This window comes from Anoplopoma fimbria, chromosome 19 (genome assembly GCF_027596085.1).
Source record: "Anoplopoma fimbria isolate UVic2021 breed Golden Eagle Sablefish chromosome 19, Afim_UVic_2022, whole genome shotgun sequence".
In the NCBI taxonomy this organism is placed as follows: Eukaryota; Metazoa; Chordata; class Actinopteri; order Perciformes; family Anoplopomatidae; genus Anoplopoma; species Anoplopoma fimbria.
The window spans coordinates 3,824,868-3,896,956 of NC_072467.1; the positions used below are offsets into that span (position 1 = coordinate 3,824,868).

Here is a 72,089-nt window from a genome sequence, read left to right on the forward strand (position 1 = left end):
TTGCCTCCTTTCTCCTCCTGCGCCAATTACAGACCGAGTGGAATTTGTTCTGTCTCTGTGCATCTCTCTTGCTGTGACCCCTGGGCTCATTCTCATGCTAAAGTACTTTTCATTTGCTAACGACGTGGCACGGCTTCAGTCGGTCCGTCTGAATATGTATGGAGGCCGTGAGGAGAGAACAGGTTTTATGGAGATGCGGATCCGTCGCTGTCGCTTTCGCTCCCATAGTCGGCTCCATTACTGATGACCCCGCACTCCGCACACAGTAGGCGACTGAGTGTGTTGGAGTTTGTCGCTAGTTGTATGTGTGTGAGTGCCAGTGTCTGTCTGCATGGGTACCTGTGTCTGTATATATGTGTGCGTGCGGATGTGCGTGTATTGTAACCCCTCATTTAGTCGCCCCTCATTCGGTCATTACATCCACTAATGCAGAGTATGCATGGCTCTACTCATAATAGCACTTCTCTGATATGCAAAATGAGCTCTCCGCTGCACCTGGCATCCAGATGCACTGTTCTCATCAGCAACTGTCTCCTCACCCTAATTTGCTTCCTGTTCAAATGTAATAGGAAACCACTCATACAGGAAAATGGTTTGTTTTGTCTGCCTTGATAATAATGTGTTAAGGGCTGAATAGGTCTGTGTGTATTTGTGAGGAACACAGGTGCAGACAACGGGAAATTGGAAAATAGGAAGCGGGCTACGGTTCGGGATAATGGTGTTGCTACAGGTGTGTAAAATTTTGCACATACTAAAATTGGTATAATATGTTTTTTTTTGTCTACAGCAATAATGAACCAATCAGTGTTACAATCATGTAAGCCAGGTTATACAGGAGGATGTTGATGACAACCCGTTGCTTCAGTAAATTTATTAACTGCGCTAAATCATCCCCAATACATGTGATAATTAATCATCCAGCGACGTTTTTATCCGCCACCGTGCCATTAAGTGTATGTGTGCTCATGTACCTGTGTGCGCCTGTGTGTCTGTGTGCTCATGTGTTTGTGTGGGCAGAAGATAGAACAGAAGGTGTGAAAAGCGGATATGACCACAGGCGGCAGATAAGACAGTCAAGCTTTTCTATCCACACCTCTCTCTTCTCCCGTCTCCTCTCCTTGTCTAAATCTAAACAAGATCAGTTGGGTGTTTAAAGTTTTGGCAGCAGCCAAGTCCTTATTTCCCCTCCTAATCGATGACTTATTCCTGTCAATAAGAGTTCTGCGCTGTTAAGTTGCACCTCAGGGGGTGGAGCAAGGTGGATTTATAAATGAGGACGGATCAAATTAAAAGAAATAGGAGTTAGGAAAGCCTCTATAACTCAAAATAACTCCAAGGAAAAATTTAAATCCCTTCAAGGTTTGTCTAGGTTTAACATTAGGTCTGACATAAGCCTGTTTATTACTTTAGCTTGTCCCCATGAATCGAGGATAACTCAGTTTAGAATTTTAGTTCACAACATTGCAAGCCTACTTCTTCAATGAGTCTGTAATAAGGCGTCCGTCCATGGTAGCTCTGCTGTATGTGTGTCATATTGCAAAGGAAGAACAAACCCTGCATACCTATCTAAAAACAGGTTGGGAAGGGACACATCACCATGACAACGCAGGGAGGAGTAGGATGTACGCCATTAAAAAAATGGAAGCAATGTTGTGTATCCTGGTATCTCGTCTCCAATGCAGACACAAAAACATACATTTGTGTAATTGTTGTATGGATAAAATAAAGCGAGCACACAGAAATGCACGTACACAACTGCATGACACATGCACATACACCTATTCTTCTTCCAACACACACCCACCAAGCACACACATTTCTGCTAATCCATTTATTCAGTCCTTGCCTAATTTGCCACAGCGATGACGAACTGAAGTAATTTCCTCCACATCTTTTTATTCCAGTTCAATGAACTCTTAAACAATTCAGCTTGAACTTTGATTACTTGCTGCTCATTTGCATAATCTTAGTTCAAGCCATAATGTCCTTATGCCGGTAGAGTTAAGGCAACCTGGGAAGAAATATTAAAAACATAGGCAAAAGTCACACATTTATCCCTACAAGAAATTCCTCATGACTTAATGAGGGATGTTTGCATGCATGCAAAAATCATCAGCAGCTCTGTAGTCATTGATTCAACTATTTATCATTTTGACAATAGTTTACTTTAGGGGTGTGTGTTGAAAACAACAGTGTAATGCTGTGAAGCAAATTTGGCAACTGTTATCAGTGTCAGCAAGGGCAGCCAAAGTGAGATTTAACACACAGATCATACTGACATCTAGTGGTCACTCAGGAGAATGATGAGGCTTCTGCATTGAGTACCTGAATGGAAACCTGTGCTGGTGACAAACAAAAAGCACTGCTTATTTCTCAGGTTTTATCACTGCATGTACACACATACACACACATACATACACGCACGCACACACACACACACACACACACACACACACACACACACACACACACACACACACACACACACACACACACACACACACACACACAGTGTCTTTAGCTCTGGGAAGGCTGGTTTTCCTCTGTGACATCAAATTTATTTAATCAATCCAGCACAACCCCAGCTGTCCGACATGAAGTGTTTCCCAATTATCTTAATGTGATTTGCTCCTTGCTGTGGGCTGCTACACCACTGATTACGATGTAATAAGATACTGAGTGTACACACACACACACACACACACACACACACACACACATAGGCACATAAACATTTTTTTCTGTCTTCTGTGCTCTCCTGTCATCGGATAGCCAGTGTGAGTAATGACAGGACAAGCTGTGACAAAGGGGGTACGAGGAGACATAAACCCCAGGAGAGGAGGGATGGTGGGATGGAGGGACAGGATGGATGGAGGGATAAAAAGGCAGACAGATACAGAGCTTTTCGGGCCCCAGCGGAGCAAAGAGCAGTGGTTCCACTGTCATCAAAACCGCAGCGCGTCCTGCAGGACGGCAGGGCAGACATCATCCTAACATTGTGGTGACAGGGCAGACGAGATGTTAAATACACATTAGGAGGCAAGTCACAACCCCTACAGGGAACAGACATACAGATGGAATGGAAGAAGACAGAAAGAGACGACAGATCTGTATATCAATGCCTCAGCCTCAGAGGTCTTATGAATCCCAGCAGACAACCAGAGTCTCTCAGTCCCTCCCTTTGGTTTAATCCTTAAAAGTAGTCTATAGGAGAGCCCGCCTAAATAACTTTGTGATGACAGTGTGAACTCAGGTCAGATGAAAAAGACAGTATCTGGGAAACGGTGCATAGGAGGTGCAGAGATGTGAACATACAGCACAGTACCTTTTGTGTAGAAGATCACACAGCTGACAGTGTGAGCAGTGCAGTGGGTCTGCTGTCAGCAGAGTGGCTATGTGACAAACGAGGGGAAGGAGGGCTAAAAGAGGCAAAAAGTTGTGGTTCTCTGGTGAATTCTTTGAAGACCAGAGCCCAGGAGATGGTCTGACCCTTGGAGCTTCAACCACCACTCCGACCCCCCTTATAACCTGGGCACAGGAGAGAGGGGAGTGGGGAGAGAGAATTTGGTGGTGCTCTGTTTTTGGAGCCTGGAGGCTGCAGAGAGGAATAACATCTCCAAAGCCAATAGCCTTAGATTAACAACAGAACGGTAGGAAAAGGAAATATTAAAGATGAAAGACTTAATTCATTATGTATTATATACTGTAGATGGTTATTATGTGGATTTGGTACGGCATAATATTATTAATACAATACTATTATTTGATCACAGACAGTAAGCTTGTGTGTCTGGGCTTTATTTCTACATTAAATTAAAATATTATTAGACTTTTTCGTTTGTGTTTTTGTTGTCCACAGGGTGCTGAACTTTATGAGATATGACCCCTATTGAAATCCACCAGACACACTCCTTCCCTCTGTTTGTTACAGTTTCTCTCTGCCCTCAGTGCCTTGGCTGGTAACCCTTCACTGATTTTGTCAAAGAGCTCATTAGTAAAGCCTCTTCAGTCTTTTTCTTGACTTCAATTATTTGTCCAATTAATTTCATGCCCCCTTTTCAGTCGAAACTGTGATATTTATGTTTAATTATTGCAGTAACTCTGGCTCAGCGACAGCTTCTTATATATATATATATATATATATATATATATATCTTATATATATATATATATATAACCACTTGAACTGAAGTTGCACTGTTTGGAGTATTTAAGGGGTAATTGCCTCTTTGTTCAAGCCTCACATATTGTTTTGTTAAAAAAAGGGAGTTTCGCGCCTATATATCTCACACCAGATGATGATGATTTCTTTATGTTACCCTAAGGCCAAAAAAACACTGATTTATCTCCTCACAAGTGTCAGAGATCTTGATTTGTGCCAGGCAGCCTGCACGAGAACCATTTGATCTTATGCCAAACCGCCATTGTGAAGGTAGAGCACTGACATTATAATGGCGTCCCTGTCCCTGCTTTCAATTTCACACTCAATGACTTCCATGTGGAAGCTTAATTGGGGCATCATCGGGGGAGACTTTGAATCCGTATGTCTATGTGTGTGCATTTATAGGTCGGTGTGTGTGTGTGTGTCTGTGTGTGTGTGAGAGAGAGTGTGTAATATATACAGAGTTCCACTGTTTTACTGTCAGAGAATCTTCGCAAAGACACTTTTATAAGTTCTCCACCCTTACTGAGCACACTTTGCATGCTCTTAAAAAAGCATCTGTATCTGAGTTTCTGTATCAAAAACAGAAAACCTCTATAAAGAAGTAAACATCTGGAAGTAAAAACAACACAACAGCGTGGCGTTAAACTGTGGTTTCTGCACAGATTTTTAATAAATAACAAATAATATAAATATATTAACAAGAGAGCAGTGTTTACACTTTAGAATTGATGTGTATGCGCGACACACTGTTAATAATACTCTTCTGTAGATAATTCTGCAGCAAAAATACTGTACGAAGGAAGTGAACCCTTTTCTAGATTTCCAGAGGGAGAGAAAAAAAGGAAGATATAGTCGACTTTAGTGCTGCTGCTTCTGTTTTCTTTGACTTTTTTGTAAATGATTATAAAGAGTTATGTGTCTTCAGCTTGTCTTTCATCTCAAGATGAGAGAAGTTATTAAAATGCTTGAGTTTGGACAGCAAAACATGCATCATTCCTCCTACTCTATTTTTACATTGTTCCAGTTGCGTGCTCTGAGTTTGACTGTTTGACCTGACAGGTTAAACCCAGCTCACAGACATCAAACACATCAACCTGAAGCTCTATCACTAAACACACATCAAAAGTCTCAGTTCTTTTCGGCTCCATCTGTCCTTTCATTCCTTCCCGTCACTCCCCAGGCCCAGAGGGAGTGTCAGCTCTTTGGGATAGGCAGTCAACAGACCATTTCCTTTTAAAGGTAATAATAAAATGCACCACTCTAAAGACAAGTGACTCCATGAAAAACTTTTTACAACATTGACATTCATTGATAGGGTCGACCAAATGTTTGCAGCTAATGTCAGCATTGTTGCAGCTTAGGGGTTTTGATATCAGCCCAAGAACAGCTCTCAAACAATAGAGATCTATAGTGCTTGGCAAGTCTAGCTCGGGGCCCCCTGAATCGTTCAAGCGCTGGTTCTCATTGACACCCCTGAAAGCATCAAACATCATTTTCTTTATACTGTACATCCAGTGATGGCTCGTAAAAGAGTTTCGCATGGTGGCTATGGTCAGGTTTTAACAGGGACACATTGTTAGAAATCGCAATCTTGATAACTGTGTGCCCAATGTTTTACTTTTACGGCTCCATTTTAAGAAAGCAGAACAGAAGGTTCTGTGCAGACAAAGTCCATATGGATAGCCAGGTGTTTCAAGGTATATACTGTAGCCAAGGCAAAAACCAAACAGCTGTTTTTGATGTTGTTCAAGCTTTGATGAATAAACAGTGCAAAAGTGCAACGCACCACGCAAACTGTGCTGCAGATGCAAAGTTGGAAGGGAATAACTTGTTTTGCTCAATCTCAGTTTTACATTTTAATTGTATAAAAAGCCTAAATATTCCCCCTCACTGGTGAATCCATCATTCAAATGCATCTTGGAAGGCCACACCCATAGGAATTAAATATTGGAATTTTTGGAAAATACCTTTCTCTTTCTTGCCTTACTGTATTCAAAGGAAACAAAATTTGCTTACCAGCCCACTAGTTAACACATTATATCTAAATTGATTACTCCATACAAAAATGGAAGTGTGTCTTCAGGATGTCACTGAACCCGGTCAGGTACTGTTCCTGCAGATAAGAACCCCTCTAATACCGTTGCTTTTAAAATTAGTGAGCTTTAGAGGTACGGTTAGGAGGCTCTTGCTACCTTTGAACTATCTGTTTCATCCATTTTATTCTTGTTTTTTTAAGCTAAGCTTACCCTTTCCTGGCTGTAGCCTTAAAATTAACCAACTTGTAAATGAGTGGTATCGCCCTTCTTTTCTAACTCTTGCCAAGAAATCAAATGTGTTTTCCAAAATGTTGAACTACTCCTGTGAGTCTAAGATGGCAGCACAAATAATACATGTTCATGTGACATTGTTGATGTTTTACTGGCTTTGGCACCTCCTTGAAAAAATTCAAGGGATACTTTATGGCTAGATAAGTTTAGACAAGATGGCTTTTAGGGCATGGACCCCATTAGTGTATGAAAAGGGTAAGTGTTCAACACTGTATTTTGGATGGTTGAATTGGCAGCATGTTCCAAACTTCGTCAAACATGTACAAGAACTGACGGTAATGGAGATGCTATGAAAACAATCTGCTCCATGACTTGGATTCTATCACACTAAAACACATAATGTACACACATTTGCAGTATAGTAAAGAGGTATGATGAAAGGAGGATGTGTCACATATGATGATACGGTACATTAACCATAGCTACCAGCTATATCCATTAGAAGGGCCCGACAAAAACAGCTTAAAGAGAGGGACAGAAAGGCAGGCAGAGGATCGGAGTACTTGAGAGCGAAGTTGTAAGCAGAAAGAGAGTGTGCATTTACAGACCTGCCCTGTTCTTTCATTCAGCCAATGTGTCAGTGGAACAGGTGTGGTGTATCAAGCTGCATATGAGTCAACATGAATGCTATGATAATTTCCAGTGTTTTCCTAAAAAATACAGCCGTGTTTCCCTGCATGTTCATGAGAGCATGCATCTGTGTGTTGTGTGCGCATGAACATGAAGGCAGGAAGCTAATCAAATGAAATACATTCCATATTAATGTGATTTATTACTGCTGTGTAGCCAAAATCGGATCTTGCAGACCGTCAGCAGAGGAATGAATCTATTTCGATTCTAACTAACGATACATGCCAAGGGCCCCAGGATGTGTTGCTTTCCTCTTTGCTGACAGACTGTGTTCTTTGATTCTGCCCTAAGGGATTGTGGGATTGAAAAAGTGTGCTTCAGTTTAAGTGTGAATGATGAATGTGAACACAGAATCTTGTTAGTAAAAAAATGTGTAAGGGTAAGTAAGATATCAAGAAAGTAAGCATTAGATGACACAATCTTTGTGTCCTCATAAAAAATCATATGAGTTATAAAGTGGCCACGTCATATGGTTCATTTTGAATATAATTGAATGGTCATACTTGAAATTTGCATACAGCAACAAATTTGAAACTTAAGAGTAGTACAGAAAAAAACAACTGAGAAAGCAATGTGAAAGAGGCAACTCGAGAACACTTTTTTTTTTATCCATGTTTCTTCTATACCACAGTCAGAGTAATCTTACTCAGAGTATTGTCCTTAATTGGACTGAACCATGTTGTAACCAATGAAATAAGGGATCATACTAAATTCACAACCCATTTCAGTGAATCCAGCACTAAGCTGGCGGTTGCTGTGCCAACATAAATGTCTTATCCCATCGCCTTTACTATTTCACAAAGGTCATATCTCGTGTAGTGGCAATTCCCAAAGTCAGTGATTATTTGAGTCCTTGATATTACAATATGTTGGAAACAATGAATGCTTTGAACACACACTCACACATACACAAGCAGGTGACCTCACGCCAGTCTCTTCATGATTGATTACCAGCCTCAGGCTATCCCTACGTCTGAACTTCCTGGATTTTAAGTCTTGCTTCCTGCGAGGATCGCTGCTTTTTGTGATGTGATTAACTCACCAGAGTGAGGTCATGATTCATGCTGGGGTCTTCAGACAGGTAGAGGTTAGACCAGAGATTAGAGACAGTTTCCCAGGTGGTCTGGCTTAGAGGGTGAGGAGGCTAAAAGGTGGGGTTGAGGGGTCTGGAGGAAAGCCACTGGTTATTTGTTGGGGTTTAAGGTTAAGGTCTGGTTTGAAGCCAGATGAATGGTAGGTTGGGCTTGAGAGGGCTATCCGTTTCCTTTATGGCAAAAGGGTTAGTAAAAATGTAGAGCTTTTCAGTTTATTAGTGTCTTAAATAAGATGGGAGGGTGCAACGTTTTAAACCTCCAGAGATTGTAAAACAGTTGAGAATCTTGGAGAAATATGATGGAACCGTCTGACATGGATGGAAACATGCTTATTTTCTTTTTTACTGAGAGTAAGAAAAAAATGAATAACACTCACATATCGGTATGCCATATATATGAAGCTATGGCCAGGGGACAGCTAGCGTAACTTAGCATGAAGTCTGAATGCTCCTCTAAAGTTCTAGTTAACACAATATATCTTCTTTGTTTAATCCATTATAAAACTAAAGTATAATAACTTTTAATCAGGCTAGCTATTTTATATTAAGCTATATATATTTACCAAATAGACATCCTGGTGGTATTGATTCTCTCAACTAACTCCCCAAAATAAATAAATAAAGTATGTTTCTTAAAATGTCAAACTATTCATTTGAGCCAAATATGTTTACAGATATAAATATATTTAGGGTTGCCTCACTAATTAGCATTATGTGTCTTATTTCTGAATATCCTGAGAATCAATGAGAATAACAAAGCTTCCTTTTTTCAAATAAACACACATTGCGTATATGTATCCACCATATGTAGCTTCCTCTACTCTGTCTGTCCATCTCTCTCTTGAAACCCAATGCCCCTATATGACCCTGTTTGCTAGCTAATTGAGTTCCTTCCGTTTATAACCATATGGTATTGGTTTTAGTTGCACTGCTCCAATCTAATGAGCAATCCCATGCGGAAAAAGATAAAACCCTTTAGATTTATAACCGGCTCCTTCTAGTGATTGTAAGGAATGACCTCTGTGATTTAAAAAGGTTACATTTCAGTGCAAGCTAGCACAAACTGAGCTAATGGCCATTACCGCAAATGAATAGCAGATAAAAAAGGTTTCATTTTACAAATTTCATCACCCCTTTCTCTCCTCTCTCTTTATTGCCCATTTTTCTTGTTATAAGTGTCAAAGTCAGACAGCTTAGTTATTAATGCCCAGACTCCAAGTGCTACCGATACTCAACCAGACTTCAGTTACAGCAATTTATTCATGCATTAGGATTTTAATATGATTACCAAACAAGCAGCAAGCAACGTCCAAAGATTTGCCATGTTGCATTAATAAACAAAGGACTACAGTGGCTGTAATTCAGTTTGATTCCATATCTCGTGTTGCATGTTAGCATTGCTGAAGCTTGTTCAGGTTTATTCACACCATATCTTTTCTATGTGCTTCCACACAGTATTCCATATGTATTCACGCAGTCAGCCGTTAGAGATTATTGTTGCATGACACAATTAGGTATTACCGGCCTGTGACAGTGTTAAAGAGGGAGGTGCGCTAACTTGGAGCAATGGAGTACATGTTGCCGGAGAGTGAAATTCCTCATTTAAAACACTGAGCTGCTACTTTTATCGGCCCCATATGCAGCCACACACACAGAGACGCAAAGGCAACAAGTTGCTTCCTGTGTCAGCACCAACACCCTACAGGTTAATAAGCATCACAGTGGATGGAAAACCTGCCATGACTTCTAACATATATCCCTGGCTTGTCGGAGTGCCACTTTCACTTCACAGTGAGTCATTGTACCGATCACTCCTCATTTCCTCTGCAGTGAAGGCTTGGGCTGTGTGGTAGCAGCCAGAGTGCAGTATCCAGAAGCCTGACACAGCAATCATTATGGTCTAATGGAGGTGAAGGTGTTTTTATGGCCAAGTCTGGCCCATTCAGCCACTCAGGTGCCACACAAGTTTCTCTCTGGGGGCCTTATTACAAATGTCCTCAGACAAATACTTACTGATACACGCTAACACGTGCACACACACCTGGATTTACTCATGTCTCGCACCTCGCTGAGATCCTGGGGTTTTGCACCCTTCCACATGGAACTTTGTTATGTGTCTCCATCATGGGTCCCATCGAAACCACTGTAAGTGGCATTGCTTTTATTGAAACTCCTAACTGCTGCAAATTGTTTCCAATTAGTCTAAATTGGTCTATTAAATCTTAGGTTTATAGTGGAATTCAGTGACTTAGTGAGTCACCTCTGCATGTATTGTGACCATATTAGTATTGAACTTCTTGGTAACGATGCTGAGGTTCCACAATTATCAGATTGTTTTGGTAATTGGGTGCTTAACTGCTCTTAATTGTTCTCAATGGTTCGAAATACTGTTATAGAGTGAGTTGTGGCTTCCGACAGGCCAGCCAGCACCAGACAGCAACACTGAGCGTTCCCCAAAGTGAAGCAGAGATTAAATACACACCTGAGGTAAGACTTTTGGGATATGAAGGTCACGCTTCGCTGGCACGCACATTATCGTCAATACGTTCCTCTGAGACCTAATGAAAGTCATGTAAATGCATTCAATTGTTATAATGAATAGGTGCAGAAATACAAGGCCAATAATAACTGGCTGAATGGGGGAGTCAGTGGTGCGGTTAAGAAGATTAGAAATAACAGCAGAGTTGATGCTGCATCAGTAATTCTATCATATTGTCCGACATTGGGTATGCTGGTTTGTCTTTTCAAACTTCCAGTGAAGGGATGGGAGGGGGAACTTTGGTTCTTGATAATGTTTAATAGAATCACAGAGGTTCTGGTATTTGTTGACAGGGTAGAAAAGGTCATTGGCATGCTGATGGTTTTCAAACCTGACTGTTTACAGTACTTCAGTAAGGGCAGTGAGGTTATCGTAGAATCCACCACCCTTTCTATTTTGTACTTTTCCTCCTCCGTTTGCCCCTCTCTCTTGCTCTCCGAGCTCGTGCTCTTTATGCTTGAGTGACCACAATTACAAGCTGAAGCCAGCACAGGATGCGGCAGTGATTTAAAATGATTCATTTAGGGAATGCAGAGAGCTGACACACTGAAACACATACTCCCACTGCAGACCAGCATCCCACCCACATACACTAAAAAAGACAAAATGTAGAGCTGCACTAATACTGTAAATATCCCGAGCAGGTATGAATTGAGTACACTCACATATTTTCCAAAGAACCATGTTAAAAATTCTGTCCTTTTAGTTCCTAGTAGTGTGGTTTATATATATTTTTTCCAGGGCTATCACACATAAGCATACTGCATTTGCTCACAGACCTAAAAACACAGTTTAATCCAGCCTGTCAAATCTTAACTCCATCTTTGAAGGCGACCTGTCTCAATGTTTGTAAATGTGGGACCACCTCAGGGGACAAGCTCCCCCCCCCTCTGACTGAGTAAACTATGATGTTTGATAAGCTTTTGAGAATGCTGCAGTGAATTCAGCCAAGTTGGGCCACAGGCATTGCTGTGTCTCTATCTGCAGTCCTCTCTCTCCCCTTGAGCTTTCTCTATCTATCCTACCCATACTATGTGATGGCCTGAAGGCATGGATATGAATCACAAGTCAACAATGTAGCTGTAAAAAAAGGCGGAGATGGAGAGAGCTGCAACAGGAAGGTGAATAAGAGAGAGAGAGAATGAGCTAAGAAAATCCTGCACCGTCCCCACTGGCACACAACAATTATGCCTTCTGACAGGAAGTGGTGTACACATGCCTCCTGTCTCCATTTCCTTTCCCTGCTCCCAACATCTGACCCTCTCTGATGACAACACAAATTGAAACCCCTACATGGCCAGAGAGTAACATAATGGCGTCAAGCCTTTTCACTGACAGCTTTCTATTTTGCTTTTGTGTTGTTTCTTTATATTCTGATTTGTATGATTCATGCTGCGATACATCACAAAAAAACCACATACTTGATACTTGTTTGTTATTCTTTTCAGTGTTTACTTGACAGAACAGGTGAAATGAGTTGTGAGATGTAGATACAGTTTAAATTCATTGGCTCATCTTTGTTCAACACTTAGCAGGGAAGGATAATAAGGTCAGGAACTGAGAACCTCCCGTGTTTGAACCATTACCGTACATTTTGGATTTATTTTCAACAGTTGGAACAGCTGATCGAGGGAGGAGAGGTCTCCCTGATAAAAAGACACATAACACAGCTGTGCTGGATCACACAGACACACACACACAACAATGGCAAACTATAAGGGAGGATGTTGTTAAATGTGTTTTGTTCAAAGACTCAAAGACCATCTGAGGCTGTATGTCAGCCTCCTCCCCCGAAGGTCTAATTTACACTCTATCCTTCCATCAGTCTCTCTTTCTGTCTTCTTCTTCTCCTAAGAAGTGCTATTGACTTATCGGATGAGATCCACAGATGTTTATTTCACAAGAGAGGAATGTGGATGCCCATCAAGATCTCAGACAGACGTCAGCTAAATGATTTAGTCTGAATACTGCTGCCCCCCCCCCTAAAATGGACATAATTACAGATTTTACATGAAGGAAAGTAGTAGAGGCAGTGTTCGGGTTAAAAAGAAAAGATCCACTCTAGAACATGAATCTCAAGCTGACATTTCTGGTATGACCATTTCTGCTCATGATATTTCTTAGGTAAACATTGCAAGATAAGAGTCATCCATTTCCTCGGAAAGACACTCCCTCTTTCATAATCGGGATACTTTCCTCCGCTCTCAATCGCAGAAAAAATAAATGCTGAAGAGAAAGTGATTTGCAGCTCTTCATTTGGAAACATTTCAGACTACCTGAGTGAAACATTTGCGGTTTCCCTTTTGTAATTTCTTGCACAGAATAATTTCAGATACAGAAACAGCATGCTTTTTCAACAATTCACAGTGGAATGCCTAAGCTATGTTTACTCTTCCTGCATGGGGTATGGCATTTTTGTCCTTTAGTGTTTAGTTTCTTTTTTATCTCTTTTTCTTTTTCTCTTTCAAACAACATACTTCTTGGTGTCTCATACTTTCCCGATCCTTCTCTTCTCCCTGCTTCTGTACATCTCACCTGTTTCCACTTTCAGGTCTCTTCACCCCTACTGTAGAGCCTATTTCTCTCTTAGCCACAAAGCTGTGCGTTCCTGCTGAAAATAAATAAATAGCTCCACGCTCAGACACTTGACAATCACTTACAAACTCAAAATATAAATAAACAAAATGGAGAAAGAGGAAAACTAGGAATCTGTGCTCACTCTCTACCTCTCTGGTTGTATGTTTTTGCTACAGTTGCAGTCTAATGGGCCTACGTGTTTAGTGTTTACCTTTGGCTGTATGGCTTGGTGAATTTTCAAATGTGTGTGTGTTCAAGTGTGTGTGTGTTTGTGTGTGTGTGTGTGTGTGTGTGTGTGTGTGTGTGTGTGTGTGTGTGTGTGTGTGTGTGTGTGTGTGTGTGTGTGTGTGTGTGTGTGTGTGTGTGTGTGTGTTTATGAACTTGGAAAATACATTTAATTGGGCTGTGGGTTTATTGTTTAGACTGCTTAGCTGTGATGTTTGAAACTGATTGTTTGCCTCCCGTTTAGTCTGGGAAACGTATTCTGTTGGTGTTTTCTTTGGGTCACTGTGTGAGTATATAGTGGAGGAATAGAGAGCACTCAATGGAGTGACTACACAGAAAATTATTTTTCTACGCCTGAGATGAACCAGTGTTTCTTTAGAAGTTAAAAAAACTTTTTAGGTATAAGAAATGATGGCATGGGATGTTGCAGGAAAAAAGAAGCTAAGACTGGTACGGATGTGCATTGCAACATATTGCCTTCCTAGCAATGATTGAACATTAAGTCTGAGTAAATATGGCTATATATTATTTATATGACGTAGATTAATCCTCCATTTTATATTCATTTATGTATTAATATTTGTCATTGTGTAACATAGAGAATTCAGTGGTCTGCAGTTCTTGGCAGCCATGGAAGGCAGTCAAACACAGAGCATGGCTGTGTATTACCGGCTGATTGTTTAATGGTATGCTATAAAAGGCTAGCACATTTGAAATGTTGATCATATTAACAGGGCTACTCACCTGTGTCTTTTTTTCCTGAAGTAAAATACTTTGCTGTGGAATCCAAACCTTCCTTGAACTCCTTCATGGCTGCTGGAAGCAGATTGGACATGATTATATTAATGTGGCCAAATAAAATGTTTAGTGTTATGTTTGTAGGGACCTCCCTGGTGCATCAATAAATGCCCACTGATGACCAACAGATATTTGCCTGAGCCTCTTCACTTATCCACATTTAAACAATTTATTTAAATAGAAAATATATAGATCGTAAAATGAATGTTGTACATAGTTCAGGTAGCACAAAGTTTATATGCTGGCTCTTAGAACAATAAAACCAGTGGTTATGAAACATGTATATAATATGTAGATCAGAACCTGGCAAGTAAATACATCTGATACACGTTTTTAAGTTAAAACTACATAAGAGACTGTTTAATAACCAGTTTAAAGTTCCTCACAGTCATAAAATTAACTCCCACTGCTACAGTTTTATGTTACGGTGAGCGTTTCTTTACAGTGAATTTGGTAGATTTTCAAACAAGCAGAGAACATGAGTAGTGGAGTGCCTCTGTATGAGTGTTGTGCTCTCTACATCTTACCGGCTACACACTGCGGAAAGGCAGTTACAGTTGGATCTATAAGTTACAAAGTGAGTGGGTAAAACAGCCATAGCCTTCATGTCTGCTGACAACAGTTTGAATGTTGGACATTAAGTTTTATTGTGTTTGCTGTCATTCATCACTTTCACGCTACATTTAAGAGATATATGGTTACCTATCGGGGAATCACTGAAGGAGAAGCTTAGGTAGACTGTGTGTGAGTGTATATGCTGAAGGTGTCCTGCTTGTCTGAAGTAATGAGGCCCCACTTTATTTATTGCAAGTAGCCAGTAAAATACATATATTCATCTGTTTTTTATTGATCAGAATTGATGCTTTGTGTGTATTTGTAGTCTGCTGCATTTCTGTATATTAGAATTTTCTGGGGATACTCAAAGTCCTTCCATTCTTGTTGACATGTCTAGTTGAGATCTAATTAATGATCCTTATCCCTAATCGTTGATAAGTAAGAACCATTGATAATTAGCTCTGCTCCAGTTGTAGTTAGAGCACTAGGAGCCTGGTGGTAGCTCATGTAATCAAGATAAGTCAATCAGTTCAAGTCTATTGGCACTAAAGCTTGGAGGCTTGCATGCATGTGTGTGTCCCACATCGAGTGGAGGCTCCCTGGGTGACCAAGCCTGGCCGGCTGCCCTCTCGCTGGAGATCTCCACGATTACTGTTCAAAATTACTCACAGATTGCACTGCATTCAGTATCTTAACATCCACTATGTGTGTGAATGTGAACAAGGCCCTCTCCCACATGAATACCACAAGCATGTTAGAAAAACTGTTTCCTTCTCTAAACATTTCAGGACTGTGGATCTACTAATGGAACATTAATGTCCAAGTTTATAAGAATTTCTGCACTCTCACCTCATTTCATTTCAGAGCGTTTCACCCTACTGGAGACCATAACTTAACCTTTAATGTTTTACCAACTGCCAAGTGCTTTAACAAAACGTTAAGAGGATCAGACAGGGGATACGGACCAAACACTCCGATTTGATATATTGGCCACTTACATATCCAAAACACATAATGTACAAGTGAAAATGTTTCCAATTTGTTAAGAGTTAATCTCCCTTAGAATGAGAGAAGATTTTGCATCCTTGTAGAGACATTTCTGCTGCTGCATGACTTCAGATAACATATTCTTGCTTCTGAATTTCTCCTGTTTACATTTTAGCAATACCATTACAATGGTGCGGGAGAATAAATAATAACCTAACTGCTCATCGCATATTTCTGCAGCTTCCCACTTCATCCAGAGTGATAATGGAGGATCAACTGGATAACAACATTGTAGAAAGTGGCTGGGGATTATGGGGCTATTCTTTGGTTTGCTTTGTCATGTCTTGCATTGCCAAATCCCCTCAGTTCACTCACACTCCATATATCAAGGCACAGGGATAAAATAAACACAAAACCAGCTACCATTGTGTAAGTAGCAGGAAAAAACACAATTCATATGTGTGTAAGCTTGTCTTTGTGTGTGTTGTGCACACCAACACAACATTCACACTTTTATCTTATATGTGTTATATTTTAAACATAATGAGAATTAGTTCAACCACATTTTTCACTCTGATGTAGAACGTTTCCCCTTTGTATTGCAAGGCTCAACAGACATTTGCATTGGACAAATATGTCTTCAAGAAGGCCGAACAATAGAAAGATCAACAATTTTGTCTTTCCTTCAGACATTCTATTAGCTGCTCCTCACCCTTATTGGACGAATGGACCACTTGCTGTGCTGTCGTCGGTCTTTGCTCCTGATTTTTAAATAACTTGGCAGCTGTTCTGGGAACATTGCCAAAAGCCTATTAACCTACCCATTAAAAACTGTTTCTCAATTGATTTGCAACAATGAAGACATACACTCTCCCTTTTGAGACTAGGAACATTTAGAAAATGTTCAAAGGGGGTACAAAGAGTTGCTTAACAATATTTGGGCTGCCAGTGCCCTAGGGGGTTAAGATATTGACCATGAACTGCAACGCCGCCAGTTTGAATCCCACTGCGGAACTTTGTTACCCTTTGTTACCCATGCATAATATTGTGATCTAAGGGTTAAAAGGGGACTCTAAGGCATAACAACTATCCCCAAATGATATATATATATATATATATATATATATATATATATAAAAAAATATGGACATTTTGAGAAATAGCAACTACGCATACTGTACTTTGCTAATTGTTTAACATGCATCTGGAGCTTGTGAAATGTATTCCTGTTTATCAGGCTAAAACCTCCCTCCCCCCCTTTGGCCTATATCCCAGACTGAAACTGGTCACGTTTTTGCTTTTTTTGTGTGTGGAAAATTGGTCCTTGTGATGATAAATGGTACGGGGGTAAAGACACACACACACAAACAGACACACAGTACATAGCACAACTCTCAGGAGGGATGGGGCAGGGATGAGATGGACAGCATTTCGTGCTTTACACAATTTATGTCATCAATACTACTCATCACTAATGGTTTAACTTGTACATGTGTGTGTGTGTGTGTGGGATTGGGAGTTGTCCTGAGGAAGTGCACACCCTGACACTGAACCTCCCTACAGGCAGGGAGGATAACTGTTTTAACCTGTTAACCTTTAACCTAATCCTCTTAGGTGACTGGGACCCGGTCGCATCTGCAAAAGGTACACACCCAGAGCTGGAGCAACAGTGAGTTAATTACCACCAAAGTGCAACAACAAGCTTAGTCCATCTCACTTTATGAGTGACACTGAAACTCTTTATTTTCAATCCAACATTACAGCTCTCATCTGAAATGAATTTGACCTCTGTGTATACTTGGCTCTGACCCTTCTATGTCTGCTGAGGGAGAAAAAAAAAGTTGTGTGGATTTGGACTGACTCATGTCTGTGTGTACATCTATGAGAGTGCCAAAGAAATCAATGTTTACTTGAAAATCAACCAGGGGTTTGGGACTGCACGCTTTCGTCTATAAGACACGTGGCCAAGGCATCCCACCCAGCAGGATCTGCTGCCTAAGCCCAAATACAGCTGCTCTTTCCTCTCACCAGCCATGAGGGAAACCTTGAGGAGCCAAAGCCAGGTGCAGAAAGATGATGGATACGCATACGCCTTGACTGGACGTGAATGTTGACGTATTTAAACTTCACAATTATGAGATTATCTCAGTAGCATGACTCATGTTTTCATGAGTCACAACTACAAAATAAGTCATGCAAGGCCCTTTGTCTTTCCGCCCTACAACATTCTTATATGCGTATACTTATTAGACCGCCACTCAAATCAATTAGCTAATGTATCTTAAGATATCCATTATAAAGAGCTATAACCTGCAATTAATGGCTTTACAATGCTTCTTGGATCAGTTATATGGCATTAGTACAACTTTTGGGGTTGCCAGTTTGTGGAAATTCCTCCAGCATGACACTTTATTTGCCCTTTTTGATCAAAAGCACAGTCCTTCAGTAGACGGTATTGGGTTGCCAGTTTGTGGAAATTCCTCCAGCATGACACTTTATTTGCCCTTTTTGATCAAAAGCACAGTCCTTCAGTCGACGGTATTGGGCTGCAGAGCATCTGGACTCCACTGTACTGTAAAAGCTTACATGCATATCTTCATAAAATATCCATATAAAACTACTTTTGCTCTCATTTCTAAAATATGAGGATAGTCCTCCAGGCAGCGGTGCAGATGCTGAGGGCCCCTCCCCTTCTGCAGCAACAGCAGCAGCAGCAGCAGCGTAATTGGGAGTTTACAGTCTGTCTTTCCTGGGGCGAACTGCCACAGAGTAACCAGCCATCCAACACACACACACACACACACACACACACACAGAGAGAGAGAGAGAGTGCAACAAGAGTTCAAGAGTCTGCGTTTGACTACAATTAAGGGGAGTTGAAACATTTCGGGGGAGGTATCGGTTTATTCATCCACTTCTCTTTTGGTCGTGTATACTTTCTGTTACTTTTCACGGTGCTTCAGGCAATTAAGGAGAGTGACGCCGCCGTGCACAGCGTGGGCATGTGCTGCGTGTGAGACCCGGATTTGACCGCACAGGTAAGATGAGAGAGGTAGAACTCTTGAGATATTGTTTTTAAGTTTAGGATATTTACAGCAGCTTATTGTCTTTTTCCCCCATCTGTTGCATCGTAGTAATTCACTTGCAAGTGTAACGTCTGTTGTCCAGATGATATCACTGTTTTTGACACACTAGGCTCCAGTCATTGGATTTGTATGCTGTTGTAGACATGTTTCCACTACATTTACACATCTTGCTTCACCGTTGATATCCAATCTTTCATGTTTTGAAACTCGATATTTTCCACCTTTTCTCCAACTTTAAGTTTTTTTGCAGAACAGCTTACCAAAATGTCCTAAACTGAACCCTTCAAAACCCAGGGTTTTATGCATGTTAATATAGTTTTTTTTTTTCTGTCTGTAAATATTATATTTCAGTTATTGTGTTTTTCTACTGTTTTTATTGCTTATTTATAATACTTGTTTTTTTATTTTATTTTTATTTTTTTATTTTCATTTTTATTTTTATCTTGTCTTTCTTTACTATGTCTCTTGTGTGCACTTTAACTCTATGCTGCTGTAAGCCTGCAAATTTCCCCGCTGCGGGACTAATAAAGGATTATCTTATCTTATCTTATCTTATCTTATGTGTTTGTCAACTTTTAGGAATTCCAAACAGCTTTGTTTAAAGCATGGTGACAACGAACCTTTCGCATAATACAAGGGATTTTTAGATCATTTTATGCTCCTATGAATATTTCTTTGTCAAACTGTAAGAAAAAGGCACACTAGGCGCACTTAAACAGCCATTTATGTTTTCATTCATTCATTTTCCGTAACCTGCTCATAACCAGTTAAGGGTCGCAGGACATTTATGTTTTGACAATCCAAAATATTAACAGACAGTGTCTCTATCAGTGAACATACTTGCTTTACTTCTTCATGTGTGTGTTTTTGTAGGATTTCTTTGCAGCATTGGATGAAAAAGAGTCATGTGGCTTTAGTGGTACTTATTTGATCCTTCCCCTACCTGTATATCTAACTTCTCAAGGACCCACTCTGGAGTTACTGAGCTTCTAAAGGTTTATCTAACTCCCTACTAGGCGCTTTGGGTTAGGGGGGTGTTGTGAGTGAGGCAAATAAACTATTGAAAGGGAGGCAGAGATGGGAGTTGTGTGGATATTGATTTCTCTGGCAGAGCTTCGGGGCTTTCGATCAGCATGACCGAGGAAAACAAATGATTTCTGCTTCGGGGCCACAGAAAGAAAACTCTGATTTTTTGCTTTAAACATTGTCCAATCGTTACATCACTGAAGTGGTGTCTTTCAGGCATACTTAATGCAGATGTTGCCGGCTAAGAACTGCTGCTGAAATCACAACCTGGAAATGTACGCAAGTGACTTTTGAAAACTTTGAAGGCACTTTTGAAAAGTGACAGCATACTTTGAAACGGTAGTCTGTCTCATTTCTGTGAGAGCTCTGATATGGTTGGGATTGTATTTCATATAAAGTTATAATGTGAGTCTGGTTGAAGGGTTTCGGTGGTGTATGTGGGTTCCTTTGTTCATTGTATCAATCATTTCAAACCCACGCCGTGCTAACCCTGAGCCTCCCGTGTGCCTTAACTCACTCCTGTTCTGTATTGCTTGTATGGTCTGTTCCAACATTGCCCTTAAAATCACAGCAACAATATTCATCTGTGTTTTGAATGGCCTTCAGCACCATTCCTGCGCTCTGTGACAATGTCATGCCTCTCACACTGAGCCTTTTTCCTGGACAGTGATGAAAACTGAAAACAGAAAGAGTTCTTTCTCAAAGCTCAACAGGTTTTGGGTGGAAAGCTTTATTAAAACATTCTTGTAATGCTGCACACTAGCCTAGCCTTATATGGTCATGCACACAGACAAAGCAGCCAAGGCACCTTTACTGCAGCGGCGATGTTAGAGAGTCTACAACAGCTAGGTGCAAATGACTTGTAGACAGACAGCCTGACGGGGTTAGCCTGCCCTGCAGCTCTGTGGCCTCTGTGTTTCTTCTGTCTCTACTGAACTATACTGGAGCTGTTGCGGGGATAACAGCATAACAAAAGCCTTCCTAGGACTGAGAAAGAACAATTACTTACATAGTTACTTCCCCCCATTTGTAGAAGACAGTAATGCACTTGAGAGTTGTTGTTGCATAGCGTACATGGGTGAACCCTTGTATCCTCAGGCCATCGGAAGAGAAGTAAGAGCACTTACAACTGTCAATCACTGTTTTCATGCCCTGTTGCTCCCATCTGCCTACCTCAGAATGGTATTAGCTTACACGCACACATATGTTCATACATGCAGACACTCATCCACATTCAGAGTAGCAAGCCGGGGTCATGCCCTGTTCAGCATGTCTAGAGTTACTTGTTTTGTTGTCCCTTATCAACAAACCTATCCCTATGTTTATCAAAATGCTTTTGTCTCAGTTACATGGTTGCTTTTCTGTTTTATATAGCCTCTCAACTTTGTTTCCACTTTATGTTTTTCCATTTCCATCCCCTCTATTGAATGGAGTTAAACCACAGATCAAGTATCACATCCCGCCCCCGCTCTCCCAACTTTCCTTTCACCCTGGTGTGACAGCGGACCTGAGCTGGCACTGTCTCGGACCTTTGGGCTCCGTCTTCCACCGTCAGTTTGGAGGATTAAACGGCAACATTAAGCATAAAGCATAAAGTCTTTAACAAAGGCAGCACAAACACTATTATGTTTTTGGTTACCATACCAGCAGTTGCCCGGAGTATTCACCAGTTGTTTTTTTTCACATAACAGTTTAGGGAGGGACACAATATGGACAGACAGGACCTCAGGGTTGGAATTGTATTCATCTCCTCAGGTTTTTCTCCACAGACATACTCTTCACGGCCAAAACGGAAGGATTTCACTGGAATTTTTTCCCGTCTGGGCAATACCATTCACTGATTTCATGCATCGAGAAAAGTGTGATTGTCATAAGATGTCTGTTATTTTTAGTAAGGTGTAGTGAATGTGTGCAGGAAAGGGCCTGAATGATTCTCTGAGAAATTCTCACATAAACTCGTTTACTGGGGCAGTTGAGTTAACTGTCAGAGTTGTTTAGTTGTGTGAAAGGGGCAATCTGTAATGAGAACGCCTGTGGATTTTTCTGATTTATAGGATTTATTAGCAGGTAAACAGCTGCAGGAAATAAAGACTTTCCTAAAGGCAAGTGATCAAAAGCTATGTCTATGGAGAGGTATTAGATATCCTTACCAAACATGTTTTATATATGCATTCATTCACTATTTGGGGCTAATTAACTGCTGCATTTTCAACTTCAAAGCCCATCTCTGTCTGTATCACCGTGTTTGGATGATAACATTTTGTGCATAAGGGGATATTTTGGCAATTTATTTTGCATTATCATATGTAATTTCCCAGGAGATACACATGCTGTGCTGATAGATACGGTGTTTCACTCAGATAAGGTGGGGTAATGTTTCTGGTTAAATCTAAAATGAATTATAGTTTGCTGCCTTGATGTTAACTTAATTACTGAGTAAACAAAAGACAGAAAGAATCTGTAAGTAAGTTGCCAAAAATCTTTAGTGTATAGTCTGTAGGTTGAAGTCTTTGATCTCAGTCCATAATAATCTTACTTGCACAATGATCACATGTTTCATATTTACTTGCGCTCTGGCAACAGTTAATTCTCAGCATACAGTTAAACAGTATGAGAGCTGCACCATGTGTGTGATGTGTTAACTTTATGATGGTAAAATAGTTAAAACAGGGGTTTAACAGACATCAGCCATTCAGATCAATATTACTAGTTTTTATTAGCAGGCTTTGGAGACAGAGCTGACAGTGCTACTTTACTTTGTTTCTACAAAGTCTCGTTATGGAAATATAATATACCATATATTACAGTGCCAAGACATAAAGAGAAGGAGTGGTGCTTGTCTGTATTTGAGCAGTGTTGTGTTTCCTTCTTTACCGCCGCCTATAACTGGAGTTATAGGCCATAGAAAAAATGTTAGTGCTCCTTGTATATGCTTTATAGTTTGTGTTTAATGAAAACACAAACAGTGTGGCCTGGTGGCTGTCCTGTATTTTCCCCTTTGAGACATGAACTCACACAGACTCACAAGAGAGTTACATGCTTGCTTAAAGGCAAGCTTCCAAAAAAAGATGATTGACTGTTGCCAAGAAAAACAAGCAATGTCTTGAGAGCTAGAAACAATTACCTATGTTGTTCTGCCAGGTCAGTGCCTGTGGTCGGGGAATAAAGACAAATAGCTGTGCTAATGCACTCTGTCCTGTGGAGATGGAGGGGTTTGATACTAGTGTTCTCTACAGGGCACCTGGGTGTTGCTAAATGCCTCATTAAGGGTGGTCTCTGTGTGAGTATGCCCGTGGCCAGAGCACTTCTTCACCATCTGCTCCATGTCTGCTGACAACTTATGCTGGGAATATTATTTTTCTTAAAAGTTCAGCTACTTAACATTTCTTACATAGCATCTTAATAATAGATTTTGGATCCTTGTTAATCAATGGCTGCTGGTTGATTGTTTTTTTATGGCACATATTCACTGTAATTCTTTGACGTTGAGCCCCAAACCAAAAAAGTCAGTATATTTGATGAAGTGACATCTATAAGATGCTATATATTTGGAGATCAAACACCAGCAGCACCATATATGCTGCTATAGCTTTTAAATCTGTCACCATCGCCATCGGGATTGTTTCCCATCACCCCCTGCACCGTGTGCCGGCCATGCTGCCAAAGACAACAGGGACTCTAGCCGCCAGGAAACAGAGGTGTTAGCTTAACCCACATGGCACAAGCTGTCTGTTTCTACTCTTTCACACCTCTCCCTCTCTCAGCATTTCCCTCTCTCTCTTCTTATCTCTATTATTCACCCTTTTCACAGTATTGACTGACTGACAATGCATATTATGTCCTTCCTTGCTATATTGCGTGACAATCTCCCGCCATTGGATGGAGAGTTTTTAACGCTCCTCTTCTAACACTTGAGCTTTCTCTTTTGTTTGGGGCCTATTCTTCTAGAGGGGCGCTGCACAGGCCTGTACTACTGATAGATGTAGGCACTCAAGTGTTAAAGAGAGATACATTACTGGAACACTACCCACATGGGTGAAATCGTGTCACTGCTCCCCTGAAGATACTGCATGGAGGATGAGCCCCACTGCCAGCGCTATCGCTGTCGCTCACAAAGTGTGCAAAGACTTCATTAAAACCTGCCCACAAACTCACTCTCTTTGCAGATTGCCCATCCATCACACACCGCTCCATATCTGTATTTCTAACCCTGAAGGTGTGAAGGTGCCTCAATTTGTCATCTTAAGTAAACAGCAGTCTGTTTATCAGGGCCTAATCCTCTCCAGTTTAAAGCTATGGGGGGGGGGGGGAGTTTCAAACACCAGATGCCAAAACTGGACTGGGAAAATAAATGAAGTTAAATGACTCGTACTTTTACAGCTTGTATCTGTCTGCAGACATGCCATGCAAATCTGTGTGTGTAGGTGTGAATGAATATATGTTCTCAGGGTGTCAATTTATATAGTTATTTTCCTAGGCGCTGTTTAGACAATGTGTTTGGCCCAAAATATGATCTTCTCTTGTCTACATGTCCAGTTCTTCCAACCGGAAGCAACATGCCTGGTTTTAGAATTTGAGATATGTGAGCGTGTTTGCCACATCAGAAGTAATCATTAAGGCGGACATCGTTTATGTTGTCACAAGACAAGGTTTGATGTGTGTAATCTGAGATGGGGGTAGAAGGAAAGTAATGAAGAGGACGTAGCAATAAGGTCTGAGGGGGGGGAGGCATTCTTTTGATGCATTCATTAATTTCTTCATTGATTGCTTGGTTAATTAGTAGCTAGATGGCTGTGGAATGTGAAGGACTGCAGGCTTAAAAACACTGTTTATATTCAGTTTGTACTTGGATAGGGTGATGCACTACATGCTGAACAATTCTGATTAAGGGTGAGGTTATCATGAGGTAAAGATGCATTCCAGTTGGGAACGATTAATCACTTTTCTTAAGGTGACACAAATACACCAGTATGTGTGTTATTGTGCTGACTGCACATGGTTTGGAGTAAATCAAGAACATTTATTTAAAAACTAATCACAATAAAGATTTGTAGATAGCTATACATAATTGGATACTGGTTATTTGCAGTACTTCCTTGTTTCAGACACAACTTGTTAACTTATCAGCTGTTAATCTGCAGTTATGTCTTAGTTCATGATTCCTTTCTTACTTGTTACTTGATATATAGTGTTACCAAAGAAAACAACATTCTCTCTTCAGACACATTTGTTGCATGCCCTTCAAAACAGCCTTTGTATTGTGATGATCACATGTGCATTTTTGAAAGAGCGTAGCTATATGCACATCACATGTATGAGCAAGACTATTGCAAATCAACATCAGCTGGATGTTTGTCAGTTCCAATGACTGGTACAGAAAGGTTGCCACATTTCCAAATGTTCAATTTTTTAACATTAGAGTAAGATGTCCAGTTTCTGCCACAATGATTTCACTTTGTCCTGTGTTCAATTAGCACACGTTGCTCTAGTTTCCCTCGCTTGTTAGTGCTAGAAAAGAGCGCGAGCGTTCCCATGACTGTTCACTCATATGTCTCGCTTTCAATTGAGTGTGAACTAATGTGGGTGCTACACACCTCTTTAATGCACTGTGAAGTCTCAGACAGGACGCGGTCCATTTTTTTACAGAACATAAAGGAAGAGCTGACAGGGTCATCAGCCAATGCTAAAACTATTGGCAAGTATCGTTTAGCTAAAGAATTAAATGAGTTATCCAAGTCAAAAGAAGATAGAGGGGGGAGAGAAACTGAAAGGGGCATGGCCGAGTGAAAGATAGTAGAATGTGGCTGTTTTGTTAGCGTGACCTTTGTTTTGGGCAAACAGATTTAAAGGCAACACAAAAGGGAAGCCAGTGACAGGCAACAGCTGATGTAGGATGGGTAAAGAGAGGGGACATGCCTGTAGGGCTCCATGGTGAAACGACTGAATGGCCCCAACAGAAAACTGTGTATATATCCTACGCAAAGTTAGATGAGACACACTCACACACACACACACACACACACACACACACACACACACACACACACACACACACACACACACACACACACACACACACACACACACACACACACACACACACTCACTTATGATTGCTCCTCCCTAGCATGACTCTTTACTCCCGTCTCCCTCCAGGGTTGCAGAAAAGGACTGAGTGAAAGCGGAACAAGGGCACTCTACGCACCATGAAGACAGGGGACTCTGGTAATCAGAGGCTGGATGAAGTTGGAGCTCTGCAGTGCATGTCTGGCAGTAATTATGGCAGCAAAGGGAAGAGGATTAAGGTACTATCCCATCCAGGGGGCCTATTAGTGGGACTGATGTTGTTGGCCACCCTCCCTTTTGGAGCCAGCATTAAACAAACTGTCCCCAGGGTCAAACTCAGCCTGAGAGGTAAGAAATATTGTTGATTTGTGTTTTGATTACATTGTTGTTACATGTTGTTTTGATATGTTCAGTATTGAAATTTGACAGAAAAATTAAGTTTGGGTAGTTTTAGGCCAATATGGATATTTTTCATGATGCCAACAACCTCAGTCATCTCTGCACTTGCCTTTAACTGGACTTATTGTAAAGTAGCATATGTGACTATTGACTCACATCTATCATTCTCTTGATTTTTTGTCTTTTTCAACAAAAACAAATCTGTGTTTTAGCAATTCAGTGTGCATCTTCAAAGACCATGTCTAGCATTGTCTTTGTCTCCCCCTGTAACATTTTGTCTCCACTACAGTATTTATCTTGTGGCTTTGTCCACACAGCAAAGAGAGACAAGTGAAAAGATATATTCTTGACAAAGTAAATGGTCTTTGAAACATCACTGTAAAGTGAGTGAGAGATGTAAGACTCACTTACTGATCCATTAGCCCTCTTCATAAATCCCTGTTTGTCACGTTTAATGGGCTCAAGAATGTTCTATTAATCCTCTCATTGATATATCCGTTATACACAAGCCTGCAGTTACTTAAATACAATGTTGTTGCAGTCCATACATTTCAAGCTGATGCTCTAAGTCCATAGTGAAACTGTTGTTCAATAGGTTGTGTGTATATATAAGCCGGTCCCGGCAATGTCCACGTGTTTAGTTTTGCGTCAACTGTTTACTTTGTGCCACCCGGGGAAAGCTGAATTATTGCTCTCCTTAAAACCCATACTAAACTACAGTGTAAACTTAACTTCAAAGTATCCATCCCTCATGCTGTGTATCAGCTAAAAGAAACCACACAAATGAACTTCAGTCTTGCTCCATAAAATTGAATCCCCACTGTGACCTTAAAGTAAACTCACTCTGACTTCAACCTCCAAAAGCTCCCTTCTGGTCAAAAACTTCCTAAACCCATGGCTGGAAATAGGTTTATATATATATCCTGAGTGTCCAACATAAATATATGTAAGTAGCTGGAGGAATAATGATTGCTAGGGACAGTGTTTACTCAGCAGTTAGGCAAGTATTTAGCTCTATAGTTTGTTTCATTTTATGTTTGTTCCAAATCAACCATTTGATAAAATAAAGCAATTCATCATTTCATATATGATTGCATTTTAATGGGGCCATATATCTGTGACAGCTTTTTTGATACTCTGTCAGGGTGTGTCTCTTGGCTTAGACTATGAGCACAGATCACTGAACTTCACTGTTCATTTTAGAGGCCATCTGACTGGTGGTTTCCTTTGGACCTTAGATTAACAACAAAAGCTAAGTCAACTCCAACCCTGTGCACACATCATGCACATTTCTTGTCATCATCTCATCAGTGCACACTCTTTGAAAGCAACACCACCCAGCAGTTCTCTTCAAACAATCGAATCGCCCTCCTGTGAAAGCACAGCCTTTAATGAGTGAAGGGTGAAAAGATCAAAGTGAAATCATCTGTGATTGAATGAACATCTCCAAAACAACGTCTTTCTACTCCAAACTTATGAAGTCCCCTCTGAAAAACACATCTCAGGTTCAAGTTTGGTCCAGAGTCACAACACAGACATTGTGGCCTTCTGCCAAATGAGAAGTGAATTTATCTGGTTTAAATCTTTTTAATATGCAGTTCATTCAGATGGTTGTTATGACTTTGTTTTTTAATATGTGACCAAAAAGAAAATAAAGAAAGGGAACACCACATGCCTTCTATCCTTAGTCTTGTGGCCTGTATTACTCAAAAGCCACAATTAGTCATATATTACTCAAGTAGAATAGAATTTATAAGACATGTTACTTCTTGTAAACAGTTGCTCAATACCTAACAGAAGTGTTAAGTAACAGCAAATGAAAACCCATTTCAGTGATAAATCTGTCTGTTCTTGAGCTCATCTTTGTTAGTTTTCTTTATTTATTAGTTCTTATTTACACTGCTTGCTGTGACTTTACTCCATCTATTCTGAAACCATGGACAGAACAGCCTACACTGCATATTAATAATTCCAGACCAAGGCTGTGATCACGCAACATGAAAACAGCAGCCTCATCTCAGCCAGCTTCCATTCAGAATGATCAGTATAGGTACTTCTAATGAATATTGTTTAATTCATGTTTATTGATGTGACTCTTCTCCCAGGAGATATGGCAGATTTTTTTTATACAGCAACATAACACCAATGTATCTTTTCCCACTTCATGCTCTTACAGTATATCAATGTTTACCTTCAGTCAAAAAGCACTGATGCGGCCGATAAGGCGTCACCTCACTCATCCCGTGTTAGGTGATAAGTCAGCACTTCTACAATAGCAGACATTATAGTATTATAGAGCTTAAATCTAGTTGACCAGCATAGCCTCAAACGTTTGGCAGCAAGCCAACATGTTGATGTACTCAAATAAATGTGTGTATGAGAGTGCCTCAGAGCTGCAGCAGAGGAGCTAATCAGTAGTTGATGAGGGGGATGAGGGGCTCTCTTCTCTGGAGAAAGGTGTGATCACTATGCTAAGCGTCAACATCTAAGCAGGCTGTTTCTTCATGTCTCATAATGCTACGTGTTTGCAGAGAAGCTTCGCGTTAGCCAAGGGCTAGCAGGCCATAATCTCTCTGTGAGGTTTAGCCTGCTGGGGGCTGGAGTGTGTGTAGGGGGTGAGAGATGCGAGCATGTGGGGGTGCTGCGTGTGTGAGCTTGTGTATAGGAGGAGGTATTAAGCACGATTGCGTGGTGTGGAGGGGTCCTAGAAGTTCAAATATTGAGGGTTGGTAACCTCTCCAATCCTTCACACCAAGAGGGTAATCACAATGTCAATCCTTTCAGAGTGACTCCCACAGGACTCCCCCACATTGAGCCAGTGTTTATTCAAAGCATGTTGCTATCCTGGCAAACTGAAAAGAGCCTGGTGATAGAAGAGATTTCCTCAGATCAAGGAGATCAAGGACACAGTGCTGAGCTGAGAAAGTAGTCAGTGCTCAACTCCCAGAAATGGTAGCTGGGAGTCCAACCAATACTAACACAATAATGGGCATGTTTACAGTATATTTTGACTCTTTATATTCAGTTAATTCAAAATGCTATAACTATAAATCATGTAAAAGTCAACAGCAAACTGAACCATTATCTAATGTGTGAGCAACAGGTATTACACTTGCTCTTATCACAATCTAATGTCACGTTACCTATGACAGGCGTATGGTGCAGCCACAGCTCATGTTTAGAAAAATGTTCAGTCATCTGAAAATGAAGTCAAGGCAGGAAAGTACCAGTAGAGAGACAGGTAGTTTTAGAATAAGTAAACCTGCCAACTCCTTTTTAAAAGAGACATCTTCATGGTTAATGCGGTAGCTATGAAAATACCCTGAGGAAGGTATCTGACAATGCATCCACTGAAGTAGTGTTCTGGTACTTTATCTCTTCTCCATCAGCATTTGTAGCCAAAGTGGTAAACTGCAGAGGATTAGGCAAGTTTCAAGTCAAGCCAAGACACCAGTAGAGGAAACCAAGTGCTTGTCTTTGGGATTTCGGTGTGTGTGAACTGAAGAGAATACATTCAGATTGACAGCGTAGTGCTGCTGAAATAGTTTTTCTAACATTCTGTAATTCAATGCCAGATTTGTGCATTTTTAATTGTAAGCTCTATATATATATACACTGTACTGTGTGGATTTATTAATATCTGTGTTTGTATCTATGTCTGTCTGTCGCTCTCTCTCTGGGCCAGAACTGCTGCAAGCCGGCAGTGTATCTCTGTTTATGGGACCCTCTGATGGCCTGCACTCCCACTCACTGCTGCTGGACGAGGAGAGAGGTCGTCTTCTGTTGGGAGCCAGGGATCACATCTACCTGCTTGACCCTGACAATCTGGCCAGAGCCCCCAGAAAGGTACACTATGCCGTGAAGAGCACTGTAGAATGTGACCATTATATACACAGTAGAAGGCTTATAGGAAGATTCCAACCTCAGACAGAAAAACGTAGCAAAGAATTAATTTAGTGCAGTAAATAAACTGCAACTTTTGAGTCTGTAGCTGTTCAGGCCATTTGCTATACTTGAGAGGTTGTTTAGGTAGACATTGAAATGTGTACAGCAGATTTAAGAGTCCTCACACCCTCTGACTGGAGGATTGTGCTGTAAGAAATTCAAGTGTCGACAGGAGATGGAGTTTCTCTTCCACACACAGTAAATGATCCACAATGCAGACATCCAAACTCCATCATCTAATGTCATTTGAGACATCCTAGTAACCTTTCTTATTTGCCGTCAGCAGCTCATTATTATAGAGACAGCCCATGCTTCAGCTCGTGACACATACCTGTCTTGCCATTAATTGAGGTGACGTAAGGTATTTTTTTTCCATTACTGGGTTGCTAAGTTGAAATGCACTCAGCCGTGTATTGTTTTAGAGAAGAGCTCACCTCTCAGTCAACAGCAGTCTGAAACTGTCTGTCTGGCGAGGTCAGGGTCATGATGGAGGTCTCACACACACACACGCACAAGTACATAGACATACACAGAGTACGCACGCTCACACTTACACAAACACATAGATGCAATTGGACGGATGCCATATGTTAAAGTTTGTTGGATGTGAGTGTGTGTTTATTAGATTTTTATCTGGTTGTTTTAACTCTCTCAAAGTGTTGCCTTTTTGTTGCTTTTCCTGTTATTGATACTGATGCCAGGGAGATATGCACCAACAGTCGAATTCTATCTGACCTCTGGGATCAGCCCTTGACAGAGACTACAATCTAGAAAAGCAATCTTTGTGTTTCAGTTAATGAAGAAGCAAACCTCCAAAAGGGACCCTCAGGTGCTAAAAGATAACCAAATTTTCTTCTAGCAAACATTCTAGTTGTTTATACCTTGATATTAAGGAGATAGCTGCTATGTTGTAAACTTTTGACCACAGTCTTTAAATATCCCCATATGCTGTGGTAAAACAATGCCACTGATCACTTCAAATTCTGGCTTTCAAAACCAGTTTAAGCCCTTCACAGGCCCCACATCGTACTCAGTCAACACATCACGTAACATTGTTTTACGTATGAATTCCTCGGAGGCATGCATTGATTTGGAATCATGAGATGTTTTAAAATTTGTGCTGGTGTGTTTGCATGTGTATGCAGGCTGTGTGGACCCATGAATACGTTTGGCGATAGCTCTCCTTGGTAGGATTTAGGGGAGGTAACACGCTAAGCACATAAGCCTGTTATAACACATGTGTGGACATGGTTGGGTACGTTGAAGTCACAATGGATGTTGTGCGTCCATTGCTCTCTCGTACCAGCACCTGCAGGTGTTGATTATTGAACAACTGAGATCAGTTGTTCAATAATCCACAAAATGTCGCAGAGGCAAGGAGCGGAAATTTTTGAGGTTGAAACAGAATCAAGAATAATTACGGTAAATATTATGTCGTTTTGTGTCTCTAAATGGGATTTGATAGAGAACATAGAACTGGATTGGCTGAACTTCTCTAGCAGTTTGTTTCAGACTTTAGGGGCCCTGATGACAAAGGCCTGGTCCCCTCTTGTTTTTAGCCTTTAAGAGCCAATAAAATGGCATTCTGGGAGATCTTAGTCTGCATTTAGTCTCATATCAGGTTGGAGGGTCAGGAGCTTACTCAGCAGTACCCTTTCAAGTGATCCATAAAATCTTATATTCCACTTTAAAGTGCACAAGTAGCCAGTGTAGAGATGCTAAACAGGAGTATTATGACTGGCATTCTACATAATGAGATGTGACGTTTTTCTCCTTTTATTTATCTGTCATTAGATACACTGGCCTGCTCCCAGAGACAGAGTGGATATGTGCAAACTGGCAGGCAAAAATGCAAATGTAAGTTTTTCTAAAGAAAGTCACTTCTAGATCTCTGAAGTCTATCTGAACACTGTTATAATATACAGTTATGTTACGCTGCCTATAATAGCTAATCCCTGCTCCTTTGCCGCCTTGCTTGTCCTAGTTGGAATGCTCTAACTTTGTCAGGGTCCTCCACAACTACAATCGGACACATTTGTATGCCTGTGGGACGGGATCCTTCCACCCCACCTGTGCTTTCATTGAAGTCACTGGCCACAGAGAGGTAAAGTAGATATGAGTGAGTCCTGGCGTTGCATTTAACTTTGTGCAAGTTTAACGTTAAATCCATTTTTATTCTCTCAGGATGGTGTGTTCCAACTGCTGTCTAGTACAGTAGAGTCTGGCAGATTAAAATGTCCATTTGATCCCATGCAGCCGTTCACCTCAGTCCTCACAGGTAATGACAGCAATAATACAAAACACTCTGCCAGTCCTCTGCCTGCCTTATCTTTTGTGGACAAGAATTGTATTGCTGCACAGCACCATTTACCCTGAAATAAATGATGTTTCTCATCAAGTTTCCACTCAGTTGTTTGAGTAAATGTTTTATTTTTTTGCTCAAGAAAGAGGCAAGCAGAGATTTCTCAGTCAACAACACATTTACTTGGCAGAGCCCCATAAACAGCAAGTGCTGTTGAGCTTTAAATCTCTGTCATGTGTTTGTTTCTTGACGTGCTCCTCAGTCTCTGTTTTGTATATGGGTTCACTGAGGGAAGCACATGGAATGGTAAAAGCCAAAAGATATTGTAAATTGTCAAATGGTTTGTTTGTTGTTATGGTGTTCATGTTAAATGACTGCTATTTGACTTTTAATTCCAAGTATTAAAATGTTCTATATGTGCTGATTTATTTTCTGCATATTTTAATGTCGTTATTGATTAACCTGTGTCTTTAATTGGTCCAGATCAGTACCTTTATGCGGGCACATCATCAGACTTCCTGGGCAAAGACACAACGTTCACACGCTCCCTTGGCCCTCCACCTGACCAGCACTACATACGCACGGACATGTCTGAAGAATACTGGATCAATGGTACACACATGCTTGCACATATCCATAACAGCACGCTGAGTGCTCTCAAAAGTTGTTGGTGCTTTTTCCTCTAAACTTCCAGCCTCTCTACTGGTACAAAGAGCCTCTCTGTGCCCCTCAGGATGGTTATTGACATTCCAGTGTGGAGGAAACAGCCCACTTATTCATTTAGCTGGAACTTTTATATGAATGCCATAGCTGAACAGGGACCACACCTACGGGGGAATTTACAGTGTGCCAAAAAAATTCAAGTTCTTAGTCACATAACCGCATAGCCACACACACACATTTACACACATACACACACACACACACACAGGCATGCAGAGCCATCACTGAAGAGGGCGTCTTCATTCTCTGTATACATCTCCAGTCTCGGGTGTTTTACAGCCACTGATGGGTTGTCGTGTATCAACTGTTGTCACCGGGGTCTAAATCCCTACACATGGCCTCCACATTTCACAACCACACAGTCAGCGGTGTTTGGAGTCGTTATGTCTCTCTCTCTCTCTCTCTCTCTCTTTAAGTGTGTGTGTACGGCCTGTGTCGGTGCGGGAAGAGAGAAAGAGCACATCTTGCAGTGTTTCTGTTCCTGTGAGCCTGTGAAACATCTTTGCAGTGCGGCAGGACTAACATTGACCTTCTGTCGACTGTGTTAGCAGTCGTACATTAAGCCGTTCCAGTCGGGGAATCACCCTCTGGTGGTTGGCTCCGCTTCTAGGGATTGAGCTAATGTTGATGTAATGTCACTGCAACACTAGCTGTAAGCCTTTGGACTAGTTCCCTCATGAATCAGGACACTGATGGCAACATGCTGTTGATTCTCTCCTTTCCCCACTGCTATTTCCTACATCACGTGCAGTATTTATCATCCTTGTTCTTCTTGTCTTGTCCTTTAGAGCTGCAATAATCAAAACTTTTATATCAACAGCTCAAATGACCGTATGTAAATGAAACCTGCCAATCAAAGGGACCCAACTCTGCAGTACCCCTCAGGTCTACGGAGTGGTATATTATCTTTCAACTTTTTTGTTTTACAGCAACTTCAATTTTTTCAAGTTCAACCTAATTTACAGCTCCAGCAGGGAGCTGTTTCCAATAAATAAAAGTCTGATAAACCCACTGTATGTTACCTGTCCAGCCACAAAGAGCAGACAAAGATCCTTTGCCTCTAGCTTCTGAACACAATGGAACATTAAGCAGCCAAACGGACAGATTTTTCCTTGTTGTTGGTGTAGACCAAAACAGGGCAAGACAGAGAGTTATCATTAGTCTTACATTCATTTGGTCTCCAAAAACACGACTCAAAATGAATGCTAATATCTGCTCACTGTGTTAGTGGGTTAGGGTTACTTATTCAACTTTATAAGGTGGTAATATGTCAATGTTGTGTGCTTACAGCTTGTTCCGCTGCCCCCCAAAAGATACTTTTAACTGATAAATGTTTCAAACACTGGGGATCAGGGTAGATATTTAAGCCTGGGTGTTCCAGTTAAAGATGATCTCTATGCCACACTGCTGCTTAACACATATTGCCAGACAGGCTGAAAACATAGAAAGGTAAACAAAACTGCTTTTGACCTAACCTAAATATCCTGGAAGACACTTTATTAGTCCATGTATCAAACTTTACGTCAAGTTGAAGATTTGTGTGCAGCTCGAGCTTTAGCTTAGTAAATAAAAACTGTAATAAATCAGACTTTTCTGTATATAAAGAGCAAGATTGTAAATAACCATGTGCTAAGTGTAGTGTTAATGCCACCTCAATGCTACAGCATATGGCAAATCCATTACCTGGCTTATATTAACACTCTCCCCTCTCTCTCTTTTTTCTCTCCGTGTCTTTAGAGGCCAGGTTTATATCTGCTCATCCTATTGCAGACACCTACAATCCAGATGATGACAAGATATACTTCTTCTTCCGTGAGGTGTCGTGGGAAGGAAATGACAAGAGCATCCTCTCCCGAGTGGCTCGTGTGTGCAAAGTGAGATATTACACAAGAGTGGTGTAGAAAGTGTGAGGTTATACAGAGGTCGGACAGGTAGGGAGGAAAGAAGGGGATGGAAGAGTGACAACTCCAACTAAAGAAATGTAGCTTGGATGACAGAGTAGGGGCAACACTGTGGGACTATAGAGAAAGACAGTAGAAGTACAAGAGTGTAGTGTCATAACTCCTACAGCCTTCTGATCGGATAAGGATCTTTGTGTCGGCCTCTACAGAAGTGTTTTATGTCCCCCAGGAGGAGGCTTTTCTGATACATTCTTCTTTTGTGGTCTTCTGAAAGAGTCGATCCGGGGCAGTAGATCGTGTTTTTTTTTAGCCCCTTTGTGCTCTGCTGACTGTGCATTCTTATTGCTGCTGCTTATTTTGACACGGAAATCAATGTTGATCTTTGTGCCATAATTCTTTTCCTCAAAAGTTTGCCATTTATCTTAATTAAAAGTGTGGTAAAGAAAGAATATTTTGAGTGGTACCAATACATTACGTGAGATTATGTTAATTTAGCAGATGTCTTTGTCCAATGCAATTTACAGTGAGAGCATTCAGCCTTTAATGCAACAAGAGCCACAAGTCATGGTTTAAAGGTCTATGCTAAAAGCATAATGCCACACACCCAAAACTAATTTTCTCTATGTTCAATTGTGAGATGCAGCAAGACATTTGCGAATTGTAATCCTGGTTCAGTGCCTATTAAGTTTTATTTGACAACATGTCAAAACAACTTTAAGCTTGGATGGCACTGCACAGCTGACTGAGGAGCGAATAGATTCATGATTGTGGATCTTTTGTATACCATACAGCGTACCATTAGTAATTCCAAATGGGAGTAGCCCACACAGCAGTTTGCTATAAGCATTCAGAGGACTGTTGCTACATTCTTAGAAATAAGCTTTCAGCCTATTTATGACTTGGGAGTAAGCTGTAAGGCAGACTGGAAGGAGATTCCTCTGGATCACAGCCATCGATCTTTTGGTCTTTGTATTTTTTCCTGTACTTTGTAAAGTGTTTTTCCCTGTATGTAAAAGAGGAGCTAAGGCACTTCAGTACTCTTTGAAGATTATCAACATTGTGAAACATCATCATTAAGTGCTTACATTTTTTAATCACTAGTTTGAGTGTGTGTGTTGAACCCTAACAGTCTTTTCTATATCAATTAGTTAGTACACTGGCCAACTTTAATTGGGAGGATCTCTTAAGTTTTCTATGCAATACAAAGAGGTGCACTTGAATGTTCTTACCATAGCTTAATCAAAGGTTGCTACTTAAAACAGCAATTCATATGCTAAAATACAACCTGCATTATCAGTCTACAGCCTCACTTGATTTTAGTTCTCTCCTCAAACATGCCGCACTTCCATTTGTTTTTCTTCCCCTTTGATGTCTCTCCGTCCTCTCTCTCTTTTTCCCCTCTTTCAATTACTCCAGACTGTCATTATACTAACAAGAAGGTCTCCTTTGTGCTGGTTAAGTAAGCAGATCCATACGAGAGGCATGCGGTTCAACTATTTATTTTCCCAATTAGTGCAGGAAATCTGAGTCAGGCTGCGATGCTGTGTGTCTCTTTGTTAAAGTCCTTTATATAGATTACAGTGGGTTTGTGGTTAAGTGCAAAGTGTGTATTTATTAATTGTGGTTGTCTTTTGGTCAAGACAGCTGTTTGACAGCTGTGCTATGCTGACTGGTTTTGTTAAAGTGTAAGTGGTTGTGTTTCAGAATGATGTGGGAGGACTAAGGAGTCTGACCAATAAGTGGACCACCTTCCTCAAAACCAGACTTGTGTGTGCGATCCCTGGACCAGATGGAGTGGACACACACTTTGATGAGCTCCGTAAGTGATTGTGAGAATAAATGGTGACAATCTGGGCCAATAAACAGAGTTTTATCTTCTGAGTGCACTTCCAATTATGTCAGTAGTGGGACGGTGTTAGAAAAAAACTCTTCTGTGTAGATGAAGGTTATAAAAACAAATATCCTCCATGTTGTTTCCTCTCTTTCTTTTAGAGGACATCTTTCTGCTCCCTACCAGAGATGACAAAAACCCCAAAGTGTATGCAGTCTTCACCACCTCCAGGTAAGTTCAGTATTCGTCACACCATCATCACCACTACAACACCCTCTCCTTTTTTTCCATAGCCTTAACCTGGTCTCCTGTTATCTCTTTGTTCCCAGCTCCATTTTCCTTGGCTCAGCAGTGTGTGTGTACAGCATGGCCGACATCAGGGCCGCGTTTAATGGACCTTACGCACACAAAGAGGGGCCCGACCACCGATGGGTAGAATACGAGGGGAGGATACCGTATCCCCGTCCTGGAACGGTGCGTTGCCAACCAAAAAGCACAGAGACAAACTGACAGCTCATACTCAATCGCTCCTAGCTAGATTTTCTTTTCACAAATCAGATGAATAAAATCCTCAACTTTCTTGCTAATTACAGAAAAATAAACACAGCCTAGCATTGGGTTCAAGGTTGAAATGTTCAAGATGCTGTAGGGTATGCATGCTTTCATCTGCACATGATGTATGACATAACCCTGGCTTCATAGAAGTTACTCAACATGTTAATCAGATTCTCTTTCATTTCATTTACAAAACATAATCAGGGGAGGGAAAGAATGCATGGAGAATTAAGTGTATGCTTCAGGTGTACAGCTGTTATGGAAATAGTATACTCAGAAAGGGGGAGTAGGAGTGACAGATGTTCCAGATGGGCTTTGCCTCCTGCTGTTCTATATTTGACCACCAGAGGGAGACATGTACCATTACATTGTTAGACATGAACAACTGAAGAAATGTGGGGAAAATAGTCACAAACAATCAATCTGGGAATAAAATCATCGTATGATTGTGAAACTTTTACAGATCAACCTTTTTTTATTTCGTCCTTTAGTGTCCCAGCAAGACATATGATCCAAGGATCAAGACCACCAAAGACTTTCCAGATGAGGTGGTCAGTTTCATTCGATTACATCCTCTTATGTATCGCTCTGTCTACCCTCTGACTGGCCGACCAGTGTTCACACGCGTCCGAGTGGACTACACCCTGACTCAGATTGTGGTGGACAGAGTTTTGGCGGAGGATGGACAATATGAGGTCATGTTTCTGGGAACAGGTGAGACACATGCCCTCTCCCCTCACTTGAAATTCCACATTTGACCAGCAGAGGGCACTAGATCACTATGAATTGTCCTTGGCCTTAAACCGATTCTGCTGATGCTATTATGGTCTTGCAGTTGGAAAAATGGATAAATGTAAGGTTGCAATTGGATCCATTATCCTGTCTCAGGTCACTTGCACATTTTAACACAGAAGTTCTTAAAACCAAAGTCTGGGAATTGTCCAGTGTTTAAATTTAGATGGTGGATAAGAAAACAATACAATACAGTACACATACCTGATTGGTTTACATTATTCACTTTCGAAAATTAAAAAAATTCTATGTAGTGTGTTTTGCTTGATTTATCCCAATCACTCCTACTGCATCCTGTTTCACTCTCTGTCGTAGATGTCGGCTCAATTCTGAAGGTGGTGAGCATCACTCAGGACAATTGGTCAACAGAGGAAGTGGTTCTTGAAGAACTTCAAGTTTTCCAGGTACTTTGCGCAACATAGATACATACACAAATAGAAATACAAAATGAAGCACACAAAATTGAATTCGCTCCATGCTTTTTGATAGATGATGCCAACTGTTCTCTATCTGTCCTCGGTGGGACAGTTGACTCATTAGACAGTGAAATATTCATCGTGCCTCTGTTGCAAACTGCAACACTGATGGATTTTTTCTGAGCTATTAATCAATAATCTGTTGTTTTTACTTAAAAAGTGCTCCAGCGATATGTATTTATTGAGGCGTCAACGCTGATGTGTTTGTTTTACTTTTTGCAGGTTCCCACTCCCATCCTCAGTATGGAGATGTCTTCTAAACAGGTTCGACCTCATTCTCATCCATTTGTTTCCCACATTTTTTCCTCTGCCTTCATTCATGCACATGCATTCAGTGTGTGCCTGATGTGGTTCAAGACATAATGTTTTTATCCCAATTCATTCATCTATTCAATGTTGCTCTCTCTCTCTTTAGCCTTCCCCATTTCCTTGTAGCTCTCTCTCCCCCTTCTGCCTCATTATCTTAGGGTCAGGGGTGTCAGTAGACACTTCAACCCCAATCATTGCCTCCATTAATCTCCAGCAGTGTTTGACCTTTCGTGTGTCTGTATGTGCATGCTTGCTAGTTGTTTGTAAGTTCCGTTCAGGAATCTCCTTAACCTTCAGACGAGTCAGAGCAGATCCTTAGAGTCACATTTGTAACAATTCCTCACATTGAGAATCCCTAAATCTCTGGTCTATTTTGTATGTTTAAGGTTATAAGTATTATTTTTATTAAGATAGAGCATATGTGTAAGAAATATTTCATTTATTATTGCATCCAATCAATCAATGTACAGTTTTATGGACTGCTTCTGTTGCTGCACTTTCTTTAGGTTTTTTTTTTTTTTACTCTAACGAAGGAATTGACTTTGTGGATAATAAATGGGAACTTGATATTGATCTGTATGTTTACATTTTCCTAAAGCCGAGTTTGGTGTCTGTTTCTCTATAGCAACAGCTCTACGTGGGTTCGAGTGAGGGGCTAGCACAGGTTTCACTCAGTAGATGTCACCTGTATGGCCAGGCCTGTGCTGAATGCTGCCTCGCACGGGACCCCTACTGCGCCTGGGATGGACACACATGCTCACGATACATCCCTGCATCCAAGAGGTATGCAAATCTCATGAAAATTCACTTTGCAAACTATGTAGCATTACCGAAAACATGAGAACTTTGATTCTTTTTTGTTTCAAGTAGATGCATACATCCATAGTGAAACTGTAGAATTGGTAAAGCTCAAAGCTGTAACCCTCTGCACATTTAAAGGACATAAAAGAAGATGGAGTGTCTAGTGTCCTTTCCTGAAACTGTTTTACTTCTTTGTTGTGAAAATTATGGGAGAATATGGACAGTCCAGGTAACTTGTGCTTAAATGTTAATGTTTATGTCCATTCGCTGTATGTAATCTTTTCGTTTTACACTGCTTCACATCATCCATTATATCACCACTAAGAAACATGCAGAGTTAACACCTTTAGTTGAAATGTTGAGAAAATACATTTTAGACTAATGCCCTTCCACGTCAGGGTATTAGTCCATTGGGGCATTGATTAGAGAAATGTTAGAGCTGTTTGTCAGCTGTTTAATGCTACCGTCATTGAACTCTTCTAGTGAGTCCTGGTGGTGCAATGCATGTGTGTTTGCGTACTACTTGTGTGTCTGTGTTTCTTGTTTGTATGCTCGCTTGCACGAATCGAGGCTCTACAGAATCCATAGGTCACGCTGCCATATTATTGGCCAGTGGGGATGCTGTTATGGTTTGTGGAACAGTGGAGGCCCTGCATTTGGTCTCCACTGCTCTTTGAAAGCTGATCTCCACACTGTCAGTGAGTGGAGGCTACAGATGTCCAAGTACAAAGGACAGACAGGAAGTGAAGGAGGAGAAAACAGTAAAAACTGAAGGAGCCCAACTGAGCGACGAATGTTTTGGGCATTTAGTTATAGAAAGAAGATGTCAACATCTTGAAACAAGACAGAGGGAAGTCAGTTTGTGCACTTCAAAAATGGGCTGTGAATGTAGAACTTTTCTTGAAATAAACTGATTTTTGGCAAGATCACAGGTTTTACAGGTGTCAACTAGCGAAAGACACTGAGAGTTGTAGGTAATCAAAGGTCACATTAAAGCAGATTTTAAGAGGTTGTGAAAAAATGCAGCTTGAGTTAATTGTCCGGCAACTTCTTTCAGTATATTTAAGGGTATGTTTACCATGTCAGAAAAAAGATATTGGTGAACTTTCTTTCAAAATGGACATGAACTTGTAATGCTGAAAACATTGTGTGTTTGTTCTTTAGGCGAGCCAGAAGACAGGACATCAAGCATGGAGACCCTGCCAGTCAATGCTGGGACACAGAGGACAGTACGTAGACCTTTGAATCTGTTTTTTATTTGCAAGCTGTAAACACATACCCAGTGAACGGATAAACGATTCACTCAACCAGTCGCTAGAGGAAACCTGCATTAGGTACCTTTTTTAGAACCAGAGAAAATACTCTTGGATCGATAACAGTCGTGTTTTCTTTAGGTCCTGTCGGGGGACGGGTGGCGGAGAGGGTCCTCTATGGGGTGCAGAGCAACTCCACCTTCCTCGAGTGTATCCCCAAATCTCAACAGGCTCAGATCCGATGGTACATACAAAGACTTGGATCTGAACGCAGGGAGGAGGTCAGAGAGTGCACTCGTCGACACACGTGTAGACACATCTTCCTAACATAAATGATGTCCATCCTTCCTTTTCTTTCTTACTTCACACTCTCTGAAGCCTGAAGGTGGACCTATTTGTCTTTCTTGAGTGTACCTCAGGGGTTACATTTTCTTCATGCCAGGTCACAAAGCAGGGAAGTTACAAGGCCAAATACCGACTTTTGTCACTGCAGCATCTGTCATTTCCTCACATACGTACTTCAAAGCATCCAACAACATACTTTACTTCAACCTCATCTACAATGAGGTCTGAGCCTTGAACCCATCAGCAACAGTTTGAGCCACAAATCATAGTGCTGCAGGTCCTGCTTATCTTAGGGAAGATAAAGCAGTGCTTGGACCTAGAGGAGACTGTTCACAGCTTATAGTGTAATCAAGGTTGAATACCCAAAAGTCACATCCTTTGTGGGATTATAGGTAATAAGGGAGCCATTAAGGGTCTCACTACTTCCTTGAATAAGGTCATTATTGATATTTATGAGTGTTCAGGGCTTTCTGAAATTTTCTGAAGCTCCTCTGGTTTTGAAGAAGGTGAGGAATGACTTAAACCAGACCCGCCGGAGTGGGTGGGATATTATCTATCCCTACAAAAAATGGGGGAAAATGAGAATTGCATTACATTTCACCTATTTTCTCATTAGGTATTCATGAAGGCAGCTGTTATACCCTTGTGGGCCCCTGTAGGTTCGGGGGAGAATATATATTCTTTCAATTGCGTTCTGGATGGAAAATGGTGGATCAGAAAACAAATTTTGCATTAAGCTGTATAAAATACTGACTTCACACAAAGCATTACTTAAAAAATGTTGTGTTTATTCTCAAAACCGTTAAACAAATTTGTACTATTCACTGCATTGGATCAAGGTCACTTTAAAACTCAGATCCTGGGAGACGGGGGTCAACAGAGAAGGACATAGAGGGAGAAGGTCTAATGTGTTTGTATTTGAGGTGTGGAGAGGAACTCATTGATGATGACACTCGTCTCCTGAATGAGACAACAGAGACCTGCTTACTCAGCACCTCAGTGCCCTCCCCTCCCCTATCCAAACAGAAAAACCTTCCTCTACCCACTGCGAGTGGCCTGCCTACCACTCAACCCATTCACTCCTCCTCTCTCTCCCCACTTCCCGATACACTTATTTACTCCCACGACTGGCCCCCTGTCCTCTCTCTCAGGGGTGAATGTAAACAAACTGACAGGTGCAAAGGCCACGAAAGACCCATGTGTTCCTTTCCTTTATAGGCCTGCACAGCAGAAAGCCCAGCATTTCCCCCGGTGTGTGTGTGTGTGTGTGTGTGTGTGTGTGTGTGTGTGTGTGTGTGTGTGTGTGTGTGTGTGTGTGTGTGTGTGTGTGTGTGTGTGTGTGTGTGTGTGTGTGTGTGTGTTTCTTTATGAAACCCCACAGCAGAAATGATAACAGAGCGCTCCCCTGGGACAGCCATGTGTTTTGGGGTAATGGACACAATGGGGAGTTTTCTGTGTTTGTGTGTCTAGGCATGCAATGATATGTGACCTATTGTATTCTACACAAAGTGATGAAGGAGTGAATGCAGGAGTTCTTCCTCCCTCAGGATTGTCATGTGATAGACACAGAAGCCAAGAAAATAAAACGGAGTGTAGAGTATCTGTTGGATCAATAGAAAGTTCACTGGTATTTACTTTCGCAAAACGTCCAATAGGTTGGGCTGTGTCGGAGCATGTTCATAAAATGAATTTCTATGTGACAGAAAATGTATCTCAAAGTCTTCTCTGCCAATGAAAAGATGGAGAGAGCCACAACCAGGTCTAACTGGCAGCCCAATACAATTTTGGGGATTTCACAATTTTTCTAAGGAATGATCTCAGACTAGTCTGTATGGTAAAAACTTTTAGACAAGTTTGTCATAATGACTTATGTTAGTATTTATTATGATATATCAAAAAAGAAATGCTACTTTGGTGCTTAAGGAATGTACTAATATTGATTGAAACCTTAAGAGACCAGATGGTACCTTAAGATAAAAAAGAAAAGAAAAGAACTGTGCACACACAGGTTTATAATACAGCATTTGCTTAGCACATAAATAAATGTATTTCTTTGGCAGACACAGAATACCAAGGACAAAAGGAAACTGCAACACAAATGCTTGGATGTAAAAGTAATTATACATGACTGACTGATCCATTGTTTCTACTAATGGGCTAAAATTTGCATTTAATTAAAATTTCAGACTACAAACTAGGCTTACAAAGTGAAAAGGAAAAATAAGAAATAGTTAAGTAGTAATAGAGAGAAATATTTTCTTAACTCGGACTGTGAGTTTTAAACTTGCGCGGCTGTGGCGTAGTGGAGAGCAAGGTAGTTCTTCAATCAGAGGGTCGGTGGTTCAATACCCGGCTTCGGCAGTCAATGTGTCCTTGGGCAAGACACTTAACCCCAAGTTGCTCCTGAAGGCTTGCCATCGGTGTGGACTGGATGTGAATGAATGTTAGTTAGAGTCTGATGGTGGCACCTTGCATGGTAGCCTGTCATCAGTGTGTGAATGGGTGAATGATATGTAATATACTACTGATTGTAAGTCCCTTTGGATAAAAGCGTCTGCTAAATGACTGTAATGTAATGAATAAGTTTTCATTCTCCAGTTTCCTGATAGGCATGAGTTCTTTAGCTATACAAATAAGTAGTTAGTTAGTTTTCACTCCGTTTTGCTTCCTTATCATGCAAGCTCATATTTACGATAAAGCACTTAAACGATTATTTTCTCGGCTGAACCCCAGCAATGCTGCTGACAGTCAAAACAAAGTAAAGGAGTTCAAGTGAACCACTCCAAGCTGGAGGTCAAAGAAACACACTTGTGTATTTTTTCAGATGATGGAAGAGATAGTTGTGTGAACTATGTAGCACGGCATGTTTTTCAAAATGTCTTTGTCTGAGCCGTGGTACTTTGAACACATGCTTTCTTGTCATTGATTCTATTTGACTATTTCCTCATCTTTGTACATGACATGATCTGACTGCCATTTGTTTTTGTTGTTGCTTTTGTCCTTTAAGTTCTTAAGTTCCTTTTCTCTCGTTCTATATCATTACCACCCATTGTTAATGTTGCGTTTACCGGCAGCTGTGTCACGCAGAAAAAAACTGCAGACTGATTATCTGCATTTTACAAACTGGAACTTGACTGGCAAGAATATAAAAACCACAGCATTATTAAACCAACCCATCCAAAGTGTATCACTATTGACAAAGAAAACAGCCCTACAAGAGTGGCCCTTACAGCACAGATGCTGATGGTGTTGTGTGGCTTCCCTCATGCAGGACAAGGTGGTACCTGCTCTCACAGCTGGAAATGAATGAGTGATTTTTGAAGTGTCTGGCTCATGTCAACCTCTCATTCCCTGTGCTTTTCTTCCCTCTCTGTCTCCTCCTGTCCTTCATCCCTTGTCCTCTTCTGTCCCTCAACCTCCCTCATCAGTCCCACCTTAATCTCTATTCACTTAATTCCTGCCTTCATGCTCCTTACTCTGCCTTCTCTGTTTCTCTCCACACTTTCTGCCACTTTATGGCTTTTGATAAAGGCATTCTTGACCAGCTGCTCCCAGCACCTGCAACCCACCCCCAACACTTATTTTCAGCATACACACACTTCCTCCTCTTATCCCCTCATAAGAAGTCGGCTATTAAAGATTTGAGCTGGAAGAGATTCCTCTGACTTTCTCACAGCATGTTTAGTGCCTGTTTGTGTATTCACCTCCTGGAGCCTGGAATGCAGGCCCATTAGAAGTTTGCAATAAGAAAAGCGGGAGGTTCTTTAACTGGCATTACGATTGCTTAAAGCTGAAGCTTTTTACACACTAATCCACACCAATGCTTCATTAAATAATTAAAAGCGGTGTTTCCTTGCAATACACATGCATGCACGCTTCTTTACACATGCTAATTTCCATGCAACTGTTCCTCCAAACACAGAGCTCTGTGCAATGCACCTAAAAGCTGCATTTAATGGCTAATCACACAAACCCACACTCAAACACACACAGGTATACTAATAAAGACAGACCATCTGGGTTAATTTAAATGTCTGGCATTGCAATTTACTCACAGATGCCTTGATTTTGGATGGTGAGTGGGGGTGGGTCTCTCCAACGTCTTGCATAAGTGAGATTTAATGTCGTTATCCCATGTGTTTTTCAAGTCAGTCAGGTATATAAGGAAATGAGAATGTGATGGGAGACAGACTAGTAAGTCTAATGTGGGTGAGGGTCAAGATCCAAGGGTCTCTGAGGTCTGCGGGTCTGCCTCTGGCTGGACAACACATCATCAGTGTCAGCCCTGGAAACCACCACAGAGCCATAGAAAGATAAACAGGGAAATATTCAGTGTTTTCTACATGCACTAGCACCTCTGGGGGGTCAGAGCAGGGCTGTGGGATGTGTGCTTTTGAAGCATCCACACATGCACAAACACACACACTTACTGTCATGCACACAAATGATCTGTCCTCTGAACACAGCTGTGTTGTTTTAGGACCTGACAGCGGCTATGGCACCTGATGAATGCTGGTGGATGCTGAATGAAAAGAGCGGACCATAAACATTACCACGCTACTTAGCCTTACACCTTAATGACAAGCAGATGCAACCTCACACACACACACACTCACACAAACCCACACACAAAGACACACACACACACCATTTATTTTGCTAAATACCTTTACTTACTGCTTACACTCATCATGCATCTAAAGATCCATCCACAACACATAAAGACCCCTGGCCCCCCACGCTGTGAGGGACACTCACCCCACCCAGTTCAATATGTTTCCTGTTTCAGGGGTCGTTACCATGTCCAACGCACCTAGGATACAAATCAGGTGTGAACATGTATGCGTGTTAACAGGGTAACAGGTATCAAGCTGGTGTTTGGCAATGTGCAGTCATTCTGATTGACTGTTTGTGGGTAGGGAATTTCTTGTTGTTTTATAGTAAAGATTTAAATCTTAATTTATGAAAGCAATACAGAATTTCAGAAGTTATGTTTTGTACTAAGCAAAGGCAGCTGTAGTCACATGACCTTATTATTTATGATGAAGCTCTTACGTGTCTCTTTTTGTCTCCCAGGTCAGGCTGGATGATCGTGTCCTGCACACAGATCGAGGTCTCCTGATTCGTTCCCTTCAAACCTCTGATGCTGGTGTGTATGTCTGTGTTGCTCAAGAGCACACACACTTCACCCACACTCTCCTCCGTCTCACGCTGCAACTTGTTACACATGGACAACTGGATGGGAAGCCCAAGCCCAGTGATGACCCCGCGTTGGAGCCACGGCACGGCGTGGAGTCCCGCCAGCGTTATAAAGACTACCTGAGAGTGATGAGCTCTCCCTTTGTCTCTCTGGAGGAGTACTGTGATTCTCTGTGGCTGGAGAAGAAGCCATCAAGGGTGCGAGGACGAGGCTTAGGAGCTGGCAAATGGAAACACATACAGGAAATGAAGAAGAATCGGAACAGGAGACAACAAAGAGAGAGGGAGTGGGAAAAACAGGAGCGAGGGAGGGTGGTGAGGACAGCAAAGCAGTGAGGGATGTGCTAAAAAAAACATTCAGGGTTAGCTGTGTGTATTCTCCGGTTGGATGAAGAAGCAGAACATGACACAGAACTGCAAAATTGCAATGACAGATCAATCCATGATCAAGCGTGATGTAACTCTGAGTTAACGAAAGACTAACTCTGAAATATACAGTTCAAGAGTTCAACTAGCAATTTTAAGTAGTATTAGGTTGTGAATATGTAATTTCATTCATCTGCCAGCATCTGACATGTTTGCAGATAAAATGCCTTCAAATAAACATGCAACACTGCATAACAATGATCATGCAATCTGTAAAACCATTCATTTTACATAGCATCCATTGACTTGATCGACTGGAGATGAGCTGACCAGATAACTGGTCTTTCCTACAGCTTTCACCGGCAAAATGGATCCCCAAATAGTATAGAATGAAAGTGAATAGAAGATAATATTGTTACATATATTTGAATTGGGAAAATATAAAAAATGGATGGATGGATGGATAAAAAATAAATAACCAAAATAGTTTGCTTGTGGTGATGACGACAATGCATTCATCTTGAATGACTGTAAATATTTATATACCATGTACAGAAGATACAGCATGCTCAATCTAGTCTTATTACTTATCCATATAACTGTAATCATAATCATGTATTGTGTTTGGACTGACAAAATGACTTATTTTTTTACAAATGCTTCACTCCTATACTGTAAGTTCAATAGATGTTTTCATAATTGCTGATTTTGAAAGTTATTTAAATAAATTTGTCTTAGAGCCACTCTGCCGTGAATTGCTTTCTTTAATTGTGTGAACAGATAAAATCAATATACAGCAAATCTACTACCGTAAAATCTATTACGGTGAAATCTATTACGGTAAAAGTGAGTTACAGTCAGTCTCGAGCAAACAGCAAACAAGGTTGAGAACCGGTAAGGGTTAGTTCAGCCGAGCCTCTCCTGATATAGCAACACAAGTCCCTGTACACTGTATGCAGATGTCAGAATGATTCAGGACCAGCTGGTCTGTTTTTGTTGTGTGTGTGTGTGTGTGTGTGTGTGTGTGTGTGTGTGTGTGTGTGTGTGTGTGTGTGTGTGTGTGTGTGTGTGTGTGTGTGTGTGTGAGTTTGTGAAAGAGACACAAAGTGGGCAACTTCAGGAGAAACCATGCAAAATATAAAAGTTTTTGATCAAACTAAGTAATTTACAGGTTTCTGTGAATAAATTGATAAAGCGCTGAATGCATCAACATCAGACTCATGAGCGTGAAAAGCAAGCATTATGCAACCCCATGTGTCTGACCTGAAAAGTACTTTTAGACTTACATAATATTGTAGATGATATCATACACAGTGCTTTGATATAAAGCTGACAACAATATTACAAAGATTTCTCTGTGAAAGACAGTCACAGTAATCCTTTGTTTTAACAGACTTGTTAGATTTTGCTGGAGCTCCTGAAATACTGCAGTTGGTCTATCACCATGTACAAACGGTCCCATAGTTCAACTCAAGGATGGCAGTAACAAATCACATTTTCTCTCATTACTGAAACTAGTTTTTTCTGTGTACCTAATAATCAGTTTTGTTGGTTTGGAGATATAGACTCTGTGCTGTGATGTACATTTGTTAACATGTTAATGCACTGTATTTTGTTACTTAAATGTCTTCTTTAAGTTTATGGGTCACATATTACATATAATATATTCTTATATATAACAATATTCTTATAAATAACAATAAGCTTACCTTTTAAAAGATGTAAGGCAGTAACATTTACTCAGAGTACATTTTAACTGACCTACTTTTTAAAAAATCTGTATATGTTTTTAGACAAGAAATTTTATTTTTTACTTAAAATGTATTTAAAGGAACGTTTATTTACTTGAGCAAAGTATTCTTGTATCTTTCCATCCTTCCCCATTATTATGATAAATCATTGAAATACTTTACTCAATATTCTTTTATTTCTTTTACTGATTTCACAGGCCTCCCCGACACAACTATACCTGTCTCTGTGTTGAAACACTTGTTGGCATTTGATTGTCTCAACTTCTACAGAAACCACCATGCCTCTTGTTTCATTGCACTTATTGTACTTGCCCTATATATAAGAATGCAAAAAGGAACAGCATTGTAGTCTCCCATTTTGTGGTTTTCCACAGTGATTTCTCCACGTTTCTTGTAACAAAAGACAATAAATATTTTAAGCACTTGCTCCTTGTCTATAGTTTATTTATCAGTCAGCTGCAAAGAACGAACTACATCTCCCGAAAAAGGGGAATTGCAAAGGGACAGCAGGAAAGGACTGTTTTCATACTTTAACACAGCGTGACTCAAGAAGTATAAAACAAATGCTTAAACCACTTATATTTCGATGATTTCTCCTTTCACCGCTCACTTACAATGATATGAACTAATTAGTTCACTGAGGTCAGAGCAGAGTGAAGAAAATTAAAACATTCCAGAAAAATATTCCAAAATGAAATGTTTGAGAGGTAATTAAAACTTTGAGAGATGGAGAAAAGATATGAGAGGTCTGCGAGTGAGTTAACCTGACCTTCATATTTGGTTGGAGAAGAACCAATGAGTAAAGATGACTTGTTACGATAGACAGGCAGACAGAAGCAGCGGGGGGTCAAAGATGGAACCAGAATTCTGTATGGAAGCCCATAGAGGACTAAAATGATAATGTAAACTTGAAAATGAAAATGTAATTCCACAATATAATTATTATGTGTTGTTTGAGTAAAAATTCAAAAGAAATATCAAAAATCTGAATTTCATTTTTATTTTAATGGTCTGGCATAGGTGAGCATATTAAAATGAAATGAAAAAGCATGGCCAGCACTGGCCTGTTTTAAGGCAGCCTTCCCATGGTGGAGAAAGCTAAGCTTGCTGCAAACTGTATTAACAAACGTTCCAAAGGTGTGTGCACGCTCGTTTACGGAGAGTCTTCTATCCATAAATGCATGGCTAGTTTCAAGAGGCTTCCACAAGAGGCTATACACACACATATATATATATATATATATATACATATATAATATATATATATATGTAGCATCAAATATTGACGCTACTTGAGGTAGAAAGCAATTTACTGATCATGAAGAAAACACTGTTGGCAACTAATTTTGCCAACTAATTTGTTGGTCACTGACTGAGGAAGTGACGTCAAACTGAAGACCTGCCTTGATGAGAGGATTGACAGCATTTTCATTGTAACACCAAAAAGAGCGTGGTGACTAAGGGTGCAGTTTTGCTAATTGTATTTAAATATGCGCAGAGGATTAAGTCTCTGAAAATTCAATGTCAAATGCTGTTTTTTAATGTTCAAATATTTAGAAAATTGTATTTTCATATTACTTGTGACTAATGCTTACACAAAGTAAATCTACATTGTTTATCTTGCTTTTAAATTTTCTAATTTGATTTAACATTGTAATATTGTCCACTGCACAGCAGTCTATGAAAGTCTTTGAAAGTGAAATGTCAAAAGCTTTTTTAAATGTCATGTTGTTGGAAAGTTGCATTTACATTTTCACTTAAACATTGCTGGCATAAATCAGCAGTCTACATTGTTAATATTGTAATTTGATTTTCAAATTTGAATTAACATTTGAATATTGTCCACTGTTGAGCGGGGTAAACTTTGAAAATTAAGTGTCAAACAGCTTTTCCAGTTTTTATTTGAATATGGTTATAGAACATCAATGCCAGTACGTGGAGATGAAAATTGGATTATTGCCTTTTTTTCACATTTGCTCAAATAAAAATTATAAAATTATAATGCTATTCTGGAATTACATTTTTATTTGAATTTTAAAATAAAGGCATCTATGGGCTTCCATAATTCATGGAAAGTAACCAGATTATTAGCAAGGAAGTGCTCAATTTGACGTGATTGATGTAATGAGCTGTCTGCTTTGGACCCCTGTAGTGGCCTTACAGGATACACAGACAAACGCACATGCACACACCATACTTCGTTTTCACTGTCTCCATTTTAAGTGGTTTTTCCTTTATCCACTGACCCCCGTGGACAGATCAAGATTAGATACAGTGGATTGGACTGGAATCTTACTCAGTATGTGGCTCAGGTTGGACTGGCATTGGAGGCTCTCTAATTGACTGATATCATCTGGGCCTCAATGGCTTTATTATTTTGGATGCATCATCTAGCGTAACAAAACATACCATTTATTCTGTGTCAGTATAGGTATGATTGAGTAACACTTTCAGTGTTCTTCTGAATCAAAGAGGATAAAGGGAAACTCAAACTACAATTTACGCCCCAAAAACAGTTATGAAGAGTGTCACAGCCTGGTGTTAGTTGGCACATGCAAACAGAATGCAATATCCGTTGACCCGAATCTGTCATTCTGTCCGTTTCCATCATCTTGACACCACTGAGTGCATATTTGTGTAAGTTTATGCAAGTGTGGCCAGGTGCAAGAATGTAAATCTAAGTTGTTTTCCGATAACAACTGTCCAACAGGACACTTCAACGGGACCATGCCAGAATTAAGATATCAAACACCATGACAGGACAAAGAGGAGTAGAAAGCGGAATTGAGATGTCAAACCACAGAGGTGGTTCTGGTTCTTTATTACAGGGTATTTACAGCTGTGCAGATGTTTGTATTTGTCAGGTGTTGACAGTGAACTTCTGGGCCTGCTGGAGACAGCCAAGTGTTGTATCGGAGCTGTCGGGCTGGGCGGTATTTATGGTCGCCTTGGGGTACTGGAAGGCGAGTGGTATGTGTGTATGAGCTACAAACAGTTGTTCCCCCAGAAGTAATGACTACCTGTGTTCCCTCTGCCTGATTTATGGACATACATGATCTCTCCTCACTCCAGAATTTGTGGCATTACAGGCAGGCTGCAGTGAATATCCTGAACACACCCTATGACAGATGTTTTCATTTGTTGTGTTAAGAGCTGCTTTGAAAGTCCATGTAAATGAGATGTCTCAAGACATCTCATTTACAACAGGGCTCCTTGCCCCGTCGTTCTCCCTTTATTTGGCAAGTGCCTTTTATTGTCAGCTTTTGGTTAGTTGCTGCTGATTTGATATCTGGTGTCAGTTGGCGTTGTATGCTTATCCACTTACACAGGGGGTTTTGATCATTCCCATGTTCTTCCTATTAGAGGTCAGGGGTCACAAAAACAGGCTCCAGGGCTCAGCATTTCTTTATCAAAGTACCAGAGGAATCAGGGAATATTCCTTTTTCAAAAGATTTTATCGAAAGTACTGGCAAGTAAAAAAATGCAAGTAGCAGCTGTAGTGATTGTGTACATTGCTTGAGTATAATCAAATATATAACATATGTAAATTGACTGTATGACTGTGTTGATAACAGCTGTGAGATATTAGTCAACTAAGTAGTTACTAATTATGATATGAATGACCTCTCAATCAAATCACTCATCAAATAATTATATTATCTTAGATGGAATTAATCGAATAATTGTTTTCACAAAAAAATGCGTAACCTTGGAGTGTTTTTGATATGTGGTTAAATCCCAAGCATTTGGTAATGTTCATTTTGAAAGAAAACTATTCATAATTTCAACCCCAATTCTTTCATAAAGTTGACCTATTCCTTCATGTTACCGTATCATGACCAATCCCATTTATCCATAGAAGTGGTCGCCAGTTGTTATCAAACGTTTTTCAGCCATGTAGCCCCTATTCAGTACAAAACATTTAGAAAAGAAATAAGTTAGTTGCGGCAGTTGACAGTTTACAGCAGTAAACAATTGCACAGAAAATAGGAATATTAAATATAATGTGTGGTTTATCAAACTTGCATTAACATTCTTTGCTGTGATATAATTATTTTATTCTTATAAGTCTACAGTGAGGAAGGCAGTTGTTTATGATAATTAGTTGTATGCTCAGAATGCACAAGTGCTGTCTATGGAAAGAGAATTTACTGTTTATTTGGACAAGGGGTCATGTTGTTGATGTTGTTCCAGTAGAGTATTTTTTACTCAAAGTACATTTTAACTGACCTACTTTTTACTTTTATCTAAGTACATTTTACATACGTATTTATTTTTACCTAAGAAAAAAGATTTCAAGTTGCAGCACTTTAACTTGAGTACAATACTCTAGTATTCTTTCCAGACAAAGTTAGACAAAATAACATAGTAAATGAGGGTAGAGAGAAGAAAGTGGAAGAGGAAAATGTGCTGTGCATGATTAGCAACAGCATATGGTTGTCCTGTGTGTGCCATGTATAGTGGAAACCCAAAACTCATAAGATAATACTTCAGCCATGGAGGTTGATGATCTCTGTAACATTGAAAATCTCCTTGAACATTTTGGGCCAGAGAGGATTTTCAGCTATTTTCCACGCCTGGGTGTGATGAAAATACTCAAATTTCAAGCTTGATTTTGTAGATTATCACCCAAACACTCCTTATTTTCTCATAATATCCTTTTCAAACAGCTTCAGGTTAGCTTTAGTTCTCGGCAGGTTGTAAGTGTAATGTGTGCAGATTCTTGCCAGCTTTTGCCAGGATTGTTTTTGGTCAATGTTGGATTTTAGATGATTTTGGATTATATAAAAATGTAAACATTCCTCAAAACAGCTGTTTTTTCAAGTCTTAGTTTTTCAATTGTTTTTACATTCTGTCAAAAAGAGGACATGTTTAACTTGATCAAAGATTTATTGGTGCAGCTAAGTCACAAAAATCCTGTTAAATCTGAGCAAATATTTGACAGACAAACCAGTTATTGGAAAAGTTATTTCAATGCTTGTTTGTGAAACTTTTGATATTCCTCCATTAAAGAGGAATGGCTCCCTCTTTCTCATCACATATAAACTAAAATATATGTCATATTCTTCAACAATATATGTACTTTGAGTCTGGAAAATGTATGAATCAAGAGAGGGAGTTGGTAATTAAACCTGGGATGAAGAAATAAAAAAAGATCTTCAGCAACGTAATGAACATGAAAAACTTCATATAATATATTAGCAGCATTTTAAAATAACAATATCAAACTAACAACAAACAATAATAGAGACTACATAGAACAATCTGTGTTTGTTAGTGTGTGAAGGGGAAAAAAAAAAATATATATAGGAAGATAAAATGATAAATGATAACCAGGCAAAAAATAAGGCATAAAAGAGTACATCATTAAAAATGAAGAATCTGCAAAGTAAACATCTGACAATCAGGTTCCATATTACATAACTAATACTGATATTTATTATATCTATCTCCATGTATGGTACAATTTACTGCCACAAGTCACACTTTTATTTCAGTCATAAAGTACCTACAGTAATTATAGCTTTTACAGTACAGACTGTTGTGATTTATGTTGTTACAGAGTTTCCAACTTATATTAGTGATTACCTAACAATTGTACAATTTGAATGTATAAAAATCACACAAATCATGTTACAACACACCACAGAACATAATTTGGGAACTATTGAGTAATATATTGTGTCAGCTGACAAGTTTTTAGATCTCAGATACAGCGTCTAATTCAATCAGAACTGTGGGTAGTGGGACAGTAAATTATTAATCTGCAGACAACACTTTCAAATTATACAGTTTATGTAATGTACTTAATGAATTGGCATGTCATGTTTAATGTCTCCATCTGCATTGGGGATTACCGTTTGTTGATATAGCTGTGAGTGTATGTGTGTGTGTGTGTGTGTGTGTGTGTGTAACACCAGAACAGACCACATTCCTAGAAGTATGTGATTCTGTATAAGTGTGTGTGTTTGCATGCGTGTCTCATATTGCTGCTGGCATCCACAGATCTCAGGGGCTAACACAGTGTGTATATCCATGAAATGGATATGACTCTCAGTGCAGTTTGATGCCACACCTCATTGACCTTTAGCCTTTCAATTGTTTTTTCCAATTGGTCACATATCTCTATGTTATCCCTGCATTGCTCTGCAGCCACACGGACTGCTCTAATGTCATTTGGAAAATATTTCCCTCATTCATGTGGCAGATACCAGCTGTAAGGAAAGGAAGTGCAGCGTGACTCTCATACCATGTCAATCTATTTTTATATATTCATGATTGGAATGAGTTCCATCATATCATCACTACTGTATCTCATTTTCCATTTCAATAGCAGTTAGACAATATTGTACACTGTTAGGGGTCCGGAAGCAGTGAACCCACTGGAGAGAGATTAAATAATCCGAGTGTCCATCTGTCCTCTCACTTCTCAGTCCCTTCAACCAAATGTATCATCATTTATGGCGATAAAGTCAATATTTAAGACCCCAGTTTGAAATATGCAGGGTGCAATAACAAAACAGTAGGACAGAAAGATAGCAGGACAGAAAAGGATTCAGTTGAAAAGACCATCCATTTTTATCATATGGATCTGAGAGTAGGATACTTGGCAAGCGGTCAGGGCTATCAGATGTAAGGGTGAGGAAAGGAAGGAGGCAGAAGAGCAGTAAAGAGAGAGGTATGAGAGAAAAGTGCTTATATGAATGGATAAGTATCACTCTACAGCCTGATGGCATGCAATGGCATCGCCTTAAATCTACCGTATCACATCATACCACTGAGGATTTGGCAGCTGAAACCAAACCCCCTGTAACGCTGCCTTAAGACTCGGTTCCCTCTGCTTGACTCCAAGGTGAGAACGATTCCCTCTGCTTTTGAAGGACAACTGGTCATGCATAATAACCATTAAGAAAAGGTTTAAGAGTTGCATTTCCATGCCATGATCAGATACTTGCCTATTGGGGTCACTTATTTACTTTGCGCTTGAGCTAAGGGACAGTGTGTGTGTAAGAGCGCTGTACAAGGCAGCCTGTATCATGCTGTTTTGTGGGACTTCTCTCGGTCAGTGCAGCTTTTTCTTGTGTTTTAGCCTAATTTTTGTTGATGATTAAGTACATTTCTTGTATTTTGATTGACATTGGTGGGATTCCTTCATACTTACGTGTTAGATACCACACTGTGGCATGAAGCAACAGTATGTCACTGGGTTTTGTTTTTTTAGAACAAGTTGATATGCAAGGAAAAATATCACTTTTCAGTACATTGCAGTGCCATTTGGAGTTTGCAAGCTTACATTTTTTTTATTTTTTGGTTTAAGGAGAAAATGCATAAATACCTATATATCTAAACTTTCTGCTTGCTGCTAACATTGCCCATTTGAAAAACTATTTTGTTTAACCATTTCCAAATATCAGCAGCAATAATGACAGTGGCAATTAGAGAAACTGATTTTCACTTTTCTAAAAATATAACAAATCATATAAGAGGATGTTATAGAGCGACTGTGGCTGGCTCAGAGAACAGGGTCTGTGTAGCTGTGAAACCCAGGAAAGGTATCATAGCCCCTTTTAACACATTAACAAACAGACTGTGTAGAGACTCAAGAGTCCTTTAAGACTGTATGTGTGTAACCCTGTGTGTGTGTGTGTGTGTGCTGTAAGTATTTTCCGAGGGTGGGAATGGTGATGAGTTGCCAGCATCGGGAGATCAAAAGCTTAAATTAAATGTTTGCCACTATAACAGCTGCAGCGGTGTTGATTTCCACTTGATACTGTAAAACATGGTCAAGACTGCAGGCACATCTGTTCTTATGTCTCTGTTGAATTAATGGTGACTTCATCTCTATTTTCCAGGTCAGTCAGGTAAAAGTCATTTCAAAATCTACAGGGAAGTCTAGTTGCAGTTGCAGCTGTGCAGGAAGTACAAGGAGCAAAATGAATGTAAGTGAATCGTCGTTAATCGATCATTACAAAAAATAAGAAAAAACTATTTCTGAAGTTACAATCAAAATTGCGAGCAGGCGGAACAATAACAGAAATCTTGTTTTAAATTAAACTCAGCAGGTAGATTTTGTAGTGGCCTTAAATGCTACCAGCCCCACTGCATGCAAAGTGTAATTTCATCACCAGACTAAGTATATATATATATTTGACGTGTCACATTTCTATTTACGATTGTTAACACCATTTGGTGCCGGCACCACAGCGGGAAAAGGCAGAGTTTTGGTATTATCAGTATTAATCAGTTTCAGTTGAAAGGATAAATGGAAGGGCCATGCTCCTATTGAGTGAAAAATCCTTTCAGATTCAGGGCCATTCAGATGTCCCAGTAATGAATGCCAGTCATCAGAAGAGAAACTGTCCAGTTTTGCGAGGCGTATTGTGTACAGCTGGAAATGAAAAATTACATCCGTGGCTCTACATCCCATACACTGCTCCATCATTCATAAAACTGATGCCATGGCCTGGTGATCACAGCGGGTCCTCCTTGTATTTTAAATTGATTTGTATGACAGATGATTCAGTGCTTTCATGAAGGAGAAGCTGCCTGTGTTTCTTTGAGTGTGATAAGCCCCAGACTTCTAACATTTGTCTTAATGAGCTCATTCCACATTCATTGCTAGCTAATTACTTTCCTTAATCGTCACCAGACACATGGAAGTCTATTATGATTTTTTATTTTTTGGTAGGCTGTGAATTTTTAATATTAATGCAGTATATTTCTTTCCTGCTTCCTTCCTCCCTTCTTCCTTCCTGTAGTTTTGATAACCTCACACATATGGCTTGGTCTTTGATGTCTTTCCCAAATCTACGTGCATGTTGGTTGTCATGTTGCTTCATGGCACATACCTGTCTTCCAGTGTGAGGGCAGTGTGAGGGCCTCTCAACATGCAAACACACACACATGGTCAGTGTCTCAGTCAAATTAAAATTGAAATACTCTTTCCAATATGTCTCATGTTGGTGCAATATTATTTACATTTAAAGTGCCCTTATTATGCTTTTCCACTTTTTCCCTCTCCTTTAGTGTGTTATATATAATTTTTTTTACATGTAAATGTGAAAATATCTCAACACTAACTCCTGTTCACAACTATATCCAAAGGAAAGCAAGAGTGCATTAGAAATGCTTGCATAGTGAAAGGTAGTAAGGCACCATTTTTGGCAAGCATGAAGGGCACCGCTATCATCAGGGCAGAGGACGTTCAGTAGCCTTGTGCAAGTGACAGATGACCGCACTCACTGCCTTTTTATGGCTCCTTCAGCCAAGCTTAAAGTTGAAATATGTGAAAGAATAAGCAGAGAATATATTTCACACTAGGCATGGAGGTCATATCCAACCTGTTATGAATTTCATGGTGGTTCAGATTCCTATACTCACTAGATATGTGCGTGTGTATGTGTGTTACCGAGAGAGAAATGGAGAGAGAGATGAAATAAAAGTCACAATCAACTTGATAAATGGTATAACATTCTCAGTGGAAATCGTCATTTCACAAGATTCATGAGACTCAGTCCTTCCAGCTGTTCACGTCCGCTCGCTAGATTCAAGGCTAGACTATTCCTGTCGATGGTGTCTGATATCTATCTTGGGAGTGCTAGACAATTTAAAGACTACTTGAACTTCATTCAACTGTGCGTTTTGCCTCATTAATATAATATAATTTACTACTGTTATTACTGCAATCACTCAAGCAATTTAGCTTTTTTCAGCAACTGATCTTATTGTTATGAGTTCTTGTCACCATGAGTGTAAAGGGAAAATATTAAAGGGAAATGTCCATAATTTTAATGTGTAATAGAAAAGACAAACTATATAATGGCAGAGGGAAAAGTTTTAACAATGGTAATTTGGCTTGATCTTATTTTTACATACAAAAATGTCCTTTGTACCCCTTTTCACTGGTTTATGCAAAGTATACGCTAATGATAATTTGTTCTTTTGTGTAATTGTGTGAGTGTGTGTGTATAAAGAGTGCAAGCGAGAGATAAAGAGAGGGAGATTGATCACACAGAGGTATTACTCCCCTGCCAGTGCTATAAGGGCAGCACTATTATGCAGATGAGCGCATTAAATGTAGTTGGACACCACCCAGCATGTCATTAAATCTAAAATGGCAGTGGGACGTTAATGTTAGGCTGCTATTGTAATGCGCTCCGTCTTTCCCCATTCTGTATATTGAACATCCTGAACCACCATTAACCACCTGGCAGAACCTCTCGGTCACTTTCAGTTATTTCTTTTTTTTTTCATCACTAATTCTCTTTGCTCTTTTCTCATATCCTGGTCTGCCAGCGTGCTCTATCTCTCTCTGTCTTGTATTCAAAACCAAAATAAAAATACACCCAGCAACCAATTACCCGAGGCTCATCCTATTATACCACTGGACAGCTAGTGTAGATGGCATAAATATAGCAGTCCATACCTGTTTGTAATGATAAGCTCAGAGGGCCACAGTGAAAACCCATTACCCCAATTACCCAATTATTTAAAATGACATGATTATCAGACATCATCACCAATACAGCTGTAGCTCCACCTCTGGAGTAGCTGGTTGGCAAGCCTGAATATAGCTATTCATATCTACACTTTCTTAGTGTCAACACAGACACACATGCAAACACATGCACCCATGCAGGAAGTCCTTGGCCTGCTGTCATTTCAATGACAGGTCATTCAGTGCACTCTTCTGAACCATTTAGGGATCCTGGGTGAAGCTCTTGTATTCGATTGCAAAGGAAACAGAGCTGTTGGTGCAGGGTCACAACCTTTCACCTGACATGTGAGAAGACTGTGTGCAGGAGTATGTGTGACATGTGAGAAGCACAGGTCACACTGTTCAACATCCAATGATATGTTGTTTTTGGAGCTCCTCGGCCTCTCCCTGTCTATCCATCTGTCCTCAAACCAAGTATCAGACAAAATAAATAGGCTTCTGTTTGGCTGAAATAAAAAATACCTTTGAAATGACAGCAGTAACCAAACGGTGATACAGATTGCATCTCTGTCCTTTAATTAGTGATAATAGCCCTGGGTCCTCATGAATCTAAAGTCAAGAATTTCTTCGGAGCACCGGCAATCCTACTTCCTGACGATTATCCATCTCCTCCTCCTGTTCCCTACTCCTGACGCCTGTTCTTCCATTTCCCCTCCCTCCTCGTTTTCATCTCCTCCCCCCACCTCCTACAATTCAAAGCATCACACCCAGTGATGATGGACATCTCAAGCATAGCCCACTGTTTACTCTGTCTAAAAATAAGACTAGGTTAGACTCCAAGCGCCATAACCCTTGCATGCCTGACATGTAAGACACAGCAGCAGCAGCAGCAGCTAGCAGTTGTTGTGTTTGTGCGTTTATGTGTGTGTATGTGTGTGTATGTCTCTTTGAGAGGTTGGAGGGGTCATCGGTCAGGTCATGCGCATGATATCTATGCCAGGTAAAAGAGATGTCCAATGAAGGAGGGAGGCTCCTGTGTCTACCAGTCGTCTCCCATACGACAGTGTCACTTGCCCCCCTTCTTGCCATTCTCCCAATCATCCCCTCTCTCCCCCCGACTAGTGGTAATACAGCCAGGGCTATTCTTAGCTAATGTGTCAGACCTGTCTCTGGGGAGCAGTCGAGGGGATCTGTTACTTTACACACACACACACACACACAAACACACACACACACACACACACACACACACACACACACACACACACACACACACACACACACACACACACACACATGCACACAGGTGTCTTGAGACATCTCTACTTGATCTTTATTAAGCAGTGTAACTCTGAAACCAATTTGAAGAACAGTCCCTTAAGTACTAGATCATGTTCCACCACAACTGAAAACTAAATGAATTGAGTGGCATGCAGATTTGGTTGTTTCAGGCTGTTGACATGTTACCAGTGACATCCTCATCCCTAATATAATCCAAAGAGCAAGCCTTATTTATTGAATTTTAAGTATTGTAAGTCTGATCTCTCATGCTGGAAGTAAGATTTATTAATATATATAAGGGGCATTTGCTTAAATTAGCTGTAAGTAGTAAATTGTAGTGTGCAATTAGATTTTATTATTAGGGTTTTGGTAGCATATGTTTTTGTCCTTTGAGCGCCGAAAAACAAACAACCAGGTTTCTTTGCTGTTTCAGCTTAAACATGTACATTAGGTATTTATGTTTGCACGTGTTCCTACTTGGACATCTTTAAAAAACAATACATTGTGGCTCGTCTTCATATCATAATAGGGTCATATTGTGAGGTCGGGGTGGTAATGCTGATAATTTAGTTTAAAGTTAGGGTGGCTCGTGAGTGAATTAAATGTAGGTTATGTCATTAAGGGAAAACACCTGCATTTATGAGCTTGTAAAGCTTTGTTGTTCCTGCAAACTGCTCAGTGCTGTTGCAGAGAGAAGGTAAAGTCAGTCTATAGCTGCTCCAGGGGGACTCTGCATGTGTGTGTGGCTTTAATATACTATCTATGATAAATGTATTATCACTGTGACACACTATGTGAGAATCCGCCTGCCTTTGTTCATTATTGAGACAGTACCACCTGGCTTTTAGTGGCAGTTGTGATGTGTGTGTATGTGTGTGTGTGTTGGGGTTTACATGTCTGGATTAGGAGTACAGTTGAGACTTTCCTCTCATGTAAATCCTGCTGTAAGCGTCTTGAGCACGTAGCACTTCATAACAAGGGCATTGCCTTTCAGACCACACGCAAGATCGGCACCCAGCTTAAGCCTTGCAGAGGGTAGAAAATCCTGTCAATGTGTTCTCTGTGTGTGGCAAAGGAAGGGACACGAGAAGGTCTGGTTTAGTACTCAATGCAGCTGTCCTGACCCGGGTGAGGGCTGAGCAATTTTGCACTCATCCAGTCAAACTTCACACACATTACACACATGAACACCCTGACGCAAATACTGCATTCTCTGTGCCACAGGTCTTTATGAAAGGTTGTTTCTAATCATTCCAGTTATAAATTGCGCTTAAGACATTGGTGGAACTTATATGTGCCTTGGCCGAGGATGTTATGACATCTTGTAGTTCAATTGTAAGATTGTGAAAACAAAGCAAAAGGTAAAGGGAATTTTGTTTTCTCCAAAATCATCTCAAGCTTAAAGTTGTACTTTCCACAATGTATGTGTTTACCTGCAACAGAAGCACACAGAGAGCAGTTTGGCCTCTTTGCCAAATTTGCTTTTCCAAAGGTTATGACCTTTCACTGATGATACTCTCTCTTAAAATCCAAGCAAATGATCTTCTCTGGAAACAAATGGCAACAAATATGTGCAACAGACTCTGAAGAAAATACATTTCTCAACAGAAATTTGCAGTAATCCAAAGATATTCTTTATAGACCTTAATTCAAAGCTTAAATCACTGTGCCAAAAAAGCCATGCATAGTCAGTTCCCCGGGTGTTGAGTAATGTTGGATGCCCTGGATAACAACATTAGTGGCTTTGATCGTCTGTCTGCCATTGACCAGCTCCTTTATCAAACCCCAAACCCTTGAAACAGAATTAAATTCCATAAGTGCAGATACAAAGGGCTCATTAGCTCTACGCTCTTCTACAATATCAAGCAATGGTGGCTGTAAGAAGCAGGACTACAAGGTAAAGAAGGACTACGGGATGACTACAATTGCTAATGTTCACTTCACTGACTTTGGGTATATTTTTTGGTCCCAGTGATATTTAATTCATGACAATGAGTAGAGACACTTATTGTATAAAATTACATTAATTTGAATATAATTTAGCATAAATTATGCTGTAATTTCTTTTTACTTGAACAAAACTGCAAATGTTAACTAGAAAAACCAGAAAGCCTTCAATAATGTTGTTCTCTATTGTGTGTAGATCAACCACTAGAACTGAGACACATTCAGATAAATGAATAATTGCAGTCTTTACTGTCATCAGCATGTTGGACACAAAAAAATAGGTGCTTGATCTAGAGCTGATCACTGTGTGTAGTCCCATTTGGTGCACAGTGCTGGTCTATCATACTGGGTTCAGTGGTTGTGCAAAAGAGTCTGCAGTCATTTGCTCTGCAGCAGAACTCTAATGCCGCGTTTTCTGGTGGTTAATGGTCTCCCATGAGCCCGCTCCTGTTTTACTGCCCAGCCTGTGGGAGGGAGGGGAAAGAGTGATGGCGCCTGGGGGGAAACGAAGTACAGAAGCCCAGAGAGAGAGAAAACAGAGAGAGAGGGAAAAGTACGGATATAGTTCACAGGATGAAAGGAGGGTGGAATGATGCATTGACACACGATTGGGAAGAAAGACGTTGACAATAGGACTGAACAATATGGGGAAATAATCTAATGCGTGTTTTCTAGAGCAATATATTCAGCGTGCAATTTTTTAAGTCCCTTATCTTCTGTGTTATTCACTATACACAAACAATAAATAATTTAAGAGTATGACCAACACAACACTGAATACAGTCAACATATAAACTGCTCTTTCAAGTAAGCCAGGCCCATGTGTAATTATGAAATAGGATGAATTAATGCACAAATTGATTTTAATAACAAATCTTTTATTTCATTATTGAATTCAAAGATTTTTCGAACAGTGAACATGTTGTATAATGATAATAAAATCTGAAATAGAAACAAGAGCAAAGGACAGCAGAACAACAGGCCTGGTGTGAATATTGAAATATGAAAAGTACATATGAATCTTTCTGATCGACCGTCATACAGAAACAAATCACACAAGCTAAATTGCACACTGACTACAGCTCTATCATTCTTAAAATATTTAGATATCTCAAAGCCTCGCAGTAAACATTTCTGCATTTATTCGGAGACAAACTGAAACCTACACTGCACACTTACCACTACTTGACAACCTTACTAATTTCTCCTCTGCTCCAATAGGCAACAACGGTCTGTTCTGAGCACATCCACCGTCACTGCTTAATCTTACTTATTGCACTTAAACCCCGACATGGTCATTTCCAAATAGTAGCGCAGCAAGAATCAAAGCTTGCGGGTGGCGTGGTGTTTTTAAAGTTCTTCTCTTCGTCTAACCTCATTTGCATAAGTCATCTGGAGTGTATGGCAGTGTGTGGACAGGTTGAGCCCACAGGGTCAGTTGTTTTATAGTTGTTTATTCTTTTTAAATCAAAGCTTCTGTGATTTGAAAATTGTATTCTATAACATAACAATATCATTTTGATTAATCGCTCCAAAATGAGCAAGGGACAGGGATTGTGGTCTGAGACATGGTGTAAGGTGACCTAGAACCCTGCAGCGCCAGTCTGACTCCTGCTGATGGATGAGCTGTTCAACAGGAGATGTCTGACTACTGGAGCTTAAAACCTGACATTTATCCACACAAAATCATTATGTAGTAGTGTACATTTCTTCTGAGAAAAACTATAATAACTTTAAGCATTAAATACCGAAACAAACTGAGTATGTGATAAGTTATTTTCAAGCCATATAGACTAAAGTTCTTTTGGAATTATATCACAGGCACAAACACAAGTAGAAATACAACTCTGGCTGTACACAGTCGTGAGCTATCTATTTCACACAGTTCCTGTATGTGAGTGGTGTGTGTGTGTTTTACTGGTTCTACATGTGGCCTCAAGTGTACAAAGGTCCACCATCAAGTTCAGGGTCACATTCACATCCATTAATCACAGACGAGGCACCAGATTGAAGGACTGCCTCAGCTTCTCTCTCATTCAGGCAAGCTGTGGTTTGCCCTTTAAGGTTCAAAATCTACTTATACTTCTAACTGCCCACACTGAATGCTGATCAGCCAGACTGGATGCATTTTTCAATGTGTTACCTCTTCAGCCCTGTGGACCATTTAATGGTTAATTTCTGTTCTATAACATTGCATGCTCCAAAGTTTCAAAAGTTTTACTAAAGCTGTTATTTATCCCCAAGGAACAAGCATTTTCCATTTATATTTATATTTCAATTTAAATGATGAATGAAGTGCTGTAACAAGTTGAGCAGTATATATAGGCAATGTCATACCTTAAACATATGACCATATAAAGGGAAATAAAGGATTTAAGAGATAAAGTGATTTTAGAGTTTGAAAAGAGAGCAAAGCTGACACTCTCTGTTAAGCTGTGCTTTAATTGGAGCTAACAGGAAGCTATGGTTGTATTTTGTACCTGGGTCTATATATTTGGAGTCAGTTATAGGGCAGAGCGATGAGCAGCCACACCAAAGAACGCTCGCTGTGGTTATATATAGAGCCGCCCTGCTCTGGAGGTGAATGGGCTGCAAGCAAACACATTCTCTAGCTTACATGACCTGTTTTCACACCCACCTCCTTGGTTCTGCTTTTCTTTCCTCATCCCATTTTCACATCTCTTACATCCCTTGTTTTAGTTAGTGGTTTGGCAGAGCAGTACAGCATGTGGCTGTACTGCTCTGCCACATGAGAAAATAAAAAGCACAAAGCAGTCTAGTGGGATAGCAATAGCATAACATATCAGCTCATTCCCTGTCATGATTGTTGCCTCAATTTGTATTTATGTATGCATAAATATACTTTTTCTTCTGCAATTTTGATTTACTCTCCAAACAGAAGCATACAAATGCCCACACATGCATTGTTCCCTCACATATACAAGGAAGTACTACTGTATGCAGACCAGGAAAGACTGGGCTAACAAGTAACGCTGGGAATCTTATGTCATACCAGGGCTGACGGTTTACAATTCTGAGTTACTGTATATTCCATGTGTTGCTTTCACTTTAAGTTGCCCATTACATTTTTTTATTTTCAACAATGAAAAATGTTCACATGAAAAAATTAGCGTGACAAGGAAAAAGAGAAAGAGAAAGAGAGAGAGAGAGAGAGAGGGTGAGGAAAGAGAGGGGGAGGCGGCGCAGACAGCAACAGGATGCATGGACAGTGTCACAAAGGGCCGGTGCAGTGTGCAATTGGTCAAGGCCTCCCATGGTGCTGTGAGTGTTTTCTGGATACTTGCTGAGAGTGTGTGACAGGTCAGAGCTGGGTGGACACTGCGACCATTGTCCTGAGATGGCTGACCACTCATTTCCTCTCATTGACCAGGTGTTGAGACCAGACAGATGACCTGCAGAGTCTCTGTGTTTGTGAATGTGTAAGCACTTTCACACATGGTGATTTAATCATAGATAAACATTTTTACTGTCAATGTGTCAGGTGTTTATAACAGCAAAAACATATATACATTTACGGCTCAATTTGTGATAGTGGATAGTAGAGTTCCATACATGCAGAGGTAATTCTAGGACTCCAATCTCAGTGCTTGTGCTTTCAGTTTCCGGCAATAGAGTACTTTAATTAGAATGGTAGTAAATACTCTTACTGCAGCAGTTTGGGTAATGCCATTAATATTACACAATGAAAGAAAGGGCCCAATGGGTGAGCATGTTTGTTTGTGTTCCCCTAAGATTACCACTGAGTGCCACTCACCCCCGAGATCCTGAGAAATATTTATACTATTTAACTTTCAATCTCTATTGAGTTCATGCCCTTCCATGTCCCTTTCTCTGTACAGAGTTAACCCATGAGGTGTTGTTTTTATTGCTCTTTCTTGTTTGGTCCTGGTTACCATGTGGAGTTCCTGCTGTGTGTGTAAATCAACACCTTGTCGCACACACCCGCCATAGCCACCTGTGACAAAACACCTAGAGAGAGAGAGAGAGAGGGAGAGAAGAGAGAGAGAGATCTGTCTCTTTCTTTTGTTATGCTGCGCTCTCATCACGGAACTCATCTGTGAGAGAATTGGAGTAAGTGCAAGGAGCAACTTTCCCTATCCCTGAAATGTGCTGACAAACATACAAGTGCAGACACCAGTCTGCACTGTCACTAACAGCTGCTGCCCCCTTGAAACAAAGAAGGGGAAGAAGTTTGAGAGAAACTCATGGGTTGGAGACGTGTTTTTGAAAAGCCTTAGAGTGAAAATACTAGATTATGGGGATGTGGATGAAAGGCTAAAACAGAGCACAGTTTAAAAGGAAATTTATCAAACTAGAGTGGTTTAGTGCGGCCTCAGTTACACTGTGACATCTCAAAGACACACTCTCTCTAACACTCTCTCTGTGGTCCAGCTGCTTTTCCCATTACGTACCAGACACATACACTCACCTGATCAATCACATTAATTCATTTGGGATCACAATATGACACATCAGCTATCACGTCCCAATATATTAACGAAACAGATTGCAAACATTAAATGGGAAACACATTCTTAATGACTATCTATCTATCTCGCATTCGCTCTGACAAAGATGAAATTATTTCCACTGTGACAACTCTTTAGGGTTGAGAGTATTATATATCGCCGTGCAGTGTTTTGGCATCCAATAAAAATGTGCAGTTCTCAAAGGGTTGCATTTGCTAGCAGTACTCTTGGACACGCCTATGTAAAGCTCCTCTTCTTCTACAGTCACCGACGTAAGTCCAGTGCAGGTCCAGTTACCACACATATCCGTCTCAGGTAGAAATAATAAATAGTAAGGCTGGGCAGGTCAGATTAGAGAGGCCGGTGTGTATTTTCATACAGTGGAAGACAAGGGCCGCATACTAAAGCTCTAATGCCCTACAGATGGTTCCACTCACTGTAGTCAACTACAGGACGTACCCTCTCTGCATCCTGGCTATATGATACGCTGAAGCTTGACCAGACCTCCAATATGTCAGTGTACACTTTGTGGGAGGATAGACTCTATACAGGAATTCGTCAGGGATTTGCAATGTCAGATAATAATCTGCATGTCATAGTCTACAGCATGCAATCGCCATTTCTTTACTGATTCAGAAATGATTAACCAATACCTCTTTCTCGGTAAGAAAAGTTCAGAGTAAAGCAAATACTATAAAAAATAAAAGGAACTGATCTTTGTCAAGAATTGTTTGCTTTCCAGAATGTAGACATTTAACAGCCAAAGAGACTTTTTTTGTGGGATATGTCCAAAAACATTTTTGATGATGTTGAAAATCAAAGGCGAATTACAGTAGAGGTAGATGGGGAAGGTTGAGTTATACCGCATCATGGTAACAGAATATTTAGATTTATACTTCAAATGACTAAAATTATGATATATAGATTGATCTCAGACTGTAGTGGATTACTGTTAGAAACCAGCCATTCTGGCGCTGGTTTTCTATTTAAACAGGATGACCTAGGATTATATATACAATTCTCTCTCAATCTGATATACTGAAGCCTGACCAGACCTCCGATAATGTCTTTCTAGACATTCTTGGAAGAGATGCTTTATATAGCAATTCGTCAGGGATTTAGTGCGTCAGATAATAATCTTCCTGTTACAGTCAACAACGTGCGCAAGAGATCTCAGTGGTTAAGACAAACGCTGAAATCATTTCCGAGTTTGATTAAATTGCCACCCACCTTGCTACTGTAGGTCAATTTAAAGGAACAATCCAGATTAAATCATTTAAATACTGTTTGTAAAAAGCAGAAATACTCGTAAAAAGCAGTAATACCCATATCTAACTCACAGTCATATGAGAAACCGAATATAAAAACGCCCCTGCTCTGACAGCAAGAAACAATATATTTGGAGCAATTTTGTTAGGAACAGATGTTATTTCTGTGGCCATAGGTCAACATTTAAGAGAAAAGCAGCTCAATATCCTTTGAGTGTAAAAGTTATGCATTAGTGATAAGCTGTTCTAAAGCAATTTAATTCTGAAGCAGTGACTTATTCCAACTGCTTGTCAGAGTTTGCATTTTTACATGAGTTGTAAGAAAACTGCCAAAGAGCCCTCTGAACTTGTTGGATTGTTACATTATGTAGTTTTTAGTTACCAGAAACTCTTAAACTATCCAGATGTTCATTAGAAACAATGAAGAAAAAACGCATTCATCCCATTATTAATTTTAAGACAACTCAAATTAATCTTGTTACTCATTGAAAGGATCCCACTCTAAAGGTGAGGAACATCTGTTTTAAAGGAAACACATGATGGATTGTGAAACGCAATATATGATGTCATAAATCCTTGCAGTGAAAAGTGTGGTATTCAGGGTGGTTGATGCATGTAAAATTGTTCTGTAAAAATTAAGCATCATATTTTTCAAGGATGTCTTAAAACAATAGTCAAAGGCCAATAGGTAAGCTGAAACTGAAGCTTTAATTGTTGTAATCATTTCTCCTTTCATACTGGCTATTAAGAGATCCCTGCATGGCAAGCTTCCAGTGGAAGAGTTGGAGGACAAAAAACACAGTTTCTCACAAAGATTTATTCTTAAGTTAGTCTGAAATTAAATACTTAAGTTTTTATGGATGGATATTGTAAGACTAATGATACGAACAGAGTCACAATAATGTAAATTATTATAAACAGATTTCAGATTGTACTGCAGTACAAAGCATTTTGAGGCTTGTTTTCATTTAAATACAATGACGATGGATTTTAAAAAGCTTTCCACTTTGTATAAATCTGGGACAAGGTTAGAAATGTTGTTATCGGAACTGTATTCCCTCTTTTTTAATAACTGTCTGGTCACATCCATTTCCATCCTCACTTCTGCATTACCTCGGTGCAGGTTGTTAAAGGGCATCTGCAGCATCTCCATTCCGCAGTATTCTCTACAATGGAGGTCAAAGAAGTGTCATGTATTTGAAATGGCTGAACGATAATATGCTTGATTACTGGTGAAAGGCCTGTTATGATCCACGAATGTTGATACCACAGAGTGCATGAAAGTGCACATTTACATCCCTCCATTCACTGAATCAAATATGCTGAATTTACAGAAAGTTTCTTCTGTTGGGCTTCATTATCTTTTAATGAAAAACTGTACTTTTTTTTGGATTGCTCAACAGTGTCCAGTTTAAGCAATTAAGTTAATTTCAAACTTGTACACAGTATAACCTGGTCTACTGCTCTGCTGTTGTTAAACCACTAATCTGGAGCCTTGCATAACTGCTGTTTACCAAGTTCATCAACAGTATGCTAATCTGTACACACACATAATTATCTCCTTAGACTCTTGGCTCTTCTGTCCCTTGAATTTCCTCAGACCAAACTTTTTGGTCAGGCTTAATTGTCTTGTCATTTGGACTAATTTGATTTTGCTGATGGAACGGGTCATGCCTCAGTTCAACCATTCATCATGTACTTTATTCTATTATATTAAAAAGAACTCTTTCATAACAGACAAATTATTCATCCATGTTGTTTTGTGTAATGCTGTTAGGTTGAGCCAGTCTGTCTGTCCCTCTCCCTGTAGGAAGACAAGCAGGAGGGACAGTAGAACACTTAGCACAGAGGGGCTTTGTTAAGGTAACACACACATGCTTGCATCTACGTGCACACACAAACACACACACACACACACACACACACACACACACACACACACACACACACACACACACACACACACACACACACACACACACACACACACACACACACACACACACACACTTCTCAGCACTGCAGCGGCAGGCAGTCCACTCCGTTAGGGGTAAAAACACAGAAATTAAACGCTGCATGCTTGTGGTTTTTAATTTAGCGTGCTGACAGCCATCCAATAGTCCTGTGGCGACACTGGATAACTTTATGACCGTGGTGAGCACAGCCTAGGACAGGGACCAGGACAGACACCCACTTCAGCCTCAACCCCTACACACACACACACACACACACACACACACACACACACACACACACACACACACACAAAACACTTCATCGAAAATTGAATCTGGAAAAACTAAATTACTGCAGCAGATGTTCACCATTTGATCAATCGTTACAATCACTCATTGGGGGGACATAATGGAGCTATTGAAAACAGTTATGTGGTGAAATAATAATAATATTGTCAAAAATAAAAATTTAAACAGTTACTCATGCGTAATGTGCCAAGGCTGTATCGGTTGCTGTGGTCTCTGTAATTGCCTATTTTATAACCAAATACCCACTTTGCTGGGCTTCCTGCACAATATCAATAGCAGCCACACACGAGTGCATTGTGTGTGTATGTAGTTGTATGCATTTGTTGGAACTTCACCATTGTGCTGACTGCCAGTTTAGTAGTGCTGACTGCATACTTTTTGAAATGGGTGGTCTCTCCTTATCCAAATCCTCTGAGTGAAAGGAAGACATGGATGTGAAGAATTTATAGTTAAGGAAGCACCTCTTGTATCAGATTACCATAGTTCCATTATAAGCTGCTGAGTGATGAAAACAGATCTGACTTTTTGTCTTTGCTCAATGAAGGCTTGTGGCCCGTTGTCTTTACTATTGATTGGCTGAACCTTGTCCTGAGTTGACAATATTGACATGCTGTCAAGCGTCCCACTGCCATTTGGCCGTGCTAAGTATGACCTTGGTAGTAAAAGCTAAACATCAGTTGTACTGTGAGGAGTAAAACTGTGTTCAGAACAACATTAGCAAAGCATCGAAAAAACATGGCTTCCTCATTCATTTCAATGAGAACAAATGTGATCAAGTATGCACAAGTACACATTGTAGGTATTATATATACTGCACCTTATGACCAGAGTAATTTTACTTATATATAAACTGTCGAGACACAGAAGAAAGGAACAGCTTAGATATAGCTTTCAAGATTTTTGAAATCCTCTCTCATAGTAACATTACAGTCTACACTGTGCAGTATTTGGCATTACATTCATCATACGCATACATGAAGTTTGACCTCTGCATTTAACCGATCCTAAGCATTCCAGAGGGCGCCTGCAAAGCACCCTGGGAGCAACTTGGGGTTCGGCGCTTTGCTCAAGGACACTTTGACATACAGACAGTAGGAGCCAGGGATCAAACAACCAACTTTGTGGTTCAAGGACAACCCGATCTGCCCAATGAGCCACAGTTACCCCATTACTGGATGTATTATTCAAAACTGAGCTTGTTACCTGAAGCGACACACCTTTATTTGTTTAGTGCACTGCTGTTTCTGGCCTGAATGTTGTCAAATCCAGCAGTAATATCTTTTAAGATAAGATTTTCGGTTTGTCAATTACTGTAATATGTGTATTGAGCTGAATGATGATACGAGAACATACACAGGCATGGATTCATTCAAAGAAAA

General features: G+C 40.2%; 1 protein-coding gene across 1 annotated transcript; it reads left to right on the forward strand.

Moving 5' to 3' along the window:
* The first annotated feature begins 18,686 nt into the window (after positions 1–18,686).
* On the forward strand, positions 18,687–48,007 carry sema3d (sema domain, immunoglobulin domain (Ig), short basic domain, secreted, (semaphorin) 3D). Its single transcript, XM_054619376.1, has 18 exons — positions 18,687–18,934; positions 26,165–26,422; positions 30,159–30,319; positions 32,213–32,275; positions 32,403–32,522; positions 32,603–32,696; positions 33,204–33,332; positions 35,181–35,317; positions 37,049–37,163; positions 37,337–37,406; positions 37,505–37,649; positions 38,222–38,444; positions 38,838–38,926; positions 39,221–39,262; positions 39,933–40,090; positions 41,273–41,337; positions 41,503–41,642; positions 46,783–48,007. Exons 2-18 carry the CDS (start codon positions 26,215–26,217, stop codon positions 47,239–47,241), a joined length of 2,418 nt encoding a protein of 805 aa, XP_054475351.1. The 5' UTR covers positions 18,687–18,934; positions 26,165–26,214; the 3' UTR covers positions 47,242–48,007.
* Positions 48,008–72,089: the final 24,082 nt, after the last annotated feature.

Coding starts and splice junctions, on each gene's coding strand:
- sema3d (XM_054619376.1), top strand. CDS start 26,215: ATGAAGACAGGGGACTCTGGTAATCAGAGGCTGGATGAAGTTGGAGCT. Junction 32,276..32,402: donor TGGCAGGCAAAAATGCAAAT/GTAAGTTTTTCT, acceptor TGCTTGTCCTAG/TTGGAATGCTCTAACTTTGT. Junction 37,650..38,221: donor CGTATCCCCGTCCTGGAACG/GTGCGTTGCCAA, acceptor TTCGTCCTTTAG/TGTCCCAGCAAGACATATGA.